General features: G+C 34.3%; 1 protein-coding gene and 1 non-coding gene across 2 annotated transcripts; one reads left to right on the forward strand and one right to left on the reverse strand.

Annotated features, from left to right (window-relative positions):
- The first annotated feature begins 19,226 nt into the window (after positions 1-19,226).
- On the forward strand, positions 19,227-19,331 carry LOC141694852 (small nucleolar RNA R71). Its single transcript, XR_012564134.1, has one exon. It is a non-coding gene; the product is annotated as a small nucleolar RNA R71 (small nucleolar RNA).
- Positions 19,332-24,556: 5,225 nt separating this feature from the next.
- LOC141692917 (F-box/kelch-repeat protein At3g23880-like) lies at positions 24,557-29,868 on the reverse strand. The gene is made up of 3 exons (XM_074497877.1): positions 28,547-29,868; positions 26,881-27,051; positions 24,557-26,255 (listed from the first exon to the last, which is right to left on the reverse strand). Exon 1 carries the CDS (start codon positions 29,845-29,847, stop codon positions 28,702-28,704), a length of 1,146 nt encoding a protein of 381 aa, XP_074353978.1. The 5' UTR covers positions 29,848-29,868; the 3' UTR covers positions 24,557-26,255; positions 26,881-27,051; positions 28,547-28,701.
- Between the last annotated feature and the right edge of the window lie 42,221 nt (positions 29,869-72,089).

Here is a 72,089-nt window from a genome sequence, read left to right on the forward strand (position 1 = left end):
GAGTTTGCAATATCTTGCTAAAGTGACTAGGCCAGATATTTCTTATCCGTGGTCCAAGTTGGCTAGATATACAAGCTGTCCAAACAAGACTCATTAGGAGGCACTGGATAGAGTTCTTAGATATCTGAAGGGAACTATTTCCCTTAGTTTGCACTTACCAGAGATTTTCGGGGGTACTCGATGGGTACAGTGATGCAAGTTTATAGCTAAGAAATCTGTTCCAATGGAGTGAATACCCTTGCGGGTGGAGCAGTGTCCTGGAAGTCTTCTAGATAGACTTTGATTACTCGGTCTACTTTTGAGGCTGAGTTGTGTGCACTTGATGCCACGGGATGGAGGCTGAATGGTTACATGGACTCATGAGTATGTTAATTATAGTAAGCAAGTCGCTTCCTGCCATTTCTGTTCATTGTGATAGCCGTACAACTATCGACAAAGTCAGAAGTGTAAAGTATAATGCTAAAACAAAGAGACACATCCAAGTTAGACTGAAGTCTATAAGGGGCATTGTGTCTGATAAGATTATTGCTATAGAGTTCATTGGAACTCAGGATAATATAGTTGATCGGCTGACTAAAGGGCTTGAGCATGTTATAGTCCTTAAGTCGAGGTTGGGGATGGGGCTGATAACCCATCATAATTCATAAACAGCAGGAACCCAATACACCTGAGAGGAGATCCCCCGAAGTGTATTCAATGTGGTAATAACAAGTTGTAAGAATGAATTGGTAGTACCTCTACCATATATATTTAGATAGTTATGTATATGAGTCTATCCCTTGTAAACCTTAAGAGGTACTTGAACTGCTAGTTTCGCAAGAGTTATTTGAACTCTGAATGGGGTCAAGTTGTTTGACGAGATGATAGTTGTACATCTTTGGAGATGCCCAGCTAAGCGAATGTAATTGTGTGGTCGTAATTAGAGAAAAGGTTATTCCTCGAACAATTTGACGAACAGGATCGAGACATGACCATTAACGTCTCAAAGCCATAGATTGGCACCATAGCCTTTGACTTGTCATCATTTATAGAGTGTGGTTACACCCAACGGATAAAGATTCAAGGTGAAACATTCCATCTGTATCCGGTAGCCATCGAAGTAGAGGACTTAGGAGGGTTCAAACCCGGAAGGGTACCGACTCTGAAAAACATGTCATGTATAAATCTGGTGTGCAACTAATTAAGGATTTACGGGGGGATTGTTAGAAAATGGAAAGTTGCAGGCATATTTTATATATGTCTTGATATGATTTCCGGAAGCTAACACTTATAGGTTGTTCCTTGAATATGAGGACTTCAACTTTCATATTTGGATCTAAGACATTTTCTTAGTGGAATCCATGAATATATTGCGACAAAGTTGCTTGTTGAAATGGGTTATGGGGATTTTGTCCCATATTGATATTGTAAAAGAAAGATATTGAGTTTATATAGCATCTTGTGTTAGTGTTGTTTACAACTACTATCATAAGTGGAATGCTTGTGTGGCCTAGTGCTATTGGGAACTCTTATATTTTTCTTTGCTATTACAAGTTTGAATTATTTATATTGTTATTTAATTATTAATATAAAATAATATTGAGTAAGGATTATTTTAATCATACTATGAATATATTTTGTAATATTAATATTAATTAATCAGGATATAATATAAATAATAAGAAAAACCCATTTTGTTTACTTTTTCTGTTTTGTTACTTGGTGTACCACAATCGAGTAAAATAGAAGAAAAGTAACTTAAGATGCCTATATATTGAGAGGTACACTTGAGATAAATATAACACAAGTCTCAGTGCCTACCTCGCCAACATATATGAGTTGCATAGGTTGTTTTGGACAAACTGAGGTGCGAGTCGCCGTTGATCATTGTGGTTCTGTAACTAGATTGATCTATTGTTGTGTTATCCTGGAAGCGATATTGTTGCATTCCATCACAACTTAAGTGGGGGGCAATAATCTCTTCAAGAACAGTCAAGTCCTCTTGAAGGGTTTGGGCGACTCAGCTACTGTGTTCTTCTTCTTATCAGAATTTGGAAAGCGATAGAGATAAGTTTTCTTTACTTTCTTTGTCAATTACAGTCTTTATAGTTTGTTATTACCTTCGTGTTTTGTTTTGTTAGTTGGTTATTTAGTTATTTGCTTTGTTCTTGTTATTATATATATATATCTGCCCATTGTGTGCTGTGTATTTAGTATTATACCCAACACCAACAATGTTGGTTTGCATGAATAGATATCCCCTACTAATGGTTGGTCTTCAATGGTAATAATGTGCATAACTTTAAAATCATTAGCAACTGAGTCGAAACCAAATCCAAAACAGTCATCAATCAAGCCATCATGCTCTCTTTCCTCAAATCTACTAGGGAGAAGTGGGATATTGGCCAAACACTGCTTCGTAGCAGGATTCTATATTACAAATTCTATTCCTTCAACTCGTAATGTCCATTATAAAAACACACTAATTCATTTACGGAGCCAATCATGGCTGTGGACCCTTGAAATAGAGACTCATCTCTAGTCTCTCCATACTTTTCCTTTCACTAGTCATAACAAGGAGAGAATCTTTGTTGGGATTAAGATCAAGATGAGACTTGATGAATCAGGGTTATTTGAGATGAGCAAATTCCAGGATTAACAAACTGATTTAAATCTCGAAACAGATTTCATAGGAAGTCGGGGTAGTATCTTGGACTCGATGATTTCTGATGAAAGGAAAGAAAGATTGCAACATCTTTTGACAACCATGTTGAAACAATACAATCGTACTTGTGTTTATAACGACGAAACACGAATGTATGAATGAATGAATATATATAGGTTGTTTAGTAATCCGAATTAAATTCTCAACTCTGAACACATACATACTCCAGAAGTACTTTTGTAGTACATTCTTAAAATCCCACGTGACTTGTTGAGGGGTAACTAAACGCGTGGCCTTTTAATTAATTAAAATATTGAAATTTCTTATGACAGTTTATCATCGCAAACTGCCTACCGCACAAGTCTCTATTTACATATTAAAAGGTGTGGGTCCAAATATCATTTTTTGGGTAAAATAGTCCTCAATGTCATTTTAAAAAAATATGGCCCTAAATATCACTTCAAAACGGGATCTTTGTTCCGTTTTTTATAAACCCAAAACGCAGTCTCTCATTTTGTTTTTATTATTATTCAAAATTTTCAACATGAAAAAACGTGTATTCGTGTTACGTTTATCAATTTTTTATGTTTTTTTATGGTAAAACGGGGAATGGAGTTTTGCTTTTTAGGAAAACTCATGTTCAAGTTCTGTTTTGCATTTTTTTTACCGAAAAATATTAGATAATGTAATGCTTTTTAGCTTAACACGTTATTCTGAGGGATGTTTTGTTAGTATTTTATTGATAATTATAAATATTTTTAAAATTCAAATTAAGAATTGATGAACCTTAAATATTAAAAAATACTTAATGATCAAGGTCGGTTCGGTTCCTAAGGTTTAGGCCTACCCTAGATTAAATTAGGGTTTAGGCTCCCCTAAACCCTAAACTCTAAATCGTTGTACGTTTCATTAATTTATTTTTTAATATTTCTAAAACTCAAAAGGGATTGGTTTTGACCGGATCGGACGGGGCGAGATTTTCGGGCCCAGGCTTTTTATGCATACTTTATAGTCACAAACTGCCTACAACACAAGTCTCTATTTACATATTATAGGCAACTCCAACTAAAATAGCTATTTCAATTAGTTAAAATAGTATAATGATAAAGCATATTTGAAAAATAATATTAGTTATTATTTTTAAATTTTAATAATTTTATTCATATTTTTATCTATCTTTTGAAGAAAAAGAGGTTGTAAATGAATTTTTATAAATATTTTTTTTTATTTTTTAAACATTAAACATATGAAAAACTAGTTAAAAAATATTACTTATATATATTACAAAACATTTACTAACTTTTGTTTAGTAAATCCTACTTGCTTTTTGTTTAGTAATGCGTCGTCAATACATACATACTCCAGAAGTACTTTGTACTACATTCTTAAAATCCTACGTGCCTTAGTTTAGGGGTAATTAAATTAGTGAAATTTCTTATTTTTTTCTAAAATATTGGAAAATTTCACTTGATGGTTTATAGTCACAAATTGCATACTATACAAGTCTCAGAGTATTTCAAACGGAAATAACTATTTTAATTAACTAAAACAGTATAAAATTATCTAAAATTTATTAAATCAATAAGAAATTTTACTTTAATGATATTAGTTATAGTGATAAGGCATATTTGAAAAATATTATTAATTATTATTTTTAAATTTTTACAATTTTATTGATATTTTTATCTATCTATTGAAAAAAAGAGGTTGTAAATGAATTATTATAAATTTTTTATTTAATACAAGTGAAAATAAAATATACAATTAATAAAGAAATTGATATAATTGTAGTAATTTGAACATTTGAAAAACTAGTTAACAAACATTACCTATATGTTATAAAATATTTATTAATTTTTTATTATATTCGTTCATAAGTAATTTTGTTAAAATGATTTTTTTTATAATAAAATAGTTTAAAAAATTACACCTACCATTAAATGAAATTAAAATATAATATTAAAAATAATACACTCTCTCTCACACACACATATATATATATATATATATTATAACTATTAAATTATAAATATATATACATGTATACACAAATAACTAGGATTATAGCACGAGAAAACATTAATTTTAGGGAAATGAGGTGGATTAGATATAGATGATGGTTTATCATTCAATATATGTAGCTTGCTGTATTCTAATTATCTAAAATTTTTGTTAATAAGTTTGTGAGTGATCTCTCTTTTACATATTAGGTATATTTATAAATTTTTAATAATGGTTAGCCATGTTTGAAAAATAATATTGATTGTTATTTTCAAATTTTAACAATTTCATTCATATTTTATATCTATCTTTAAAAAAAAGGTTGTAAAAATCATTATAAATACTTTTTTTTTAATTTTTTTATTTAATAAAGTGAAAATAAAATATACAATTAATAAAAACTTTTTTCATATAATTATAATAAGAAAGAATGCCAAGAATACCCCATTTTTCAGCCCCAACTGCCCAAAATACCCAGATGCGCACGGACTGCCCAAAATACCGACAGATTACGCATTACATTACTGTGTATAGAACCTCCGGTTTTTTTGTACAGGATACGCATGTGTGCTATGCGTATTCACTTTTTGAAAAACAAGGAATATGCACCTAAAAACAAAAAAATGAATACGCATTTCACACATGCGTATCCTTTATAAATTTTAAAAAAACGAAATTCGCATGTTGGACATGCGTATTCAACAGGTAATTTGGACACTCCGTCCCGCCAAATGGTATTTTGGGTATTAAGACCCCAAATGGTGGGTATTTTGGTTTTTCACCCTTATAATAATCTAAATATCTGAAAAACTAGTTTACAAACATTACCTATATATATTACAAAATATTTACTAACTTTTTAATATAGTCATTTGTAAGTGATTTTTATAAATACATAACGTACACTAAAAATAGTTATAAATGTAATTAATAAATTTATTTAACAATGAATTTTTTTAAAAAAAAAATAATTAAATAAAATTAAACTTAACATTAAATAAAATTAAAATGAAATACTAAAAAGTAATACAAACATATATGTATAATAACTATTAAATTATAAATATATATACATATATAATTACACACATAACTAGGATTATAGCGGGAAAAATATTAATTTTATAGGAAAATAGCATGGACTTAATATAGATGATGGGTTCTCATTTAAGCTCGCTGATTTCTCGTTATCTATAAATTTTGCTCATAGGTGTATCTGTTGGACATGTCTCTTTTTTATATATTAGGTATAAATGATTATGAAAAATGAAATAAAGTGACTGCAATTGTGACTTCAAAGAGACTAACTCACCATTATTTGGTAATATACATTTATTCTAATTTTTCTTAAAAAGAATTAAGAGAATCTTAACTAATTTTTACTATTTATCATTAAAAATTGAAACTGGAAATAATGCATAATTGTAGATGAGTTATTTATTTTCAAGACCTCATGTTATGCAACTTAAAAATAATCGCAAAAAAATTTAGATCAAAAAATGATGTAAAAATATAAAAAGTGATAGAAACTTCTACTAGAAATATGTGATAAAAATGTAAGAGAATCTTTATTTAGTATCATATTAATCCTCCTATCACCAGATTCTAGCCCAACTTCCTCAAAGTCCTTCTGCAGTGCAGCCAAGTCTTCCCTAACCACCACGTACAACAATCTGAGCCTCATAGTTACTTCCACATTTGAACTGAATCTTTATATTACAAATACTCTCAACTGAACACCTTAACCAATCTTGCATATTAACAGTGGAACACAATTTCATAAAGCGTCTTGTTAAGATTGCTGATGTTTGGATTGTTGACTATAATCTCAAATTTATTTGATTTATCCCTTGAAAATCTAAATACATGAATCAAGTCTGTTCATCTATTCATCATGTATCTTATTTATTCATGTAACTTTTTTTGATATAATTGTAAAGATCTAAAGAGCTGAAAAATTAGTTAACAAACGTTACCTATATATTAGAAAATATTTATTAATTTTTTATTATATTCGTTTATAAGTAATTTTGTTAACAATGAAATTTTTTATAATAAAATAATTAAAAAAATTACACTTGACATAAAATAAAATTAAAATATAATATTAAAAAGGGGTTTTGGTCCGCAATCTCGGGTGGTTTAGTAACCACTGGGTGCCCCGCATTGGTTCATTGCGGAAACCAGCATTGGTTCATTGCGGAATACCACCCGCATTGGGACATTGCTGACCTGCATTGGGACATTGCATGCCCGTATTGGGACATTACAGGTGACAACTGCCGCAATGCTTAAAGGCGGTAGGAATTTTATGAATTAATTTTTGCTTCGATAATAACGAAGTTAGAAACCAATTATTCTATGAATGTAGTATTGTTAAAATTGTTTATTGATTGAAAGGTGTCATCTTCCGTCATACTTGTTTTTCTAAAATTTTTTTGAGTGAATTCTAATCAAATTATTTTAATTTGAATTTGAAATATGTCAAAATTATGTATAATAACACATCTGTACTGTTTAATGAAGTTATGATGAATTAAATATTTTTTATAAACAATTTTTCCATTTATTATCAATTGTATAATGAGTTAAAAATTTAAAAATAAATTATACATATAATCGGAAAAATAATTAAAATATTAGTTTTAATGAAAAAATAAAAAACCGAATATGGTAACTTAAATGTATGAATGTAGTATTGTTAAAATTCGTAGAAAATTATTCGTGATTCAGAATTCAGTGATCCTGGACTTTTCGGAAAGATCATTTCATTCTCTTCAACTTTCGTGTTTTGTGTTTTCCAAGAAAATGTCATTTAGAGGGTTAAAAAGAGTACATTCAGATCTAGTCAGAATTTGAGGTAAGTTTTCGATCGATCTTTCTAGTGTTTTCAACTGTAACGGCCCGAACTCCCGGACTATTAATTCTAAATCAAAACTAAAACAAAATCCAATTAATACACCGAAATTCTATTATAAAGGTGTCTATTACAAAAGTGCAGCTAACGGAAGTCCAAAAGTCAATCTACGCCAAAACATATGGTTCTCGAACTCCAATGCTATCCAACTCGAATATTAAAGAACCTGAAATTGTAAGTAATGAGCTATACAGCCCAGCAAGAAACCAATCGATCCAACTAGTAGGCCAAGTAACTTATACACATATAACAAATAACGATAATCTATATGATACGATATATGAAACAAACATTGGTTTCGGAGTGTATTATGTGTGGGACTAGTACATTCCCTAGGTATCGATCATGTGGACCATAGTTTAAGTTTCACCTATAAGAGATTAGAGAGCCTAGATGTATAAAATTGTTGTGAATTTGGGGACCAAATTTTTTTTAAGGATGGTAGTATGTAATATCCCATAATTTTTAAAATTAGATTAATAATAGAATAATAGAAAAAAAGTATTAAAATTGGATAAGGACTAGGATTTAAAATTTGAATTAGACTAATGGGCCTAAAATTTGGATCAGATTCTAATGCAGATAACTTGTAGGTTAAGATATAGGATTTTGTTTTGCTATAAATACACCATATTCATCTTCCTCGTTTTAATTATCAAAATTTGTAGGGCTCTTCTCAGCATAAATCAATAATCTTGTAAAATTCGCAGAAAAATATTCTTCATTCATAATTCAGTGATCCTAGATTTTTTGGAAAGGTCTTTTCGTTCTCTTCAACTTTCGTGTTTCATGTTTTCCAAGGAAATGTCGTTTAGAGGGTCAAAAGAGTACATTTATATCTGATCATAATTTGAGGTAAGTTTTCGATCGATTTCGCTAGTGTTTTCAAAATTGTGTATTATGCGTGTATATTTGATTATCAAAACTTGCGCTAAGTGATGATATATTTGATAATATTATGTGATACATAATATGTATCGATGTACACATGTGATGTCTAGACAATAATTTGAGATCTTTGATTTGTGCCATGGTTTGTGAAAATATCGAATAAGAACTTAAGACCGTAGTCACCGGATTGTAGTGACAGTTTTACAAAAATTTAGGACCGTTATCACCGGATTGTAGTGGCCGTGGCATGAATTATGGGTTTTTAATTATTGTTGTTTATGTGGTATGTGTATTGTGTGTATCGAACAAGAATATGTATCGAAAGTGTTTGTTTCGTATATCGTATCATATAAATTATCATTATTTGCTATATGTGTATAAGTTACTTGGCCTACTAGTTGGATCGATTGGTTTCTTATTGGGCTGTATAGCTCATTACTTACAATTTCAGTTTGTCTAAGATTCGAGTTGGATAACATTAGTGTTCGAGAACTATAGGTTTGGCGTAGATTGACTTTTGGACTTCCGTTAGCTGCGCTTTTGTAATAGTCACCTTTATAATAAAATTTCGGTGTATTAATTGGATTTTGTTTTAGTTTTGATTTAGAATTAATAATCCGGGAGTTCGGGCCGTTATAGTTGGTTTGTAACACCCCAGTCCCACATCGAGGAGATTGGGGACTTATGTTCAGTTTATAAGGCAAAGTACTACTATTATGTACACCAACAAATCATGATCTTTTGGGGGCTTGTGGTGGGCTTGTCGTTACCCAAGTTGGTTAAACTCGGTACAGTATGCTTCGGCTTATTTTCGGACTCGTGATCGGGACTTGACCCGATTTTCGAAAAAGTCTCGGGATTTGACCAGGGTTGTCACAGGAGCGGATAGGGGGGTCGACTGTGAAGCAGGGGGAGCAGTAGCAGCAACCTACAAATTCATTGAATATCAAACATATATACATCTCTAAAACTAAAGAGTTAGACTACTCGAATAACATACTTGAATATGAATAAGTACCTCAATCTGAACAGGATGAGAGACATGTACAGGGATAGCCACAGCATAAGGGACTACAGTCTCATCCTGCATTAGATATCAATAACTCGATCAAACTACATATAATTTGGTGTAGTAGACTACTCGAATAAGTACCTGGCGAGGACGTTTATTGGCTGTCTGTGTAGGTGAATCATGAGAATCAGCAGCAAACTCATGAAATAACAAGATAAGGTACCGATCATACACACATTCACATTCAATATAGTAGACTGAATTTTGGAATGACATAAATGAAACGCACCTCACGTGTACGTTTCTCAGGTGAAGGAGGAGCACTTGGATCAATATGCATATCCTGTGCACGTGAGGGTCTATTAAAATTGGGTCTACTGAATGCAGGACCCCTCCACTCAGTGTTGACTCGATCATAACGAATCAAAAACTTAGGAAAGCACTCATAGAACCAGTCTGGGGGATAATGGCTGTGAATAGCATGCAATGTCCTCATCCCACAGTCAAGCTGCACAAATCATTAATAATTATTAATCATCTAGCTAAACACCCTATAAAATGCAACAATGAAAAAATGAATACATGATTCAAAAATTAAACTAAACTCTAAAACATACCGCATCAACCATGTCTTACTGAGAATACCAGTCACCCGGAACTATCTTGCGGGGATCCCCACCCACAAAACGAGCAATCCTCAGCTTACTATGGGTCCTATACCAGTACATATACCGGTTAATGCTCACGTGCTGCCCATCTCCAACAGGCTCTATCTAGCCATCAAGAAAATCATACCACTCATCCCGGTACTGTCTCAGAGTAGTCATATGCTGGTCCCTCTGCCAATGAGATAACCTATCCCTCCGTAGAGCAGACTTGTCAATAGGATCATCTGGAATAGGTAAATCCCGGATGAGATGTAAGTACCTGCGACACAGGAAATACAAAGTAAGTTAGAATACAGGGCATGATATGGGCATGATATGCAAAAATAATGCGGCAATAATGTCAAATTAGAACTAAGATGCTATAAACTACAATTTAAGAACTAAAATGAAACAATTACAAGAATTATAGTGTCAAATTGGAAATAAATGAGAATACAAGGCTTGATATACAAAATCAAGCAAAAAGGACAAGTGAAGGACTAAGATGCTATAAACTACAATTTAAAAACTGAAATGCAACAAATATAAGTAAATACCTCGGATGCACGGTATATCGACTCGATGAAGGAAACAATATACCGCCAATGATGTAGAAAAGATAAGCTCGTGTGGAAACCACAAGATCCTGTTCTAGCCCCCCTCTAGTAGCTCCGCATATCGTTCCCTTAATTTGTAAAGCTTGACCCCGTCCTTGTACATATCTCTACACCCCACATCATCCAATCTTGCATTCTGCCATGCCCTCATCCAATACACTTTTGGAGCGTCAAGCTCCCTATGAGTAACTGAACGACCCTTAACAGGGAGGCCCATAATGATGTATACATCCTCGAGGGTGATGGTCAACTCACCAAATGGAAAGTGAAAGGTGTTAGTCACTGGCCTCCGCCTGCAATTGCATTCATATACAAACATCACAAACATTTCCAATGACGATTCAAATAAATGAGAAAACTGATTACAAATTAGTAGCTTTCCACTAAGGTCGTTATCAAACGAATATCATTCTGAGGTTCTGAACGATTGTTCGTGAAAGCCGAGAAACCCCATAGCCTCAGCAAGTCATGCTGGGGATCAGAAAGTATCCACTGGTGATGATTAGCTGTGTACTGCCGTACATCCAGCCTATCCCGCACACCTCCCGCCCATATTGCAGTACTAATATGATCATTCTGCATCGTCAGGAGTGATCTAACAATAGGCCCGCACTCATTCTCCGTAGTATCTGCAAAGTGCACCATAAAACATTCAAACCCCAATCACATTATAATCAACAAAATCATCATAATTTCGATCAAATCATCATAATTTCGAATTAAACCCTAATTAATTCGAATTAAACCTTAATTTTAAATTATTGTTTTAAGGATTTAATTTGAATTAAATCATCACATAATCTACCCCTAATTTAAACCCTAATCATATTATAATCAACGCAATCATCACAATTTCGATCAAATTTCACAGAAATTTGAATTTTCGAACAAAATCAAACTAGAAACGAACAAAATCACAATGTAATTCGAATTAAACCCTAATTTCGAATTATTTTTTTAATTAATTAATTCGAGTTAAATCATCACATAATATACCCCTAATTTAAACCCTAATCATATTATAATCAACGTAATCATCACAATTTTGATCAAATTTCATAGAAATTCGAATTTTCGAACAAAATCAAACAAGAAAGGAGCAAAATCACAATGTAATTCGAATTAAACCCTAATTTCAAATTATTATTTTAATTAATTAATTCGAACTAAATCATCACATAATCTACCCCTAACTTAAACCCTAATCATATTATAATCTACGTAATCATCACAATTTCGATCAAATTTCACAGAAATTCAAATTTTTGAACAAAATCAAACAAGAAACGAACAAAATCACAATGTAATCAATATGTGTATGTCGTGTGGTTCGTATTGTTTTATTGCGGAAGATGTAATCGTGTGTATGTAACTGTGTGTGTATCGATATAAGTGTGTATAAATGTGTGCATAACGGATCTTACCTGGTTGATTAATCGCCTGAAGTGGACTGAAATCGCCTTCAATTGCCAGAGAATCGATTCTAGGGTTTACAAGTTTGATTTGGGGAAGAATAGAAGTATTTATAATCTAAACGGGGTTAAACCGGGGTCCCGTCTGCCGCATTGAGCCATTGCGGTAGTGGGTAGTTTTGTAATTTCGAAAATTTTAAGTAATAATTTGTTAAAATAAAGAATTTATTAATAGAAATATATAAATACAAAATAAATACAAAATAAACAAACAATAAATAAATTAGGAATTTAAACATTAATTAAAATTATTTCTAAATTTATTATTTATTATTTGACAATTATTTCAAAATAAAACTAATATTCAAATTTATAACATTATTAATTCCATCAAGGAAGCATTGCGGTGCCTGTAGTAAAGCATTGCGGAGTCCGCAATGAGTCATGGCAGCAAAACTCCAGCAATGGAACAATGCGGCAGATACCCCGCATTATTTTATTGCGACATGTGGTTATTAAAACCACTTGTAGCTGTGGAAGGGCACCCATTAAAAATTAATATACATATATATATATATATATTATAACTATTAAAATTATAAACATATATACACAAATAACTAGGATTATAACGGGAGAATACATTAATTTTAGAGGAACCGCTCGTTTCTCCTTACCTAAAAATTTTGCTAATAGATGTCACTTAGGTCTCTTTTTTACATATTAGATATATCTTCAAATTTTTTATTGTCAACTAGATTTTATAGCAAACAGGTGCATCATGTTGATCTTGTATACCCAAAACTGCACGACCTCGACATAATGATTAAGCAACATTCGAAGAATTAAATTCTTTGGTACCTCACCAAACATCGAGTTGTGACAGCCAATGTTATGTCCAAAATGCGTGTTGTTCATTAAAGCCTTCTCAGTGGATATATTTTAAAGATTTTAAATCAGTAGCAAGTTGGTTATACAACAGTCCTCTAGTCGATCACAGTTTCTTTGAAAAGTTGTAGGCCTTTTTAAGAAAATTTGTGCTTGAATGTCATTCCGATAACACAAAACATGTAAAATTGTATTGGCTTCTGTATGTTTCCATTGACCAGATGTCGGAGGAAATGGAAGGATATAATTAGCAGATGGACCATACTCATTGAATAGTGAAGATGTGAACTGCTCGATGAGGTTCCAAGTATCCATGTGGAAAAGAGGAAGTACACGTTTCACAATGATTTCGAATCTATTTATTAATTCAGGTGCTAATCCACCACCGTTGGAAGAGAATAAATCCATAAGAAAATCAAAGTATTCCTCTATCAATATCGAGTCTTCCACCAAAAAAGCACGAGAAGGGCCTCCAGCAAGCAAAATTAACAAGAAACCATCAAAAGAAGCTTTCATTACATCAGCAATTAAACGTGTCCGGACTCTGTCATGAACTGTGGATGATATAATCTGCAAGTATTTTCTAGATCTTGAAGAAAAGTTTCGATCCTAGAAGAAGAAACTTCCCCGAGATAAAGACCATCCTAAAATACGGGACTTAAATCATGAAAAATGATCTTGTATGCAGTTGCCACACATAATTGCTAAACCCTTTCTAAACAAGCCGCTTTTGAAAGCTCAAACGCTTTTCCCATATCGTCCAAATGAGTATAATCAACATTTATTATATGACTAATCATCATATCTTGTAGAACTTCCATGTTTTTCCGTATAAGGTACAAGGTATTCATGCGAACACAAAGTTGCAAAACTCCTGTGTTGTCGTCATTTAAAACCCCAACTTCAGATCTCCTCCTCTGAACCAACTTATTTTTCCTGAATACGCCTTGGAATGTAGTTAGATTTGTAAGACATTGCTCTCTGCTTTAACTGTATCAAGTTTTTATGATTGCAGGCCATCTGATAGTTAAAGAATTAGTTACCTTGAGAATTGTAGCAATAAGTTCCAATTCCTACCATGGTTTGTCTCTTAACTGTTCTTGATTCAACCTTAAGTTTCTTCCAAACTCCAGAAAATAAATCATTTTCTCTCTAACAAGATCAATAACAATTTGCACTGATATGATCTTATGTAAGTCTTCAAGCATCACATTGTCTCCAATTTATGTCAAGTTAGAATGCTTTCTTAAAGTCAAAGCATCACAAATGGATTATCAGCATTTAATCTTCCAAGACCACTTGTGATTCCAGGTTTTCTAGATTGAGAACTTCCACTGTAAATTTTCTATAATGTTTCATAAGAATCTCTTCTAGGTGATGGTTTCTTACTTCCTGTTAGGGCAAAAATACGCGTTAATATTCACGCAAGTATACGCGTTCGTAAGTAGTATAAGATATAAATCAGATTCGTTCCCACAGAGACTGGTTTAGGTTAAGTTCAACTTATGCACCTATGCAACAATATATGGTTATCGCTCAATGCTAAGACAAATAACAAATTGGATTTTTATTAAACTAAGAATTAAACTAACAATTATAACTAAGAGAATTGAGGTTGAATTACTATATATGACAACATGGGATTCTAACTTCATTAAATACTTCATTTAATAGCCTTATTGTTCTTAACCTTAGCATGTGATGGTGATGACACTAATCAGATAACACGAAACTGATAAACGCCAACTTTCGTTGCACGAGTACCATTCTAGCAGACATCCACAAAAGAGATAGAAGCTGAATAGGCACCAATTATATTGAGACCCTATATGTCTATAGAATTTGACAACATAACGGTTTAAGCACAAGTTATCCATAATGATTACATAGGGCAAGTAAAACGGTTAGAGTTACCCATAAATCATGCATACAATACATGAACCTATGCTAGCATGGCAAGTTCTAAACCTCTATATTCACTGTCGCTTCAATAGAGATTAACACGTTATCTTATATGTTAGCTATGCACATAAGACGTATAGCACAACCAATACTAGGATATCAATCAATCACCATACACCAAGATATCGAAACAAATTAACTATTGAAATCCATAAGGAAATCTGCTAGAACCCCATGATAACGATTAGCCCATAATTGAACTCATCATCACTATATGTTCCAATGAAAGCATGGTATAAATAAGGTCTTAATAAACTGAATAATAATTAAAGTACGAATAGACGAGATCTAGGTTTAACAAGAACGAAAACGAGCATCCAAAGTTACAACTAATTCAAAGAATCACAAGTTGAAAACAAGATCTTCTTTTTCGGAGTTGTTCTATGCTTCTAGGTCTTCTCCTTGGTATCCCAATCTTCCCGGATGATGAAAACCTTTTTTTTAAGTATATATACACCCCTAGTGGACCTGGACCCTTAAAATCGTCAAATTCCACTCAAAAAAGGCTTTTTCAGCGAAATTAGCGACCAGTCGCGTCGGCCGCTCAGCTCTCCGGGCGGCCGCTCAGCTCCCGGGTGGCCGCTCAGCTCTCCTGGGCAGGCGCTCAGCTCCTGTCAGGAAAAATTTCTGATGAATCTTGTTTTGGCCATAACTTGAGTTCTACTCGTCAGAATTAGGCGATTCAACTGCCCACGCGAAGCTAATGAGATTCTCTACAACTTGACAATGGCATTGGCTTCCAATTCTGATCACTTTTTATCATATTTCCTTTAAAAGCTCTTTTCTTCATATAACTGATACCTGAAATGCAATAACACAAAAACACATCAAAATACCAACAACTTGAGTCCAAAACACCAATTTAAGCTTGTAATAAAGCGTTCCAAGTGGATATAAAATCCACTTATCACACCCCCCCAAACTTGAATCGATGCTTGTCCTCAAGCATAAACAGACTCAAAACTACAAAACAAACCTAATGCATGAATGCAACTACGTGAATGCAACTAAATGATAATGCAATCGATCCCCTCAGAATAACCATAACCAAATGAATAAGCCAATGCCTCTAAGAATGCAATAACTGGAAACAGAGTTCGAATAAATCCCACAAACCAACTCACAAACCAGAAACATGCGTGTGTGGATGCTTAACAGATATACTCTCGATACTAGATCAATAACCATAAATTATCTATCATCGAAACAATCAAAACTTTATAAATAGAATAGACAATAAACGCATTATGTCTCACAACACCTCCTTTCTACTAGAGTTATACAAGGATTCACACTATTATTGAACACATAATAAAGATGCTTATTTGACCGTGCAATGAATGAGGTCCCAAAAGACTTATGCAATAATACCCATGTAGAGAGCGTTAGGTTAGCGGATCCCAGACTATAAAAGCCTTAGGTCACTAGGCACAAAGTCCCCTAGAACTTATTAACTCGAGTATTAAAGAGCTCACTCTTGATCAATTATGCATAAACACATACTTTTTTTCTTTTTTTTTTCTTTTTTTCAACAATTTCTGAATGAGTGCGTTTCGCTCCATCTCATTCAACCCTAGACTACTCATAAAAATATGAGCCGACTACTAGTCATTTGACGCCTAGCCTTACAACAACTAGCAATGAAATCCAAGTTTTTCTCCAGATAAAAAAACTCAGTGTTTTTACGTCATTACGAGAATATCACAAATTCTAAATATAACCAAGTGATTAAATCTCAACAACAAACAAGTATGATCATGATCTAGATCAAAAGCAACCCTATAAGACTTTGTGAAAATATTTGTTTCTGGCATGAAAATTAATTCATTAAGACTTAAACATCCCTCTATTCGTCATCACCACACTGAAATCAACATCAACTTATCAAATATCATAGTTCATCTTACGGGATCATGCTAAATATGCATGCAAATGCAACTATATGAAATCACATAAAAATAAACAAATATGTCCTAAATGAACAATCATGCAAAAATATGAATGAACTACAACTAAACATGCAATATGAATCTATATGGACACGCACTACTAATCCTTACATTATCATCCCTAAACTTAAAATTTTCAATGTCCTCATTGAAGATAATAATAAGGATTTCAGGCATACCTAGTCATCGGAAAGATCACCCTCTTCGGGTGGAGGATCAGGTGGCCAATCAACCTCGCCACTAGTGTCTCGGAAAATTGTACCGAAAGCGTGTGTCAAATCTTCAGCAAAATATCGGTGAATGTCGTGCATGGCCTCCATACGCCTAGTCACTCGCCTGTACTGCTCATCACCAACACCAGTCCTATCAACTAACTGTGGCACATGAGAAGAACCCTTTGTAGGCACGGCAGAAACCGGCCGGTCACCCTCTACATCATCAAAAGTATATCCAAACCCTTTATCAGGGGGTGCACCTAAGAATGCATAACTCAAGTGATCTGGCAGTGAGTTGAGCTCAAGTGTGGGAGCTTCTTGAATAAATGGTTCAAAACGCTCCTGAGAAATTTTCAGCTCTGCTAATCCAAGAGAATCGAATGGCATATCCAACTTCTTCTTCCACAGAGGTGCATTCAAAACCTGCAGTTGCTCTACTTTAAAGCACTCCTCTTTAACTGTGGGTAACTTTATTTCCTTGAACACATTAAAAGTGATCTTTTGATCATAAACCTTCACCGAAAACTCTCCTTTTTGCACATCGATCATAGTTCAGCCTGAAGCCCAGAATGGTCTTCCCAAGATAATGGGAATCTTCTTATCTTCCTCGAAATCAAGAATTACAAAGTCAACAGAGAAGATGAGTTTATCCACCTTGACCAAGACATCTTCCACTATACCTCGTGGATAAGCGATGGAACGGTCAGCTAGTTGCAATGACATGTATGTTGGTTTCGGATCAGGCAGACTAAGCTTCTTGAAGATAGATAAGGGCATCAGATTGATGCTAGCTCCTAAATCACATAAACACTTGTCAAACGACAAGTTTCCGATGGTGCAAGGAATAGTGAAGCTTCCAGGATCTTTAAGCTTTGGAGGCAACTTCTGTTGCAGCATAACACTGCATTCCTCTATTAGAGCAACGGTCTCTAAGTCAACGAGCTTCACTTTTTGAGAGAGCATACCTTTCATAAACCTCGCATAGCTAGGCATCTGTTCAAAAGCTTCAGCGAAAGGTATGTTGATATGAAGTTTCTTGAACACGTCCAAAAACTTCTCAAATTGCTTATCCAGCGTTTTCTTCTGCAGCCTCTTAGGAAAAGGAGGTGGAGGATAGATTTGTTTCTCCCCTGTATTACCCTCAGGAGGAGTGTGTTCCACAGTAGTCTTCCTTGGTTCCACCTCTACTTCCTTCTGCACATCTTCTTCAGCCAAAACTTCAGATTCTGGAACTTGAGACTTTTCAGGCTCTTCGTCTTGTTGAATTTGGGGGCTTGCAACCTTTCCAGACCTTAAGGTGATGGCGTTCACCTGTTCTTCAACTTCCCTCTTGCCTGGATTGGCTTCTGTATCACTAGGAAGCATTCCTGGTGGCCGATTCAATAAGGCATTAGCAATTTGCCCTATTTTGTTCTTCAGATTCTGGATAGAAACAACCTGGCTTTGGCATATAAGAACCTGGTTTTTGCACATAAGCCACAACTCCTCCAATTCAGATTTTTCATTCGAAGATAGACATGCACCATGAGTTTGTTGTTTTGGTGTAATTTGTTGCTCAAAACCAGGAGGGTTGAATAGCTTATTTCCAAACTGCTGGCACGGCTGTTGCATCGCATTCTGATTGTTGCTCCAGCTGAAGTTATGATGATTCCAGTTGTCAGGATGATAAGTGTCTGGAACTGGTTGCTGCGATCTCTGAAAGTTGCTCACAAATTGAGTTGAGTCACTAGATATAGCGCATTGCTCCGTCGCATGCGAACCTGCACATAGCTCACAAACACTGGTTATCTGATTAACACCCAAGTTAGCCAGAGAATCGATCTTCATAGACAACTCCTTTAGTTGAGCAGTGATAGCCATAGCTGTATCCACCTCAAGAACTCCTGCTACCTTGCTCTGTGGTAATCTCTGGGCTAGATACTGATATTCATTAGCAGCCATCAGTTCAATTAGATCATAAGCCTCCTCATAGCTCTTTGCCCATAATGCTCCACCTACTGCAGCATCGAGCATGGGTCTGGACTGTGCTCCCAACCCATTATAGAAGCAATTGATGATCATCCAATCAGGCATTCCATGATGAGGACACTTCCTAAGCATCTCCTTGTAGAGCTCCCAAGCTTCATATAAAGATTCTCCTGATTGCTGCGCAAATTGAGTAATCCTGATTGCAGCTGTCTTCGCCATAGGGAAGAATTTAGTAAGAAACTTCTGAGCAAGATCTTCCCAAGTAGTAATCGAACCAGCTGGTAGAGAGTATAACCAGCTCTTAGCCTTGTCCCTCAGAGAGAATGGGAATAGTCTCAGCTTGACAGCATCTTCAGAAACACCGTTGAACTTGAAGGTGTCGCAGATCTCAATAAAGTCCTTAATGTGCATATTGGGATCTTCAGTTGGAGAACCCCCAAACTGGGTTGAATTCTGCACCCATTGAATTATGTTAGGCTTGATCTCCAAGGTATTAGCTGTGATAACTGGCCTGACAATGCAAGACTGAATGTCATTGATCTTGGGTTGAGAGAAATCCATCAAGGCTCTCGTTTCTGCTGCTGGATCTCCCATTGTAATGAGTACCTGAAACACAACCAAATAAACCATGAGAGTAAAAGAGTTCGACTCAGTGAACTATAACGACCACTGACGACAAGCACATAAACTAAAAATTAACACCGAGTCCCCGGCAGCGGCGCCAAAAACTTGTTAGGGCGAAAACACGCGCTAATATTCATGCAAGTATATGCGTTCGCAAGTAGTATAAGATATAAATCAGATTCGTTCCCACAGAGACTGGTTTAGGTTAAGTTCAATTTATACACCTATGCAACAATGTATGGTTATCGCTCAATGCTAAGACAAATAACAAATTGGGTTTTTATTAAACTAAGAATTAAACTAACATTTATAACTAAGAGAATTGAGGTTGAATTACTATATATGATAAACATGGGATTCTAACTTCATTAAATACTTCATGCAATAGCCTTATTGTTCTTAACCTTGGCATGTGATGGTGATGACACTAATCAGATAACACGAAAATGATAAACGCCAACTTTCGTTGCACGAGTACCATTCTACCAGACATCCACAAAAGAGATAGAAGCTGAATAGGCAGCAATTATATTGAGACCCTATATGTCTATAGAATTTGACAACATAACGGTTTAAGCACAAGTTATCCATAATGCTTACATAGGGCAAGTAAAACGGTTAGAGTTACCCATTAATCATGCATACAATACATGAACCTATGCTAGCATGGAAAGTTCTAAACCTCTATATTCACTGTCGCTTCAATAGAGATTAACACACTATCTTATATGTTAGATACGCACATAAGATGAATAAGCACAACCAATACTAGGATATCAATCAATCACCACACACCAAGATATCGAAACAAATTAACTTTTGAAATCCATAATTAAATCCGCTAGAACCCCATGATAACGATTAGCCCATAATTGAACTCATCGTCACCATGGGTTCCAATGAAAGCATGGTATAAACAAGGTCTTAATAAACTGAATAATAATTAAAGTACGAATAAACGAGATATAGGTTCAACAAGAACAAAAACGAGCATCCAAAGTTACAACTAATTCAAAGAATCACAAGTTAAAAACAAGATCTTCTTTTTCGGAGTTGTTCTGTGCTTCTAGGTCTTCTCCTTGATATCCCAATCTTCCCAGATGATGAAAACCCTTTTTTTTAAGTATATATACGCCCCTAGTGGACCTGGACCCTTAAAATCGTCAAATTCCACTCAAAAAGGGCTTTTTCAGTGAAATCAGCGACCAGTCGCGCCTTGGGCGGTTGCTCAGCTCTCTGGGCGGCCGCTCAGCTCTCCGGGTGGGCACTCAGCTCCTGGGCGGCCGCTCAGCTCTCCTGGGCGGGCGCTCAGCTCCTGTCTGGAAAAATTTCTGATGAATCTTGTTTTGTCCATAACTTGAGTTCTACTCGTCAGAATTAGGGGATTCAACTGTCCACGCGAAGCTAACGAGATTCTATACAACTTGACAATGGTCTTGGATTCCAATTCTGATCACTTTTTATCATATTTCCTTTAAAAGCTCTTTTCTTCATATAACAGATACCTGAAATGCAATAACACAAAAATACATCAAAATACCAACAACTTGAGTCCAAAACACCAATTTAAGCTTGTAATAAAGCGTTCCAAGTGGATATAAAATGCACTTATCACTTCCCCATAGTAGCTTCTTCATTTTCTCAAAAGTAAATTCTGTCTTATTAGAGACTATGTCTTCAGAATCGAAATTTGATAAATTAGCTTGAATTTGATTTGAGAAATGAACAACATGAGTAGAATTAGAGGTTGTGATTGGTTGAATAACAGCTTATTCTTTATTAACTTGAGCAATGTCAGAGGTTAATTTCAGATTTTCAGCCCAGTAAGCTCCATAAATATTCATTCTTTGGTGAGCTTAACTGACTTGTTCTTCTTCAAAAATTTCATCAGTATCAAAAGATTGAGAAATTGTATAGATTGGATCTATCAGTATTTTTGATTTAGTTGCTTTAGATACTGATTTCTTCTTTGTAACAGATTTGGCTTTTGGCTTTGAAAGTTTTGACTTCTCTCATATCTTCTCTTTCCCTTTATGCTTCCTGTCAACAGTTAAGATAACTTGAGATCTGAGAGATTTTTCATCCTCTGCCCGACTTACCTCCTTTATAACTACACCTTTGGTTGGTCTGTTAGAAGGATCATCTTCATAAAGATTTTGAGAGATCACAACAATATCAGTATTATCTGTCTTCATGGATTTCTTGAAGTTTTCTTCCATTTGCCTTAGCTGTTCTAGATTAACTCCAGGATTTTCTCTTTCAAAGATTCTTCTACTCACCTCAGAGTCAAATGCTTGAATCTTTGGATCCTTTTAGAATAGAGTTATCTTTCTACCTTTTACTTTCAGAGTTTGAAGAAATTGACTTGCTTCTGCACCAGCTTCTATCTCCAGAATACCTTGGTATTCATCAACCGTTGTGACTTGTAAAGTTTGTTGAGTTGTTATAGTCACAGTCAATTTTCTAACTCTTCTTTCACTTTTCTCACTTTCTCTGCCTTGTCTACATTGAAATCTAGTGATTGCTTTTGATGAACCACTAATTCCAACTATCTCTTCATCTTTTCTCCTTTCACTATCCTTTTGTCCCTCCTTATTACCTCCATCAGGATTTTCATCATCAGTATTTATCAATGCCAGCTGCTTGTTATATTGAATAATTTTCTCCCCCTTTTTGGCATCATTACCAAGTAGTAGAGAAAGAATCAGCTTCATTGAATTCTGTACCTCTGTAAGTTGATCAGACATTTGAACTTGTTTAGCTTCCAATCTAGCTTGATTGACTTCAATTGTAGTTTGTCTGGCAACAATCGGTACAATTTGTTTCAGAATTTCCTGATGAGTAGTCATCTTTGAAGCAATCAATGATTCTTTGATCTGATTGATTTGAGAAGTAGTTACTTCTTGAGCTGTATGTAAGGATCTGACAACTAGAGTAGATGTTTTTAGATGAGTCAGCATATCAGGATTTTGAATTCTCTTTTCAGCTGTTTCCAGATGTTCAATAGCATTTGTTTTTGGAAATAGGATATGTGTCATCTTTCCATTTAGCATTCCAGAGATCATCAAAATATTCCTGCTTCTTCTTGGCATCTAACTCTTTCATTTTCTGTTACCTTACATCTGTAGGCATATCTTCAGGGAAGAAAAGATCATCTTCAGGATCTATAAGAACATTAGAAATATTAGATTTTTCACCATCATTAGATACTCCCTTTGCAACTGGATTTTGTAATATCTGCTGACCTTTCTCACCAGCTTCAGCATTTAAGATAGAATCAGAAATTAGTGCAATTTCAGAAACTTCAATACCGGCAGCAGTAAACTCCATATCTTCAAGAATTGTAGGTAAATGAACTGGAGTTTCTAAATTTACTTCCAGAACCTCAGTTCTTGTAGATTGCTGTGGTGACCCTGAAATGGATAAAAATTTATGAATGGACTATTGTGCTACTACATCTTCAGCAACAACAAGGATTACTTTAGGTGGTGGAATAGTAGAGTGAATGGACTGTTTTTCAACAAAAATAGGGATTGTTTCATGTGGTAGAATAGTAGTTTGAATAGACTGCAAGAAAGTATCAGTACTTAGACCTGCAGGGAGATTAGCAGTACTTGGTACATAGTTTATCAAGGTGTCAACAGACTGTTGATCAGCAGCTGTTTCATGTGTACTTTGTGCACCTGCAAATATAACAAGTATCACTTAATCTGTATATTCTTCTAAAGTAGTCTCACTACTCCTCAAACCACACAGCTCATGACTTTTAATAGTCAGAGTTTCCTCACAAGGATTACTAAATTTTATCTCTCATCTCCCTCTCCTTTTGCCAGGAAGGATCCTGCCTCTCTTTAATTCTATTTTTCTCTAAATCTTTTCACACAACTCACAGCATATCTCAGATAAATTGTCATACAGAAATAAGAGGTGGCTAAAGAAGGGTGGTATATGGTTATACAACGTAATCCTTAAATAATATCTAGAAATAATTATACCAACATGATTTAAAACATACATAATAAATGCGGAAAATACTAAATCGGTATTTAGAATAAACGCTGATAAAGTAATAATAGTATTTATACCTTGTGAATCTGAAGTCACCATTAAAATGACAGTTGTTGTTCACCAATTGGGAACCTCCATTTGAATTGGAGAGGATTTGATCAGGTTACTATTATGTACCATGATCTCAAACCTTATTCTTCTTGCAAAGAACCGACACTTGAATGTGTTATTGAAATTGAAAACAATACATTGAAACAATTAATGGAATCTTATTAAGTAATTATAAAAAATGAATTAATTTAAAAAATTAATTCAAATTTAAAATAATTATAAAACATTCAAAATAACAAAAAGAAATATTTTTAATAACTCTTTGAATTCATTATTTTCTTCAGACGACATTTTGAATTTTGGGTAACGTAAGAGAATCTTGGTCAGCATCCCACCAAATTATTAAAATTACTAATTTGAAATAATTAATCCAAAGTAAAATTTTCACTAAAATAAAAAAATGAATTGCTCTAAATTTTTAAAAAAAACATGTGAAATTATAAAATAAAAACTATTTATACAATATATGTATGTGTGAGAGTATCATTAACTTTTTATTTAAGATAAAAAAATATATAAAATTAAAAAATAAAAACTTTTTATACTTTATATGTATGTGTGAGAGTGTCAATAATTTTTTTATGTAATAACAAATAACAGACCTATAAATATAATCTTAAAATTTTAATAATAAATATAATCTTAAAATTTTAATTAGAGAATGATAACTAATCATATAGCCAACCATTTTTACATTTTAGCATTGAAGATGCTTTTACATTCTTCAATAGCCCTCCCAAAGTATGATAGCATTACAAACTTGCTACGAACTGCTCGGGCAACTACTAAGCTATCTGTTTCGGCTATCACATTGCTCAAATTTTGGTTCTTTATCCAGCTTAATGCCTTTCTCACCCCTATTCCTTCTGCCAGTTCTGGGTTTACGCTCCCTTGAATGCACTTGGAATATGCCTGCATCACTATACCAGTATGATCCCTTGCAACCATTGAAAAACTGAAGCAATGTCAGGTTTCAAAAATAGCAGCATCAGTGTTGATCTTTATCATATTAAACTCTGGGACGCTCCAATGCTATGCACCGTCTTCTGTGACATATGACCAATAGACGGATTGAAATTTTTATTTTGAGCACATAACCACTGATTAAGCGTAGCTTTTGCTAATACTACTACTTCTGCAACATTTATGCCTCGCTGGTTCCAAACGATTTCATTCCTGCATTTCCACAATGCCCAACATAGCATAACAATTAACTGAAGATCTGATCCCGTATACTGGTTAAAGACATACCTCAACCAGTCCGAGAAGAGAGTAATGGCATAATTATATACCACCTTGCCCATGCTAGAGTAGCATTCTTTTGCAAACGAACATATACTTAAACAATGAAGTGTAGTCTCCAGTGCTTCATTACAAACTGGACAAAGTTCATTTACCAACACTCTTTTAGTCCGTAAGTTATCCTTGGTAGGTAAGCAACCTATTGCAGCACTCCACAAGAATGTTTCACCCTCACAGGTATTTTGAGATTCCATAAGCTTCTCCAAAAACCTGAATTATCACTGGAGAAAGAAGTATGCATGGTTTGAAGCAGAGAATATGCTGATTTCACTGAGTATTGGCCAGATATTTCTTGTCTCCAGCACCTTGAATCTGCAGTATGATTTTGTAGAGGGACAGTAAAAATAAGATTAACATCTCTCTAATCAAAGATGCCATTTATTAAGTCTATATCCCACAGTGATTGGTCTATAGTCAACAGTGATGAAACCACCTGTCCTTCAATTACTTCACTCCTTGTATGAACATATGGATCAGTCTCACAAGGGAGCCACAGATCTTCCAAAATCTTGATATTGCTTCCATTCCCAACTCTACAAGCTAGACCTTATTTTATCAGGTTCTGAGATTCCATGACACTATGCCAGATGTAACTAGGGATGCTTCCCATATTAGCACTCAGAAAAGTACTTTTTGGATAGTATCTCGCTTTATATAATCTCCTCACTAGACTCTCCGCGTAAAGAGTTAATCTCCACCCTTGTTTGCCCAGTAATGCAATATTGAAATCATATAGTTGCCTAAAACTTACACATTACCTGTTCCAACTCCTAACAGAATTCTTTTGGCAGTAAGAAAACACTCATGGCGTAGTTGGGGATAGTCTGAGCCATTGATTTGAGAAGTATCTCCTTACCCCAATTTAATATAAAAAACTTCTCCCATCCCTAGACACGAGTGCTCAGTCTGTCTTTTAAGTAACTCAGAACTGCAGTTTTCTTCCGCTTCTTGATGTTTGGCAGGCCTAGGTCCTGAGTGTCCTCATCTGCTTCATTAAAATTCAAAATAGAGTACACTTCTTGCTTACTCTGGGTCTCGGTGTTTCTGCTGTAAAACATAGATGACTTGGTCGCATTTATTTTTTGGCCTGATGCACATTCAAAAATGTTCAGAATCTCCATAATTTGAGTAGATGTATCCCTGTTGGCTCTACAGTAAATATAAGTGTCATCCGCAAAAAACATGTGCGAAATCAACGGTGCATCCCTAGCCACTTAAATACCCTTTATTAAATAAATGCATCACATTCGAAGAATTAAATTCTTTGGTACCTCACAGCTAATGTCATGTCCAGATTCAGAATTCATTTCTTCATTAAAGCCCTTCTTAACAGATGTCAATGTCATGGTCTAAGATCGGCTTATCAAATCTTAAAGCTATTAAAAAAATAAACTATTCAACCATTTAAGTATGAACTAATTACAGCTAGCCTGGTCACAAAGCTAACAATAATTGAAACTTTAAACTTAGCTAAACTTACATAAATTTTAGCTAAACTTATACTACTGGTTGCATACAAACACTTAAGAGGCTTATTTTATTTATAAAAAGTTTTAGGCACATTGATAATTACATGGCTGCGTTTGGCCATTGTTTATATAAACATAATTTTTTTATTCTATATTAACGGGTACAATCCTCAAATAATATTTTTATTTTCTAGAAAAGATATTATTCAAACTTCAGAGAATGCATTTAAATTGATTATATACCGTTGAATATTCCCTTTCTGTTAACACTGAATTTCGATTTGATCCCCAGCCTACAGTCATCCAAACAATCTGACGGAAGAAGAGTATTTGCGGTCTACATTTTACTTCTGGGGCTTTAAGCCTTTTCCGGTCTATATCATGCTCCGTAGTTGGTCTCCATCATATGAGAACCTGCAACAATTTTAATTTGAACTTTAAATGCAGGCAATATAATACTGATCAATCTTCTGAGGAGTAACTAATAAATTTTCAAGCGATTTCATAAGATTTGAATAAATCAAATTTCGATGCTGAAAAACAGGCAACAAACATGATATTAAAAAAACAGCTTAATCTCCTTGCTCATAGATGAGCTTATCAACATCATAACAAAATAACACAAATCCAACATGACAGTTAAACCTTTTAATAAAGATTTATAGCCTTGATTGGCGTTCATGATGCAAGTACCAACTAATCATGCAATCTGCCAACACATCTGCCATCGTACAAACTACAATTTGAGTTCCATAAAAGAAAGTACCAATAAGAAATAACCTTTTACTGCTCAGCACATTCCCAAAATAAAATTACTCACCTCAGTTCAGTACCCAAAAGAACAAAACAGATGAAAATAAACCAGTTTAGCAAAATCACCAATGGGAACCCAAGCAAATGATACCTAACAAAGAAGCATACTTGTAGTATTGATCTCTTCCAATCTTAGCATCCAAGAAGGAAAAGAATTAGAACAGACACCCTAATTGCTCGAAATTGTTGAACTTGCAGCTGTAGATAAGCTGCAATTTGTGTTTAAATAATTGAAAGGGGTTTTGTTCTTCTTTCAGTTCTTCTTGTTCTTCTTTTTAGCACACAGCTACAAGTAATAATTACAAAAAAATTGGGCCATTGATATGCTTCCGAGTTCTGCCTGCCAGGTTTTCATAATGTGAAACAATATCGTCTGCTTATCTCCTTTGGTCTAAGAAATGAGGTCGGTTGGATTTTCATAATGCAGGCCCTCATGTTCGTAAATACATATCATACATAGCATGCATTCTTCACAACTTTGACATATCCTAACGGATGGGAAGAGGTAGTGCTATATAGGATGGCTAAGAGTGTTCAATCCCATAAAAAAGGATGGCTGATGAAAATTTGAGAACAGCATGTACAACTAGAAGATATAGAACCTAAAACCACTACAAACTACCTAAAACCTAAAGTCTAGATTATCAAATTAGTACTCCTAGTTCTAGCTAAAATTAAGCAAAGGCTCAAGATGACTACTACAATAATAAAACCAGACAAAGGGACAAGATGAAACAAGGCTCAAGTCAATGTAGGTAAATTGGGTTTTTTCCTTTCAAACACAATTTAAGCACAGCCAGAATCACTCCCCACAGTCCATTCACCCTCCAACAACTCCACTTATATACGTCAAACAACGAAAAAACAAAACTATAAATTCCAAAAAGACTCTTGACTTACTCAAACCAACAATCTCCGGAATATATTTACAACTTCAAATATCACATGCATAAAGATAATCCAATGAAAATTAACATAACTTTAACGAATTCAAAAACATCATAGTCGATATAAGGATTTGAAGCAAATCATATGGTACATTAAAAACATCAGGTAGTCAACCAAGGAAAGCTCAGAATACTTGGTAAATGATTACCCTTCAATCAAATAGTTTAGAATTTGGTATCAGGCCAATCTATGCAATAGTAGCACATTGTCCCCGAATAACTTCCTTTTCATCATTATCATCTCTCTCTCTCTCTGTCTCCCCTCTTTCTCTCCTTCCTTCTCTCTCTCTCACAAGCAGGGAAGTCAAGCTTTATTAAGAAACAAAACTCCAATCGTGTCTTCTTTTTCCTTGAAGTCCGTCATTCCCTCCAGGGATACTAGACTCTCCGAGTAAGCGCAGCAACAGACAATATGGCATGATTTTGGTTCCTTCCCCATACTCTTGATTGCATGGGTTTGGAGATTAACACTGCATAGTTCCCGTTTGAAACTCATAAATAAAGTATCACCATTTTTAAAACATTGAAACAATTGTTCTCCATACCGGTATATAGTTAGTTCTTTACCAATAACCGGTCCAATAGACATCTTTCTCCAAACATCACATCTCTCGTTGAAAACATATACATCAACCGGTTCAGTTAGTAACACTTTCCGATTATAAACCATGACAGCAATAGAATCCTCAAAATTCATTATAACAGCATCTTGTTTTTGATCAATTGAACCAATTTCAGGCAACAGCCGAAAGATCTCGTTTTGAACATCAAACCAGATCACAGTGAGACGTGAATTTTTACCATTAGGTTGTACATTCAACCAATAAGGGGAACCACGGAAAACAACTTGCAGTGCAAGAGGAGGCACATAACCACGGAAAAGGAAGTTGGAGGGGGTGATCTTCTTCCAACAACGTTGTTTGCATGAATAGATATCCCCTACTAATGGTTGGTCTTCAATGGTAATAACGTACATAACTTTAAAATCATTAGCAACTGAGTCGAAACCAAATCCAAAACAGTCTTCAATCAAGCCATCATGCTCTCTTTCCTCAAATCTACTAGGGAGAAGTGGGATATTGGCCAAACACTGCTTCGTAGCAGGATTCCATATTACAAATTCTATTCCTTCAAACTCGTGATGCCAATTATAAAAACACACTAAACCATTTACGGAGCCAATCATGGCTGTGGACCCTTGAAATAGAGACTCGTCTCTAGTCTCTTCATACTTTTTCCTTTCACTAGTCATAACAAGGAGAGAATCTTTGTTGGGATTAAGATCAAGATGAGACTTGATGAAATCAGGGTTATTTGAGATGAGCAAATTCCAGGATTTACAAACTGATTTAAATCTCGAAACTGATTTTACAGGAAGTCGGGGCAATATCTCGGACTCGATGATTTCTGATGGAAGGAAAGAAAGATTGCAATATCTTTTGACAGCCATGTTGAAACAATACAATCGTACTTGTGTTTAATAATGACGAAACACGAATGTATGAATGAATGAACATATATAGGTTGTTTAGTAATTAAATTAAACCCTTACTGTTATGTACGCGTGGCCTTTTAATTAATTAAATTAATGAAAATTTCTTATGACAGTTTATCGTCGCAATCTGCCTATCCCACAAGTTTACATATTACACCGTGTGGGTCCTAAATATCATTTTTTGGGTAAAATAGTCTTAAATGTCATTTAAAAAAAAATATGACTCTAAATATCATTTCAAAATGGGGTCTTTTGTTCCGTTTTTTTATAAACCCAAAATGTAGCCTCTCATTTTACTTTTATTATTATTCATAATTTTCAACATGAAAAAACGTGTATTCGTGTTATATTTTTCAATTTTTTTTTGTTTTTTTATGGTAAAACGGGGTATGGAGTTTTGTTTTTTAGGAAAACTAATGTTCAAGTTCCGTTTTGCATTTTTTTTTTACTAAAAAATATTAGATAATGTTATGTTTTTTAGCTTAACACTTATTCCGAGGGATGTTTTGTTAGTATTTTATTAATAACTATAAATATTTTTAAAATCCAAATTAAGAATTGGTGAACCTTTAAATATTAAAATAGTTAATGATCACGGTCGGTTCGGTTCCTAAGGTTTAGGCCTACCCTAGATTAAATTAGGGTTTAGGGCCTAAAAACCCTAAACTTTAAATCATTGTACGTTTCATTAATTTATTTTTTAATATTTATAAAACTCAAAAGGGATTGGTTTTGACTGGATCGGGCCGGATTTTCGGGCCCAGACTTTTTATGCATATGTAGTTTATAGTCACAAACTGCCTATCACACAAGTCTCTATTATAGGCATTTCCAACTAAAATAGCTATTTTAATTAGTTAAAACACTATAATGGTAAAACATGTTTGAAAAATAATATTAGTTATTATTTTTAAATTTAAATAATTTTATTCATATTTTATATCTATCTTTCGAAGAAAAAGCGATTGTAAATGAATTATTATAAATATTTTTTTTAATTTTGTAAACATTAAACATATGAAAAACTAGTTAACAAATATTACCTATATATATTACAAAATATTTACTGACTTTTGTTTAGTAAATCCTACTTGCCTGTTTAGTAATACAACGTCAATTATGAACTCCGAACACATACATATTCCATAAGTACTTTTGTAATAATTGTAGTAATCTAAACATTTGAAAAACTAGTTAACAAACATTACCTATATATTATAAAATATTTACTAATTTTTTATAATATTCGTTCATAAGTAATTTTGTTAAAATGATTTTTTTTATAATAAAATAGTTTAAAAAATTACACCTAACATTAAATAAAATTAAAATATAATATTAAAAATAATACACACTCTCTCACACACACATATATATATATATTATAACTAACAAATTATAAATATATATATACATGTATACACAAATAACTAGGATTATAGTAGGAGAAAACATTAATGGGAAATGAGGTGGATTAGATATAGATGATGGTTTCTCATTCAATTCAATATATGTAGCTTACTATTTTCTAATTATCTAAAAAATTTGTTAATAAGTTTGTGAGAGGTCTTTTTTTACATATTAGGTATGTTTACAAATTTTTAATAATGGTTAGCCATGTTTGAAAAATAATATTGATTGTTATTTTCAAATTTTAACAATTTTATTCATCTTTTATATCTATATCTTATAAAAAAAAATTGTAAAAATCATTATAAATATTTTTTTATTCTTTTAATTTAATACAAGTGAAAATAAAATATACAATTAATAAAAACTTTTTTTGATATAATTGTAATAATCTAAACATCTGAAAAACTAATTAACAAACATTACCTATATATATTCCAAAACATTTACTAACTTTTTAATATAGTCGTTTGTAAGTGATTTTTATAAATACATAAGGTACACTAAAAATAGTTATAAATGTAATTAATAAATCTAGTTAACAATAAAAAAAATTTAAAAAAAAATAAGTAAAATAATTAAACTTAACATTAAATAAAATTAAAATAAAATATTAAAAAGTAATACAAACTTATATGTATAATAACTATTAAATTATAAATATATATATACATATATAATTACACGCATAACTAGGATTATAGCGGGAAAATCATTAATTTTATAGGAAAATGGAGTGGACTTAATATAGATGATGGGTTCTCATTTAAGCCTCCTATTTCTCGTTATTTATAAATTTTGCTTATAGGTGTATCCTTTGGACACGTTTCTTTTTTACATATTAGGTATAAAAGATTATGAAAAATGAAAAAAAAAGTGACTGCAATTGTGACTTGAAATATTATGAGACTAACTCACCACTATTTGGTAATATACATTTATTCTAATTTTGCTTAAAAAGAATTAAGAGAATCTTAACTAATTTTTACTATTTATCATTAAAAATTGAAACTGAAAATAATACATAATTGTAGATGAGGTGTTTGTTTTCAAGACCTCATTAGAAATTAAAAATAAACGTAAAAAATTTAGATAAAAAAATGATGTAAAGATATAAAAAGTGATAGAAACTTCTATTAGAAATTTGTGATAAAAACGTAAGAGAATCTTTATTTAGTATCATTTTTTTTTTTGACGAAAGCTGAGATTTTATAAATTATTCAAATCCATCTCAATACAAGAATTAACCGAGACCGGGATAGTATCCCTATTAAAACTACAATCTGGGTAACTATATGATTCCCTAGCCAGTTGATGGGCAACCATATTGGCAGACCGTTTAACATGATACAAAGACACTTTGTTTAAACGTCGTAGTTGACTCCGGCACTCCTCAATCACACTACCGAACTGAGACCGCATCGGTGTTTTACTCCTGATGGCCTGCACCACTACCAGGCAGTCCGACACCACCGTGCATTCCTTCCAATGCATCTCATCAATCCAACTTAACACTTCCTTGATAGCCATAGCCTTCGCTAGAACTGGAGAGACTGAGCTCTTATGGACGATAGACTTTGCTTGGATGAGTACTCCATTTGAATCTCGAGCTATCAAACCAAAACCCACCGCATCTTTATCTTCAAAAACAGCCGCGTCAGCTGATATCTTTACTGAATTATGTTGAGGATTGACCCAAATACAAGCTCCGTCTCCTTCAAATGCCGGCTGGAGAAGAGCCGAGGTTGATCTGTTTTGGGCTAACGACCATTGTGAAAGATACTGCTTAGCTGCAGCTACTGTTTTATAGACTGATGTATGCCTCTGGTTCCAAACCAAATCATTGCGATTTCGCCAAAGTGCCCAGCATATAGTGCTGATCTCTGCTTGCTTTTTGGCATCTGCAACACTCATAACAATTTCCAGCCATGACTTATAATTCGAGCACAATCCGACCTGAGTATCAACATTAGTGAGAGACCAACATAGGCGAGCATAAGAGCAGTGCACCAGGCTGTGAAGAATTGATTCATTATCTTCTTGACAAACAGGGCATATTGCATTAACCTGGACTCTTTTTAGTTGCAGTTGGCTGAGAGTTGGTAAGCAATTTGATAGGGCTCGCCAGACCACGTTAATAGCCTTCGGAGGTGCCTTTATTTTCCAGATCTTAGACCAAATACTGTCTTTATCATCAGGATGCCACACTCCCTTATTTTGCTGAATCCATTTATACGCGCTTTTGACCGAATATTGCCCCGAAACCTCATACTTCCAGTAAAGCACATCCTCACCGCCGTTGTCATTAAGCACAGTATCTAAGATTGCACCCTGGTCCCTTTCGTTGAAGATGTCTTTTAAGATATCCAGATCCCATTCCCTCCTATCAACATGCCACAGAGAGTCTATAGTTTTTCCTACTATAGATTGAGAAACGGTGGTAATATAAGGATTAGTATTATCCGAAAGCCATGGTTGCCCCAATATGCTAATACCTGTTCCCGCTCCAATCTTCCATCTTACCCCGTTTATAATCAAATTTTTTGCTTCATAGATACTACGCCAAATAAAAGTTGGATTATGACCCAATTCTGAATTTAGGAAATCACTGTTTGCGAAGTACCTGGCTTTATAAACCCTTGTAACAAGGTTGTTTGGATTAGTTGCAAGTCTCCAACCTTGCTTGCCAAGCATGGCAATGTTGAAGTCACGAAAGTCGCGAAAACCCATGCCTCCTGAAGGCTTGTGCCTTGTCATTCTCTCCCAACACATCCAGTTTAACCGAGAATTACTGTTCTGCGAAGTCTTCCACCAATAGCTGGCTAGAGTTTTTTTGATATGCTTTGTGATGTCCTGAGGGAGTAGAAACACACTCATTGCGTATGTGGGTAAAGCCTGAACCGCTGTTTTAATGAGCACCTCTTTACCAGACCTTGAGATACATTTTCCATTCCACTTGTTAACCTGAGAACAAACCCTGTCCTTCAAGTACCCAATAATAGCTGATTTATTCCTTCCCAACATGTTAGGCAAACCCAAATAAGTACTGTTCACGTTAGCTTCTCCCATTTGCAGCACTTGGCATACTGACCTCCTGTTATATTCTATAACATTCATGCTGAAAAACAGAAGATTTCTCCCTGTTGATTTTCTGACCAGATGCCCTCTCATAGACGTTTAGCAGTTCAATCACCCTGCCTGACTCTGTTGTATCTGCTTTGCAATAAAAGTACGAGTCATCAGCGAAAAGCATGTGAGAAATAATAGGGGCATTACGACAAACCTTGATACCATGTAACCATTGCCTAGCCTCATATTTTCTGATTAAAGATGATAAGCCCTCTACGCAGATTATGAACAGATAAGGGGATAGAGGGTCCCCTTATCTGATACCTCTCGTAGGAATAATTGGCCCCATCTCATGTTCACCGTGCACAATCGAGTATGAAACAGCGGTGACACACTGCATAACTAGATGAACCCACCAGTCATTGAACCCCACCTTACGTAACATTATTTCAAGAAAATTCCATTCAATCCGGTCATATGCCTTGCTCATATCGAGCTTCAACGCCATATATCCATCCTTGCCATATTTCTTTCGCTTAAGGTAATGCATGACCTCATAAGAGATCATTATGTTGTCCGAAATGAGACGACCCGGGATAAATGCACTTTGTGTGTCTAACACCACTAAATCCAGGACCTCCTTCATCCGGTTTGCTAGTACCTTCGTAATTATTTTGATCAACACGTTACAAAGTGCGATAGGACGAAGATCCCCCACCATGGTTGAGTTTTTCTTTTTCGGCAGCAAGACTAAGTTTGTGGCATTCAACCCATTTAAAATTTCACCCGTACGAAAGAAATCTCTTGTCATTTGAATGACATCTCCCCCCACTACCTTCCAATGTTTTTGGAAAAAAGCCGGTGTCATGCCATCAGGCCCCGGGGCTTTGTCCGGATGCATCTGAAAGATTGCTGACTTGACTTCTACATCTGAGATTTCCTTCACGAGGTCCATGTTCTGAGCACTAGAAAGGCGTGGATGCACACAATTGGTGACCTCATCAACATTGGCTTGATCAGATTTAAACAGGTCTTGATAATAATTCACGATTAGTGACTGCAGTCCCTGCTGCCAGTCCACCCAGTTTCCATTACCATTTTTCAACCTGTGAATTCTGTTTGTGCGACGTCTGGCAGTACAAGACGAGTGAAAGTACCTCGTGTTTTTGTCACCAGATTGGAGCTATAGTTGCTTCGATCGTTGCCTCCAGAATATCTCTCGCTGGTCTAGAATTAAATGGAGTTGGTTCTTGGCGTCATTGTAACTTTGAACAGCATGATCATCCCTGCCATTACGATATAGTTTCATTTGAGCTTTACATTCCTTTAGTCTTTTGCTGAAATAACCTGTTACTTCTCTTCCCCAAATTTCTAGCTTTTCCCCATATTGTTGAACCTTATGAGTGATTCTGTCATCTTTATTGAAGTCCCAATTATCCTTTACAATCTGAAGACACAACGGCTCCGACAACCATGCATTTTCAAAGCGAAAGCGCTTTTTTCTACGCACCGACTCAATCAGTTTAGGATCCAGGAATATTGGGCTATGATCAGAAGGGGAGCCATCAATCGTATATAGCTTCGACATAAGGAAAAGATCCAGCCAATCAGGCGATACCAGTGCTCTTTCTAGACGAATCTCTAACCAGTTATCAGTGTTACGACCTCTTTCCCACGTAAATGGATGGCCATGTAGCTCCATATCTTGCAGTCCAGTGTCTAAAAGGACGTTGTTAAAGCCATCGATTAACTTTTGCGGATATGCAACACCAACCCTTTTGTCTAGCTGAGAAACTATGTTATTAAGATCTCCAATTGTACACCAAGGTAGGTTTGAATCCCTTGCAAGATGTCTAAGAAGATCCCAGGTCCTGCGTCTCAAGCTTCTGTTTGGCTCTCCATAGAACCCTGTTAATCTCCAAGTTGGCAGGTCTCTAATTGTAAGTTCCACATCAATATGATTTTCTGAGAGGCTCAGTAACTTAGCTTGGTCAGAATATCTCCACAGCAAAGCTAGTCCCCCACTTCTACCTTGAGGTTCAACCACTATCATGCCTTGAAACTGAATTTTCAGCCTGATTTTTTCCATCTACACCTTGTTACTTAGGGTTTCACATAAAAAGACAACATCGGGTCTTTCTTGACGGATCAAGTCTTTCAGGAACTAAAGCTTCCAGGGAGACCCCATCCCCTGGTAGTTCCAACTAATAGTACTCATGAGGAATGGCGGGCCTGACATGCAGCACCCGCCAGTTGCGCGTTTTTTTGGTTCTGGATATTTTCCTCCTATGGGCTCATTATTACTTCTCTGCTATTGTTGGCTTCCTCATTGGGCCCGTTATCTTGGTCCATTCTTCTTCTTTTCGTGTCTTTGATGTGTAATTCACTATTTTCCACCTCATCAGTAATTTCAAAATCTTGAGCAATATTTTCCTGGAAGTTTGTTAACAGATGATTGGGTTTGTTAAGTATCCCCCCTGTATCGCTTTTACTTCCTCCTGTATTCATTATCGTAATTTGTTTGTCCCCCATTAGTGTTATCCCTGATTTTTCTCCCTTCCTTATCTCTTTAGCTACAATCTCGGAAACAGGATCCTCACTGGCCTCTGCCGTGTTTCTGACCGGAGTTGCACCTCCCATTCTCAACCATTTGCTTCCCATAGTGTGACTACGTCTTCTGGGATCAGCGCGCATCCAAGAACCGTAAGGTTTTTCAATTTGGTCTATCGGTGTATCAAATAAACGAGCACAAAACTTTTCACCATGCCCCACCATACCGCAGATAAAGCAGAAGGTCGGAATACCTTCGTATTTGAAATTGACCCAACACCAGTTAGCAGCATTTTTCCTCAACTTCATCCTTCGTTTTAATGGACCCTCCAGTGAGATTGTTACTCTTATCCTTAGATATTCCCTCCACACCCCAACAAAGTTGTTTGCATCAGATTCAAGAAAGGTACCCACATAATCTCCTATATCTTTCACCACTCTCAGCGATATAAAACTTGTCTCCATATCATGAAGTTGCACCCAGACATCGAGTTTGTTTATTGCTATTATTTTCGGATTCTCACCGTCTTTCAGCCTTTCGAAAATTAAATGAAACCTCCCAAACGTCCAAGGGCTGCCTTCAATTACCCTTTTGATGTCTATGTCGTGGTAGAACTGAAATAAAAATCGATTGGGTTCGAGTTGCATGGCTTGAAAATCGATTGGAGAGTCAGTAAGAAAGCGTCCAACAAGACACCATCTCGTGTCTATTTCACTCAGGTCCTCTGCATTTTCCTCATACGTGATGCCCCCCTGTTCTTCCTCTTCGAGACTAATCATAGCAAAACTTTCTTCCATTGCCTTTAAATTATCCTTTTCTGTAGCCATAGTTTAGAAATACTGAATCCAGAGACGAAAAAAAGATTACTGTAAAAAAGAGATACGAATGAAATGAGAGATGACTAAAGATGAGAGAAACATTCACACCATGCCATAAGGCAAGACTTTTTACTTTTTATGTATTATTTAGTATCATATTAATCCTCCCATCACCAACCCAACTTCCTCAAAGTCCTTAGTGCAGCCAAGTCTTCCCTAGCTTAACCTATCTGAGAACTTTCTTTCCCTCAGACATTTCTCCACCACATACAACAGTCTGAGCCTGATAGTTACTTCCACATTTGAACTGAATCTTTACATTAAAAATACTCTCAACTGAACACCTTAACCAATCTTGCATATTAACAGTGGAACACAATTTCATAAAGCGTCTTGTTCAGATTGCTGATGTTTAGATTGTTGACTATAATCTAAAATCTAATTGATTTATCCCTTGAAAATCTAAATACATGAATCAAGTCTGTTCATCTATTCATCATTTATCTTATTTATTCATGTAACTTTTTTTGATATAATTGTAAAGATCTAAACATCTGAAAAATTAGTTAACAAACATAACCTATATTAGAAAATATTTATTAATTTTTTGTTATATTCGTTTATAAGTAATTTTGTTAACAATGAAATTTTTTATAATAAAATAATTAAAAAAATTGCACTTTACATAAAATAAAATTAAAATATAATATTAAAAAGGGGTTTCGGTCCGCAATCCCGGCTGGTTGTAATAACCACCGGTTGCCCCGCATTGGTTCATTGCGGAAACCAGCATTGGTTCATTGCGGAACACCACACGCATTCAGACATTGCTGGCCCGCATTGGGACATTGCAGGTGACAATTGCTGCAATGCTTAAAGGCGGTAGAAATTTTATGAATTAATTTTTGCTTCGATAGTAACGGAGTTAGAAACCATTTATTCTATGAATGTAGTATTGTTAAAATTGTTTATTAATCGAAAGGTGTCGTCTTCCATCATACATGTTTTTCTAAAACTTTTTTGAGTGAATTCTAATCAAAATATTTTAATTTAAATTTTAAATATGTCAAAATTATGTATAGTAACACATTTGTACTGTTTAATGAAGTTATGATGAATTAAAAAAAAATTATGAACAATTTTTCCATTTATTATCAATTGTATAATGAGTTAAAAATTTAAAAATAAATTATATATATAATCGGAAAAATAATTAAAATATTAGTTTTAATGAAAAAAATAAAAAACCGAATATGGTAACTAAAATGTATGAATGTAGTATTGTTAAAATTGTTTATTGATCGAAAGGTGTCGTCGAACAATCATACTTATTTTTCTAAAACTTTTTTGAGTGAATTTTAATCAAACTATTTTAATTTAAATTTTAAATATGTCAAAATTATGTATAATAACACATTTGTACTGTTTAATGAAGTTATGATGTTAGTCCCTAACAATGCAACAAGAATTACAGAAGGGGGTTGAATGAAATTCTTTAAACTTTTTCACAAAGATATAAAATGTTCTATCTTAATAATATATAACTGTGTGAATTGATTTGCAAACTGCAGAATAATAACTTGGAATGAATCAATACACAAGTAATTAAAAACACAAGTCTTTAAAAACTTTCTGGTGGATTTGAGTGTATCCACCAGAGATATATATTATATCAAGAGAACTCTGTGTAGCAATTAGCTTACAGCTGCTTACAAATTTTAACAACTAAGATTGCAGAGAAATGCTAAGAATACAGCTTACAAATGTTTCTCTCTTGGTTGCTTAGTTAGTTGTTCTATTTGCTACTTCTTGGTTTATATATCACCAAGATTACAAAGTAATAAGACAGGATAATAAAACAAAAACTATCAAGTCTAATACTATGCTACTTTATTACTCTTTTCCAGCATCTTTGAATATCTTCATAATAGCATGGAAATGACAATGCTTCTTTGTTGTCTAAAACCCAGTTGAATAGGCTTCCACATTCCATTTGCATACACTTAACGCATGTGACTGTGTTGTCACTGTCAACAAATGTATGAATTCTTTATCCGTCGGGTTCATGATCATCCGTCGAGTTCATGATCATCCGTCGGGTTTTCTTGTTGATCATCTGTCGAATAGCATTGTTGTTTATCCGACGGGTAGCAATCTGGCACTTGACTTCATTTCATTTATACAGAATTACAAGACATCATCTATTTACAATTAATCAACCTATTCTACATATCAAGTTAAAGTCAACATGACTTGAGTACTACTTACAGAATCTAAATAATGTGTATGCAGAAATGTGCTACAGACTTATTGTTACATAAGCTGCTCACTCGATGGATAATAAATCATCATCCGTCGGGACTATATTGAGTCATCCGTCGGGACTATAATCCTTATCCGTCGAGTGCTACATTTTTCACTAAGTAAAATCTACCAAGGTATTTTGTTAATGAAATCATCAAGTACACAACATATTCACAACAATCTCCCCCAATTTATGTCTACCGGAATTATAGCCATAAATTAAGAGAAACTTGATGATAACAAAACACCCTAAAAATACAACTTTGAAAGTAAGTAGATAAAACTGTAGAGTGCTTCTATTAATAAAATGTACAAAGTTTAGCTCACAGTCATTTTCAAGGTGATCCTCTAGCCTGAGCAGATTTATCTAGTTCCTTGAAGATCTGGATCTCTTTCCAAGCTTTCTGTTATTTTCTACTATCTGATTTTGGAGCTGTCTGTGGAATTCCAGTTCATCAGATTCTGAAAGATTTAGCTTTTCTTGCATTTTCAAAAGAGTCTCATTGCTAGAGATGCTCAATTGGTCTTCTAATCTGAAAATTCTTCTAACTCCTTTGTCATCCATGAACTCCATCAGCCAGTAGGGCCTTAGATGCACTCTTCTCCCCGTGTAAGGAATAATTAGAGTCTTTGGAAGTGCATCTTTAGCTCTAATACTCCTCAGTTCTTCAATCTTCTTTAGAACTAGTCTTCTTGCAGTTATATTGAACCCAAAGTTCTTCTTGAAAGATGAATAAACCTTTATCAGTACAGCTTGGCTTTCTTGAAGGATCCTGTGAAGTGGCCATTGAATCTCCTTTCCTCCCTTGTACTTGAAAACTAACCTTTCAGGTAGATTTCTGTATGCATCAATCCTTCTCACTTCTTCTAGTTCATCTAGATAGAGATTTAGATCAGAGAATTCCTTGATATCACACAAGTACATGTAATCTCCCTTGTTGACTTTAGATTGAGCTTTGACTAGAGATTTAGATTTGAGAGGTGACAACTTCACTTTCTTGACTGCTCTTGACTTTGTTCTCTTTGGCTTGTTAAGGATTGGCAGATTGAAGTCAGGAATTGGTAGGCTCTCCCAGTCTATTGGTTCATTCTTAGGCACAATAGGTTCACCATGAATGTTCCTATAAGGATCCACCACCTTGATGTCTTTAAATACCACAGAGGGTTTTGATACTTGAGTTGTAGTTGGAGTGGATTCATTGGGAAACTGATCCTCCAATTCCTTACCAACAAAGTTCAATTTCCTTTTGTTTTTTAGCCAATTCCTTGTATCTCTCAGATTTCTTCTATTGTGGTTCAACTTGCTTCTTTGGATCTTGAGATTCAGTGATTTCAGATGGCTGAGCAGGAATTTGTTGTGTTGGTTTCACAGCTTGTAGTTTGGCCAAGATAGCAGCTTGCTCTTTCTTTTGCTTAGCCTTTTTGGCATCTAGAATAGCTTGCTTCTTTTCTTGCTTCAATCTTGCATTTTCTTCTCTCTTTGCTTGAGAAAATTGAGGATGTCCAGCCACCACACAAATTTCTTTACCATTTCTGAAAACTTTAGCAATTCTCCTTTTTAAAGCTGAATCAGTTGGATCCTTGTAGAAGGCAATTGATCTTGACACAAGCTTCTTCTCATCAGGCTTAGGTGTCTCATACACTGTATCCAAAGGGTTCTTTAATGATGATTTTGGATAGTTCACCCTAAAGGGTTTCGAGCATATAAACGCAACGGAAACAAAAATTAAAAACGTAAAAAAAATCATAATTTTCGAAACCCGTCGCAGGATCCATGCGAAAAACATATATTTAATTTGTAGATCAGATTGTTTACCTTAAAAAGTTTTACCAATTGGTTGACTAATGGAGATCCAAAACTTGTTTAATCACCACGCATCCCGCTCTCGCGATCTACGCTCTATCGGTATCCACATGAATGCTTGAACTCAAGGATTGGATGTGTACTAGCACAAACTCGTTTCTTCTTGCTCTCTCCATCTTCTCTCTTGATGGCTAGGGTTTTATTAAAAGTTTTTTTAAAAAAAAAAATAGCCACACAAGAGATATTATATAGAGAGTAGAAAAACGAATTATAACTCTTAACTAATTAGGAGTTATTATTAATTCGAAAATCCTACTTGTATTATAATTAAGTCTCACTTAATTATTTAACAAATAAATTCAAAAATCCTATTTGTATTATAATTAGTAAATTTGAATATCAATATTTATCTAATTAATTAAGTCATACTTAATTAATATTATAAATAATTCGAATTACTTTAATTTAATTTAAATCCAATTTAAATTAAATAATCCTTCAAGCATTCTTTGTGTGTGACCCTATAGGTTATTATTACGTTGGCAACGAATTTTAAATCTAATTTAAAATCATAAACAATGAGCGGCATCTAGTAATACATCATTGCTACCCAAGTAATAATAATTGAATAGATGATCGTTAAACCTTTCGTGAATATTGTACAATGTAATATAATCCCTTTAACCAAATATTATAGATTAAACTAGAGGCATGTAATGTGTCATCCTCGTCATAGTTTAAACCAAGTTTCCTTGATCAATGAGTAGACTATCATATCAAATCAACATTTGAGCGTGGCCACGCATTTCATAGTCTAGCTCACACAAGAGACCAATAATATCACTCCTAAAATAGGAGGGTTAAATCCCATCTAGATCATTCATATTTCTCATACGATTCATAATATACCCAATCTCCACTTTTATCATTATCCGGTCAATGATAACTTTTAATGGAATCAATGTACATTAATTCTCGTATAGAAATATAATGACTTCAGGTCTAAGGACCATTACATCATTATCACTGTGAGAATTACTTATGACACAACAGACATGTAGAATCTCACATTGGGTCTGTCCAGCACCATGTACATATACATATGCCTGTGTTTTTGACTTTAGTATCACTATACCTATGATCAATGAGATGTGATCATCAGTCAACAAACACAGCAGTCTTAATGCATTATTATTGCCCCTTAATAATAATACTCGACTAGGGACCTTTAGGAATATTGATACTATTCTTCATAATCTCATTTCTAAGTCACGTACTTAGAGATATAGAATTGCATATCATATTCCAAGGACATTTATTAATCTAACATTTATATCGCAGTAAATTAAGAATTAATAAATTATAAAGAGAATAATCGATAGAACATAAACATTAATAATCCTAATGTCTTAAACTAAAATATCATAGTGTTGTCTCTAGGGCACGAACACTAACAATCTCCCACTTGCACTAGAGCCAATCACCCATGTATCTAATACTCATGGAACTAGTAAGACCATCGTGCTTCTGCTGCGACAAAGCCTTAGTCAGTGGGTATGCAACACTATCATTACTATGCACTTTACATTTATATCTCCTTGATCATTAATCTCATTAATAAGATGATATCTAAGGACATGCCTAAACAGTCTCCTTGGCTATTTCAAAAAATATCAATATATTCGGCATCCTTTATAGAATCATCAATGTTCTTGCTGTGAACTATTCCAGCAAAAATCACTTATATTTAGACAAAACACAAAACAGGCATAAACTCGTAATCATCCTTGTTTGTCCAAAAATTACGTTCAGAAACTAGTATCAGTGTAACCCTTTACAACCAGTTCCCTATCTTCTCTATACACCAAAAATAAATCTTTAGTCCTCTTTAAGTATTTAAGAATATTCTTGAAAACTATCAAGTGACCCTCACCTGGATTAGACTGGTATCTGATCGTCATGCTCAAAGCATACGAAATATCATGACAAGTACATATCATTGCTTACGTTACGAATCCAATTGCTGACGCATCTGGAACTTTCTCAAATGGCCCTTATCATCTAATGATTTATGGGGCAATTATCTTTTGAGATTACTATCCCATGAGACATCGAAACATATCATTTCTTTGTCTCTTGCATCATAAAATGATGTAATACTTTATCAATGTATGTACTCCGACTAGGTCAATTAATCTTTTCAATCTATCTCTATAGATATTGATCCCTAATATATAGGTAGCATCGCCTAAGTCTTTCACCGAGAAACTATTTCTCAACCAAGTCTTAACAGCCTGTAGAGAAGGTATGACATTCCTTATTTGTTATATGTCATCTACATATAATACTAGGAATGTCACATGGCTCCCACTAACCTTCTTGCAAACACATGGTTCATCTTCATTTTAAATAAAGCCAAACTCTATGACCGTTTCATCAAAATGAATATTCATTCTCCTTGAGGCTTGCTTCAATCTATAAATAGATAGAAGCAACTTACAAACTATCTTAGCAACTTTGGATCGACAAAACCCTCAGGTTGTATCATATATACATCCCCTTCAAGGCTCCCATATAAGAAAGCAGTTCTGACATCCATTTGCCAAATCTCATAGTCAAAGTAAGCAACTATTGCTAACAAAATCCTGATAGACTTGACCATAGTAACCGGTGAAAAAGTCTCATCATAGTCTATACTATGAATTAGTCTGAAACTTTTGCCACTAGTCGCGTCTTATAGGTTTGTACTTTACCATCCATGTCAGTTTTCTTCTTGAAAAGCCACTTGCACCCTATAGGTTTTACCCCTTCGAGTGGATCAACTAAAGTCAATACTTTATTTTGATACATGGATTCCATCTTGGATTTCATGGCCTCAAGCCATCTCACAGAGTCTGAACTGTTCATAGCATCTTGGTAGGTGGGAGGCTTATCATTATCCGTAAGCATCACATCACCATCTTGAGTCAAAAGAAATTCATAATTTCTCCGGGGCTCATGGTGAATCCTACTAGATCTAAGAATAACATGTGTTTCTTGGACAGGATTACTTTCAACAATTTGATGTACATCCTGATCTTATTCCAACTCTGATTCAATGTTATCATGTGGTTCTCGATCTTCATCGAGATGTTTTATCCTAACACTGATTTTCTTAGAAAGTAGTTCTCCCTCAAGAAATATAGCGGCCCGAGCAACAAACACTTTGTTCTCGAAAGGATTATAGAAACTATACCATAGTCTCACTTGGGTATCCCATAAAATAGCATCTATCTAATTTTGGTCCAAGCTTGTCAGAGGCTAAACATTTTACAAACGCTTCACGTCCCCAAATTTTCATAAATGACATGCTATCACGTTTATCAGTCCATATCTCATACGGAGTAATTTGAACCGCTTTGGTCGAAACTTGGTTAAGTGTATATGCAGCCGTTTCTAGAGCATAACCCTAAAAACTGATTGGAAGATCCGTTTGACTCATCATCGATCGCACCATGTCCAGCAAGGTACGATTTCTCCTCTCAGAATCTCTATTCTATTGAGGTATTTCAGAAGGAGTAAGTTGTGATACAATATCACACTCCTTCAAGAAACTCTTGAATTGGAGGCTTAAATATTCTCCTCCACGATCTGATAGTAAAACTTTTATACTTTTCCCTTGTTTGCTTTTCTACTTCGGCCTTATATTCTTTGAACATTTCAAAATAATTGGATTTGTTCTTCATAAGAACCACATATCCATATCTACTGAAATCATCAGTAAATGTTATAAAGTAGTATAAGCCACCCCTTGCCATCATACACATTCGACCATATACATCATTATGTATAAGTCATAGTTGTTTGGTGGCCCTTTCACCTAATCAGGTAAAAGAAGCTTTAGTCATTTTGCCAATGAGACAAAGTTCGCATCTTCCGCATGATTCAAAATCAAACTTATCCAAGTATCCATTTATATGTAACTCAGAAATGCGTTTCTCATTAATATGGCTTAACGACAATGGTAGAGGTAATGTTTGATTTCAGTCATCTTAGAACATATAAATTGTTAACTAATTGTGCAACATTATAAGCCTTATCATTAAAATAGAATAAACAACTATTGTTTATTTAATTAAAATGAAAACCTTTCTTGTCCTTACAAGAAATTGATTTAATGTATCCCCTAAAGGCAGGCACGTAATAACAATTTATCAAGTTCTCAATCTCGCCTATATGGGCAAAATTAGGTATCGAGTTCCTTCAACTAGAGCAACAACTTTTGCTCCAATTCTAACCCTATACCTGAAGCTTGACCATTGCTAGTCTTTTTCTTTAGATCTTCCAAACAAGCTCGATAATATAACTTCCAATCATCCGGTTATTTCCACAAGAATGACAATCATCTCCTTTAGCAACACCACTATCAGGCTTCAAAATCCCTTTTAAATTGGACTTTGGTTTGGCACTGAATGAGATCAAATCTTCACCTTGCCTGTCCACTTTCCTTTCCCATTTGAATTCCATATGTACATCATCAATATGGACGTAATTCATGCCTTTACCATGTTATTTTCAGCAGTTCTAAACATGCTTAACAACTCAGTGAGTGTTATGTCTATCTCATTCCTTTTGTTCTTAACAAACTAAGAATAGAAGTTATTCAAAGATTGTTTGATCAAATCAAGCTGAGTCTCTAGACTATTCTTGAAACCTAAAATATCAAGGTACATACACCTATCATCTTTAGAACATGTGGTCCAACCTGATATCATTCTCCTATTAATGCAAAGTATGGTGCCTTATTATTGTCAAATCTTTCTGACGAGCCTATCCTTCAAACATCCTTTGAAGGTGCTCAATTATATCATAAGCATCATTATGCTCTTGTTGCTTCTAAAGCTCAGCACTCATAATTACAAGCATGAGACATGAAACATCAGTTGCATAATCAATTTGCTTCTAGTAAGCATTTTGTTCAGCATATGTTTCATTCTCAGCTAGAAGAAATAAGGGAGGGGTTTGAGTGACATCCTTGAACCTGAGGACAATCCTCAAGTTCCCGTGTCAATTGAGGAAATTATTTCATGTCAGTTTTTCCTTCTCAGGGACTATTACATAGAGAAGTTATTTGTGTTATTTGTCATTTGATATCTACAATATTAAAGTGCATAAAATGACTTAGTCTACAGATGATCACTAAATTATGTTCAAGTGATTATTCATATATATATATTCACTATATATATCTCCCACTATTTTTATCAAATCAATAGCCCTAACTATTATTTCGGAAAAAATATCTTCTATATCCTTTCTAGTGAGCCAAGATCCATATTTCACCACGTGTTAGGTCAGCTTTGGCTTTTCTCCTAAAGCATGATTATTTAGGTAGACAACATTTGTCAATTATATCAACTATATAACTCTTGGATAGCTTGGTGGAACAATATTTGTTCATATTTATCTAATAAATCTCGCCAAACTCTATGCCTATAAGTTCACAATCCTATTGTGATAACTTAGTTAAGTCAAACCCAATAGTCAAAAGTATCAATATACTTCAACACATCTCCCACGATAGATAGGAGTACTTCGCTTTGGCGAACCCACTCCTGGTCGATCTAGGGATTAACACATTGGACTTATTGGAAGGCATCTGATCAACTTAATATTAACTTTAGGGTTTTGTTAATTTTAAAACGATCATGATCCCATCATAAAGAGATTCCCAATTTTTCCTTGAATAAAATACTTCAAATCAATATTCGTCAATGGTTTGATTTCCAGGTAGTGAGAGAGTCACAACGGTCTCGCTTAAAACCCACAACCTTACAAGTTCAATGAACTCGCTTTTGACAAAATTGCCCCATGTCAGAAATAAAGAAAATTTGTTTTTATTCCGTGTTTCATAAACACGATAATCTCATAATTGTTTGTTCATTTTAAAATCTTGAGTCATTACAGATTTTATCTTGTTTAAAAAGCATGGCATGGGTGTCGTATCTAATACATACATCCTTAATCTAATTAAGCATGCATCTTTATAAACTACTCTACACATACATTCATCATATGCTCATATATATGTAAAGTGTAATAAATAAATGTGGTTGGTTATGTCTTAATCCTATGCGATCTTCATCAAGCTAATGACAAAGATCTAGGTCAATCTAAGGTGAAAAATAAATACAGGCTAACTATTACATGTCTTATTTCTTGTATTGCTTCCTTGGATGGCCTCCATGTGAGATTACCCTTCCTTGATCTTCAAATCTTCATGTCTTCATGTACATTACACGAATGAAAAATAAAAACTAATCTAATGTACTTACAATAAGAACTCGAGTTACATTCGTGATTTAATAATTACAAGATCAAACGACATGCAAGCCGTATTTAAAAAACCAAAACCATTATCCTGAGGTCATAAGCCATAACCATCCACCATGCTCAATTAACACATAAGAACATGTTAAAACATATAATATGATCTTAACATATCATACCCATCATGATCTAATCATAAAAACCAAATAGAGCAAAAATCAGAAAATTCGAAATTAAATCTGATAACATTAAATCGCAGATTATAGGGTCCAAAAGACGTCAAACGCCTTATAGATCAGTCGATGATAACTTTAGCTATCAGTTTTGTTTAGAAGCTCGATTCCATATAAAATAGCATATTTGTTCGCCAAAATCGGACAACAGACCCAGATTTCAGCAAATTCGCTGCATCCGATTCAGAAACGTATCAAATACTATTCACATATAAGAACAAACATAAAACATGTATATATATCAATATATATAAAAATTATATAATCATCATATGATTATACAACTCTCATGAATATCATATATTCAAAACATATATATACATACGCATATATAAGCATAACTGTAATATCCCATATATTTTCAAATATTATTATTATTATTCGGAATTGTTTATGTGATTTTATGTGAATTTTGGTGAATTATCTGAAAAGTGGAATTGATATCTGAATGTTTATATGTGACATTATTTGAATATTTGAATTTTTATATGTCCAGAATAAAATATAGATAATTGTGGTATTTTTCTGGTAATTTTTGGAGTGTTATATGATTTTATAATGATTTATGAATTATTAATTATTTTCAGAATAATTATAAAATTATTTTATAGAGCCGGGAATCTTCCAACTTCAACTGTTTTGCGTTTTTACCACCCGAAACTCTTCCGAAAACTCCTTCCTAACCTAATTTGGTAATTCCGGACATTTTCTGTGTTTTGACTTTTTCGATCCGGATTACGGTTAGACCCGTGCACGGCCCGGCGCAATATTTTCAATACGCTAATCATTTCGGTAATCAACAAAACCCGTATTCTTAAAAGACGGGATATTTTTACGTTATTTTCATATATGGTATTTTATAAAAAGCCCAGTTTTGATAATTATCCAATTCTGGTATTGAATTGTATCATTTTTACAGTTACTTAGCGGCTAAGCAACTAATTTAACGATCCAAAACGATCCAGAATGATCCAATATTTCATAAATATAAATAGCCTATTTATTATTTCGTTTATTCCGTTTATTCATTTGCAACCAGTTAAAATACCGTAAATACAAAGAAAAACCCGAGAAACTGATACGTTCCCGAGAATCAAACACACAAACGAAGACGTTATCGAACTCCGATTCGGGCGTGCAGCATATCAAAACGAAGCTCTCGAAATCTTCTTTCTGAATCAATCATCAGTTTCTGCTCAGAAATCACGGTAATTTTCTTATTTAATTATTTATATTCGAATTATTTAATAATTAAATTATGAAAATTTGTTCTTGATGTTGTTGATGTGATTTGATGCTTCCATGTTGTAGAGCATATTTTTCTGGTCAATTTGGTATATTATACTTCAAAAATAGAGTTCAATATCATATAGAAATTAAGGTTTGATTTTCTGAAAATTCCATGAATATGTGTTCTTGGTGTTCTTGGAGAATTCCGAGAATCAAAGTCAATTTTGAAGGTGTTATTGAACACCAAATCACAAGTATGAATATCCGTTGTGAAGCTCTCAATCTGTTCAATCTGATTTTAGCATCAAAATCCACTGAGGTTTGGTAATTTTTAAATTTGTAATTCTAGTGTTTCTACCCGAATTTGGGGTTTTTATTTCTGTTAAACCTGGGTTGGATTGAATAATTTCAGTAGATTACTTGTGACCTGAGCTTTGTTTTGAGATATATTTCATTAAATTTGCTGTTGGTTTGCGTAAAATCGGTGTCGCCGGATTGTTTACCGGCGTTGGCTTACAGTTCGTCGGAATCGACGAATTCAGAAGCGGCTGTTATGATTGTGGGTTCGTCGGTGTTTCTGGCATGACTGGGAATGGATTGCAATCGAAAACCAAGCAAAAGCAAGACGTTTTGGCTACCTATCGAGCTCGCCGGAATCGGCCAGGAGCCGCCGGTTTCTGGGCTCTACCCAGTTTCCGGCCGGTGTTCTTGGCCACCCGGCCGAGACCCGTTGACCCGATCCTGACCCATATTCAAAACCCGGTTTTAATCTTTAAAAACCTAATTCCTTTTTCCTAATTATGTTTCTGAATTTCTATTTTAAAAATAATTCGAAAATCCTATTTTTAATTTCTAAAAATTCATTTTTATTTTGAAAATCATTATTTTAATTTTGAAAATTTATTTTAATTCAAAAATAAATCCAAATTATTTAATTAATTAATTTTAGTTGATAATTAATTATATAATTAGTCAATTAATTTAAATATTAAGTGGTTAATTAATTTAATTAGTTATTAATTGATTTTAATTGATTATTTAATTAGATTTAATTATTTATTTTGATTTAAAAATTCCGAAAAATAGTTTCGAGATTTAAAATATTATTTTAAATTATTTTCTAGGCTCGATAATTTTTATAAAATTATTTTCCAGTGTACGAGCCCTATTATTTAATTATTAAATGATTCGGAGACCCGTTTTATTCCGAAAAATGTTCAAAAATTCATAATAAATCAACCGTTTGTCCGTTTAATATGAAACGAACGCGTACAGACTCAGAAAAATGTTGCGCTTCCAATAAAAATACTTTTGAGACTTAATTTCTTTTGTATTACAATGTCATTTGATTTGTGTATCAGTTTGAGTCGATATTTGATCGATAAATGTTAATATTGAATTGATTTTAATTCTGAACGCCTTAGAACGTATCTTGTAATGATCTGACGTTTGTGTTACATGAAATATGTGATTACGTGTTATACGAATGCTATGATTATGTGTTACATGATATGTATGTTATTTATTTACAGTTTAAAATGCCATGCTTAGTTATATACGATCGGGTAGATGTCAAGACGTATAGTTACGTCGATTGAGTTTGGTTCTATCAATTAAGATAGTTCTTTTGTTTATAGAATCGAGTAGCAAGCAGTGCAGTCAAGTGTTAAACGGAGATAGTAGCCGTCAGTTATAAGCTGAGTTATAGTAAGAGGTTATCGAGCATACCAGGAAGGTACCCCTAACTTCACTTATTGTTCAAGTGACGGTTATTTTGAATCATATTATGCAAGTATCTCTATCTTCATTTATCATTCCATTGGTATTGACTCTGAACTTTATTCTTTCAATTTCCATACTATTCTAAGTTCATAATAGTTAAACGTTTTATATTTCGCTATAAATTACTCCATACAGTAGAACATTGAATTGAGATTAGCAAATAACTAATTGTTCTAGTTATTTTGCCATCGATTGTTGAGATAACTCTGGACCATGAGAAATGGGGAGTTATATGGTTAAAGATGTCCTTTGATTCGGCTCCTTTGATCAAAATGTTTTATGGATTGGATGAATGCGTAAGTGACCGGGACGGACGGTCCAGCGGAGGGCTATTTCTATGTGTTGTATGAAATATTATGGCACCATTTTTGCCACAGGCAGGTATATTGCCTTTTTATTTGAGTACTCGTATTTTGGGGATATGTTTCTATGAATCATGACCTTGTGCTATCACACGGGCTGATCAGCATGTGATCGTACGTCCGTCGGAGTTAGATTCCAATCTAAAAATTATCATTTATTGTTGATAGCTTGTGAAGCTTTATTATGATCAAATATTACTGCTTTCATCCCTTTTGTTCAGTTATTATCAGAATGTGGTTTATCATTTCAAGTACATTTTATATTGCTTGCTGAGCATTTCTTTCGCTCATACTTGTTTATCAATCTAATCTTTCAGCTAAGCCAGAGCAGGCTTGAGATCCAGGTTTGGTCAGAAGTCGAGTGCTTGTAAATAGTGGTGTGTATTCCAGGTAGACTGTTTTGGGACGCTTGGATAGTCTAGAGGTTTGTAGTAAAATTTGAATAATTTGTAAAACTAATTAGACTTATGGTCTGTAATAACAGTTGGTTTGTATTAGTGCATGTTCCATACTATAACCTGTGATCGATCCAGCGCAGGTAAAGGGGTCGTATTTATTATATTATTCCGCTGTGATTATTTTATTGCAGTTTAGTGGCAAGTGACCCCCAAATCTAGACCCCGGGTTTGGAGGGCATCACAATAACAACATGTAAAATATACAAAATCGCATAAATAACAGTCATGGAATATTGTATACATGTTATCATCATAAAAACAATAAACACATAAATGAATTAAACACTTTTTGCAAGTAGCTCTGATGCCATTGAAGGGTTTCGAGCACATAAATGCAACGAAAACAGTAATTAAAAATGTAAAAAAAATCATAATTTTCGAAACCCGCCGCAGGATCCATGCGAAAAAACATATATTTAATTCGTAGATCAGATTGTTTAGCTTAAAAAGCTTTATCAATTGGTTGACTAATGGAGATCCAAAACTTGTTTAATCACCACGCATCCCGCTCTCGCGATCTACGCTCTATCAATATCCACATGAATGCTTGAACTCAAGGATTGGATGTGTACTAGCACAAACTCGTTTCTTCTTGCTCTCTCCATCTTCTTTATTAATGGCTAGGGTTTTATTAAAAGTCTTTTTTTTTAAAAAAAAAAATCAGCCACACAAGAGATATTATATAGAGAGTAGAAAAAATGAATTATAACTCTTAACTAATTAGGAGTTATTATTAATTCGAAAATCCTATTTGTATTATAATTAAGTCTCACTTAATTATTTAACAAATAAATTTTGTAATTAATATTAGTAAATTCGAATATCAATATTTGTCTAATTAATTAAGTCATACTTAATTAATATTATAAATAATTCGAATTACTTTAATTTAATTTAAATCCAATTTAAATTAAATAATCCTACAAGCATTCTTTGTGTGTGACCCTATAGGTTATTATTACGTTGGAAATAAATTTTAAATCTAATTTAAAATCGTAAACAATGAGCGGCATCTAGTAATACATCATTGCTACTCAAGTAATAATAATTGAATCGGTGATCGATTAAACCTTTCGTGAATATTGTAAAATGTAATATAATCCCTTTAACCAAATATTATAGATTAAACTAGAGGCATGTAATGTGTCATCTTCATCATAGTTTAATCCAAGTTTCCTTAATCAATGAGTAGACTATCATATCAAATCAACATTTGAGCGTGGCCACGCATTTCATAGTCGAGCTCACACAAGAGGCCAATAATATCACTCCTAAAATAGGAGGGTTAAATCCCATCTAGATCATTCATATTTCTCATACGATTCATAATATACCCAATGTCCACTTTTATCATTATCCGATCAAGGATAACTTTTAATGGAATTAATATATATTAATTCTCGTATAGAAATATAATGACTTCAGGTCTAAGGACCATTACATCATTATCACTGTGAGAATTACTTAAGACATAACATATTCACAACAATCTCCCCCAATTTATGTCTACTAGAATTATAGCCATAAATTAAGAGAAACTTGATAATAACAAAACATCCTAAAAATACAACTTTGAAAGTAAGTAGATAAAACTATAGAGTGCTTCTATTAACAAAATGTACAAAGTTTAGCTCACAGTCATTTTCAAGGTGCTCCTCCAGCCTGAGCAGATTTATCTAGTTCCTTGAAGATCTGGATCTCTTTCCAAGCTTTATGTTATTTTCTTCTATCTGATTTTAGAGCTGTCTGTGGAATTCCAGTTCATCAGATTCTGAAAGATTTAGCTTTTCTTGCATTTTCAAAAGAGTCTCATTGCTAGAGATGCTCAATTGGTCTTCTAATCTGAAAAATCTTCTAACTCCTTTGTCATCCATGAACTCCATCAGCCAGTAGGGCCTTAGATGCACTCTTCTCCCCGTGTAAGGAATAATTAGAGTCTTTGGAAGTGCATCTTTAGCTCTAATACTCCTCAGTTCTTCAATCTTCTTTAGAACTAGTCTTCTTGCAGTTATATTGAACCCAAAGTTCTTCTTGAAAGATGAATAAACCTTTATCAGTACAGCTTGGCTTTCTTGAAGGATCCTGTGAAGTGGCCATTGAATCTCCTTTCTTCCCTTGTACTTGAAAACTAACCTTTCAGGTAGATTTCTGTATGCATCAATCCCTCTCACTTCTTCTAGTTCATCTAGATAGAGATTTAGATCAGAGAATTCCTTCATATCACACAAGTACATGTAATCTCCCTTGTTGACTTTAGATTGAGCTTTGACTAGAAATTTAGATTTGAGAGGTGACAACTTCACTTTCTTGACTGCTCTAGACTTTGTTCTTTTTGGCTTGTTAAGGATCGGCAGATTGAAGTCAGGTATTGGTAGGCTCTCCCAGTCTATTGGTTCATTCTTAGGCACAATAGGTTCACCATGAATGTTCCTATAAGGATACACCAACTTGATGTCTTCAAATACCACAGAGGGTTTTGATACTTGAGTTGTAGTTGGAGTGGATTCCTTGGGAAACTGATCCTCCAATTCCTTACCAACAAAGTTCAATTTCCTTTTGGTTTTTTAGCCAATTCCTTGTATCTCTGAGATTTCTTCTGTTGTGGTTCAACTTGCTTCTTTGGATCCTGAGATTCAGTGATTTCAGATGACTGAGCAGGAATTTGTTGTGTTGGTTTCACATCTTGTAGCTTGGCCAAGATAGCAGCTTATTCTTTCTTTTGCTTAGCCTTTTTGGCATCTAGAATAGCTTGCTTCTTTTCTTGCTTCAATCTTGCATTTTCTTCTCTCTTTGCTTGAGAAAATTGAGGATGTCCAGCCACCGCACAAATTTCTTTACCATTTCTGTGGCGCCCTCCAAACCCGGGTCAGAGGTTTGGGGTCCACAACACATACTCAATATATAAACCTGTATATAAAATATTATTTGCAATGACCCGACTTTACAAAACCACGGATCGCAACAGGTTAAAGTATGAAAACAAGCCACAACTTTAACTTTTATTACAACGCACCAAATCCCAACTAATTTAATTTACAACTGATATGAAATTATTCTTACAACCTTACTACCTCACTACTGTAATAAGCTCCTGCTAGCTCGATCAATCATAATCTGGAATCCTAGCTCGAACATTGAACTGGGAAACCTCGCTATCAACCGTATCTTTTTTAACTGTAGAATACATAAAAAGATTCGCAAGAATGAGCTACTAGCTCAGCAAGTCATATTATCAATATCCGAAGTTAAACAATAATAAGCGAGGTGATTCAAAGGAATTAAGTTTCTTGTTAAACAACCAATAGAATTGGATATTCATTTTAAGTTTCTAAAACCAAGGTTAGGCTGCTGATCAGTCACGCACTAACCCCGAGCAAAGCACACAACACTGCTCTAACTATTGGATCCAAGGCCCACATTGGCCTAACTTGACCATCGATATGGTCTAACCACGAATCTGGTCCACAAAAAGAAAACTATCCAATTCTAAAGCAGTTTAATATAATAAACAATAGAATTCAATAAAACCAGATCATAATCAATAACAATAAAACATTTGTATAAGAGAATGGTAAAAATTCGTGGTTACCGAAAGGGTATGTGAAAGTACATAAAAGAAGTGGCCTCCAGCCGGCAGGATAATCGGGTATTAGATGAATAGTGTTTTTACAAAGTTTTAGTGCTTTGATATCACAAGGTATGGTTAAGTATAAAAGTTTCCGTATATATAAACAATTTTGTTCTAGTGTTTGGTATATGATGGATATATATTTGTGGAGTAGTATCGTATTTGTGTGGTTTAATATCTGGTAAATCCACAAGAAATGGTTCACAAAGAATAAGGCTTACGGCTCAAAGATCAAATGATGTGGCTCAGGTTCAAGGTTGAAGGATTCAAAGTGCTTACAGTATAAAACAGAGCTATTTTGAATATTCACAATATGTCACAAGAGAATTTAGATATATTTGCAATATATCTCGAGAAAGGTTTAGAAGTACTTGCCTTATCATAATCAATTTCAACTTCACTTGTACTTGTGTAATGATCCCTTTCAACAATCACTCGTCGGCTTCTTCTATACCTCGCTTCTATCCTCTGATCACTTGCTGTATTTTCTACATGTAAATTTTATTTTCTGATCACCTGCTTCTCTTTCTTACGCCTTGCTTACTCTGCTAGGCATCATAAGTATCTATTAATATTTAACTCATACGATTCTATTCGACATACATTTCTATCTACCCTTCGTTTTACCCAAATCCGATTAACGGATTAAAAGTTACGCGATAAACAAGTAATCACCGAACATATAGACCGACAGTCAACCAACAAATCACATATAACATATAACACGTCAAATAATCAATGACATATCATTTATAAAGAAGTCTCGGGTCATAAACAGGCTTTCGGGTATTTAAAATGATTTTTAAAACATTTTTCAGAATTAAAACGGGTGGTTGGATCAATTTCAGAGTAATAAACAAGGTTCGGTTGGGCAATTCTGGCTTCGAAACAATTTTATAATAATTATCGAGCTTTGTAAATAATTTAAAATAATATTTTAAAGCTCGAAACTATTTTTCAGAATTTTTAAATTATTTTTTTAAATAATTAAATCTAATTAAATAATTAATTAAAATTAATTAATAATTAATTAAATCAATTAATCAATTAATTTTCAAATTAATTGACCAATTAATCAATTAAAAATTAATTGAAATTAATTAACTAACTAATTCAGATTTATTTTTGAATTAAAAATAATTTTTTTAGAATTAAAAATATCAATTTTTAAATCCTTTTTAAAATAATTAAAACAATTTTCGAAAAATAAACTAATTAAAAATATGATTTCTGAAAATAACTAAAACAGAAATCCACTTATTATAATTTTCGGAAATTCCAGGGACTGAAATACAAAATTGTCTAAACCAGGGGGATCAAAATGTAATTTGACCACCCCTCTCCCCCAACCTCTGCACCCGGTCGGCCGGAACTCCATGGCTGCCGCCATGGAGCTTTTCCGGCGGCTCCAAACGTGCCCAGAAACGTAATTAATTTACGGGGGATATTCTACAGACATGTAGGAGTCGTTTTATGGCATCGATATCTTCAAAAACATTACGGTTCGGCCGGAAGAACGGACGGAAAAATCCGCCGCCGCCCGACCTTCTTTTCCGGTGAGAGCTCTCCGGTTACCGTTTGTGCATCGCATATATGCTAATCGATTTGTTTTGTTACGATCTATCTATTGGTACAAACAATTCAGTCTAATAACCCCTGGGTTAAAAACGCCCAAATCTTAATCAAGAACAATCAAGAACATTCAAACCCTAATTTCAATAGTCCGAGAATCAAACCCAAAATTAAACATGTTATTGAACTCCAAATTTGAAGTATAATATACCAAAATGATCAGGACAACAAGCTCTACAACATATAATCATCAAATCAATCAAACAATCATCCGTACAAAAATTCATAATTTAAATACCAAGAAATTCGAATATAATTAATTAAATAGGAAATCACCTGATGTTTCTGGGTTGAAATTGATGGAAGGTTTGGATTCTAGATTTCAGTAGCTTCATTTTAAGTATATGTATGCCAAAATCGGATATCAATAACGCCTTCAAATTTGTGTTTGATTACGAAGAACAAAATATAATTATAGTATTTTCTCTGTAAAAACTCTGTAAATACTGTTTGCAAATGATTTCTGGTACAAAATAAAATACGGTAAAGGCTATTTATAATTACGGGAAATTATTATCCCGTTGGATCATTCCGGATATAAAATGGTACGTTTATTTATAAAAACTGATCCAAACGATACCGATTTTCGAGATAATTATGCAAACCAGTACAATTTGTACTGCGGTCTTGGTCTCAGCGCCTGGTTACACGTACTACGAGGTGATAATTGGGATAATTTAATAAAAAGCTCCCATTTATCGAAAATACGGGTTTTATTGATTTATCGAAACGAATATTGTATCGAAAATGTTGCGCCGGGACCCGCGCAGAACAAACTATACGCCGGATCGAAAAAGTTGAAACATGGAATATGCTCAGAATATTACAATTAGGTTAGGACGGAGTTCTCGGAAGAGTTTCGGGTTCCAAAAACGTAACAACGGATGACGTCGGTTGGTTCCCGTTTTTATAAAATAGATTTTAAATACCCGGAAAAAGATTTTATAAAATTCATATGATTCCTATAAATTCACAAATCAACATAAAAATAATTAGGAAGATATGACAATTATCTATATTTTATTTGGATCATATAAAAATTGAAATACTTAATTAATAACATTGTTAAACTTTCAAACATATTTAACACTTAACAAATAATTCACAGAATGAATACTGAACACATATAATAATTATTTAATAGCAAAAATAATTACACGATATATCCCGGATATTACATCCTTCCCCCCTTAAAAGGATTCTATCCTCAGAATCTCCTAAAAAAATAAATGAGGGTACCTTTCTTTCATATCTTTTTCTAACTCCAAGGTTGACTCTTCAACCTTTGGGTTTTCCACAATACTCTTACTAACTTTATTACTTTATTCCTCAATACTTTCTCTCTTTCCTCTAGAATCTCTATAGGACTCTTTACATATGACAAATCTGCCTGGAGCTTTATTGGCTCATACTTTATTACATGTTTGAAGTCTGGATTATACCTCTTAAGCATCAAGTACGTGAAAAACATTGTGAATTTGCTCCATGTGCGTAGGTAATGACAACTCGTAAACTACTTTACCAACGTGCTTTAAAATGTCAAAAGGTGCGTCATATCTTGGGCTCGGTTTTCCTTTCTTTCCAAACCTCGTTAATCCCTTCCACGGTGATACTTTTAGTAATATCAAATTCCCTTCTTTGAATTCCATATCTTTTCTTGATTAATCTGCATATTTCCTTTGACTATCTTATGCTGCTATCAATCTTTTCTAGATAACTTTAATAGCTTCCTTTGCCTGCTGCACTAATTTAGGTCCAAGTACTTAGCATTCTTTAACTTTATCCCAATACACTGGAGATCCGTATTTGTGTCCCTAAAGGGCTTCATGGAGTGGCATCCCAATACTGGCGTGATAACTGTTGATATAAGCAAATTCTACCAGAGGTAAATGCTCGTCCCAACTTCTTCTAACATCAATAGTACACACGTGCAACATGTCCTCGATTATCTGGATCATTCTTTCACTCTGGTCGTCCGTCTGCGGTTGGTACGGCCGGTTGGTAAGCCGTACTCATATTCTGTCTCGTTCCCAAACATCCTTGAAAACTCTCCCATAATCTTGAATTAAATCTTGGATCTTGACCGGATACGATGGACACATGAACTCCATGACGAACTACGATTTCCTTTGAGTACTGATTTGTTCGGTGAAAATCTCCTATTTATAGACAGAAAATGAGCTGACTCGGCAAATCTATCCATTATAATCCAAATGATATCATGATTAACTTTTGTGATTGGTAACTCCAACTATAAAATTCATGGTGATATGCTCCCACTTCCACTCTAGAACCTCTAATGACTGTAGCAATCCACTTGATCTCTGATGCTCTACTTTAACTCTGTTGACATATATAATATCTGCTAATTCATTCCGCAATTTCCCGCTTCATATCTAACCACCTATAATTTCCTTTAAATCTCTATACATTTTGGTACTCCCTGAATGAATTGAATACCTCGAATTATGAACTGCCTGTAAAATTTCATCCTTCAATTCCGTCACTGGTGGAATCCAAATTCTAGAAGAAAGCCTCAGAATACCTTGATCGTCCTTTTTGCGTGCACAATTTGTTTTTTCACCTACTGAATGATTTATATCCTGATCCATTATCTCTTCTTGACACTTCTTTATCTTTTCTAACAATTCTGATTGAAAAGTTATACTTATACATTCTTACTCCTTTTTAGATCATGAACTCTGACCTCCAATTCTAACTGCTAGAATTCCATAGATAATTCCGTTGGTATAGTCGCTATGTTCATTCTCCCTCTTTCTTACCCATCTCTTGCCACTACATTTGCTTTTCCTCGGGAGTTCATACTTCAAACTCTTATGGTCCGTATATATCTTCATTTTTCTCTATACTTATAATATTTCCCAATCTTTCAAAACAAATATTATGGTTGCTTTTAATTCCCAGTTATGAGTAGGGTATTTCTGCTCATAAGGTTTCGGTTGTCTGGATGCATATGCAATAACGGTATTACTTTGCATCAACACACATCCTATTCCCTTACGAGAAGTATCACTATAAACTATCAAATCTCCCTGATTCTTTTAAAGTGATAAAATAGGTGTTGTAATCATTCTTTCATTTAACTCCACAAAATTTTCTTCATTCTTCTCCATTTCATATATCTTCCTTGCTTTTCCTGGTTAACCTCATCCAAAATATTGCAACTTTCAAGAATCTTGCACAATCTCTGATAATAACTGGTCCACGATAAAACTTCTTACTTTTATTGGTACCTCTGGTCTTTCTTCATTCATACTATCTTTAAACTCTTCTACTGAATCCTTTTTTTTTGTCTCGTCCTTACTGACTGTTTATACTAAGAATTATACTTCCTGTCATTAAAGTTTTCACCTGGTAAACTTTTTATATCGCTTCTTCCTTCTTTGACTCCTCAGCTATCATTGTATAGGTTGCATGGTTCTTCTTAAGTAACACAAGTACGTCTTATCCAGATTCCTCCTTCAAGATTCTACTTGTCAAATTTAAATATCACTGGTATATCAGTTCATCCAACTAACATTTCTAGAATTTTGTAACAACAGTACTGAGTTCTGAAAATTATCTTTGATATGTCCATAAGTTAAATTTTCACCTGGTAATATACCCAGTCTTAAATCAATCTTATAGAAATACCTTGCTTCGTTCCTTTAATTAAACAAATCATTGGTTCGAGGTAACAGATATCTGCTCTTGAGACTATATTTGTTGAGCTTTCGCTAACACATAATCTCACCCTTCCATCCTTTATATTAACACATCGTGCCGGTGCATTTTAGGGGGAACGCTAGGTCCAGTTGCTTTTTCTTCTAATCATCTCATGCGTTTGCTCTCGTAATTTTTTCATTTTATCTAGTATCATTCTGTACGGGGCTTTGAACACTGGCTTCATTTCAAGTGCTAAATCAATTATAAACACATTTTCTTTATCTAAAGGAAATATTGGTAACTCATCTGGAAATATATTTTGTGACTGTAAAATCTTCAAGTTCGGTTTGCTCCTGACTCTTATTTATAATCGCCATAGCACTTATATTCTAGTCGCTATAATCCTAAATCGTTCTTAACAAGTTCTTTACTTTCCTTTGTCCTTTAAACTTCTTCATGTTCTTATTTGGCGTCTTCAGAACTATCTTCCATCACGACGGTCTACCTGGGCATCACACTTGAATAGTTAATCCACTTCTTAGAATAATGTCAAATCCTCTTATCTCAAATGATAGCAATTCTTCGCAACTTATTGCCAGAAATATCGATTCCGCCATTGGTACTTATTCAATGACTGCACGTTCTTAACTTGCTAGTCCTTTAGTCATCAAATTATTGATTCGACTGGATAATTCATCTTATCAATAAAACCTTGAGAGATATATGATCAAATTGCTCCCACATCTTTCAATACTTTAACACATAGGATATCCGCAATAATCTTCCACGTTATCACATCCATATTCTAAATAACATATCGCAAATTCTCGTTCTCGGAGACGTATCTCTTATTGAAGTAGATTCCTTTGACTGTTAATGCATCCCTGGCTAGGGCCAATGATTTACAATTCTCACCATATGCCCTTGTTTCCTTTCCATGCATGAGAGATAAATGAGACTTTGCCCGCTGGGTGTATAATACGTTGACTTTTGTTTGAAATGCTCTTGTAAAGAGCAACGGTACAACGAAACAACTAGAAGGATTCACAATTTTAATAAACTTAGAGTTGAAAAGAAAGAAGAAGTAATGATTCGAATATGAATGAGACAACCACATAGTACTTAAGATGGCCAGTCTTTCATATCGTATGGCATACAGCACATGATTAGGTGGCGTCCCACCCGACTCTTCGTCATTCCGACAAAGTGTCTCATCATAACACTGTTTGTCTCAATCAGAAAACAAAACTCAAGGGGAACAATTAAGTTTGAAAGGAATGCAAAATCCTCCGTTTTGATATCATCAGAAAGAATTTATTAAGAAAAGGAGTTCATACGCTTTTAGGACTTTAAAAAGGAATATACGCTGTAATGTTGAGGACAAGAATGATACCATTGATCACCATCCACATTTCACTTATATTCATCTTTCGAGTTTGATTGATCATATCCCAATTGAATCATATAATAACTTTAGAAGTATGCTAAAATGCCTTCGTAACTAAGCATTATGGTAGATTCTTACTTGTTAAGTCTCGCGTCTGTAACATCGCACCTACACGTTTAATACTTTAACAATTTGATCATAATGGCGTTCTTATCAGATAACCTTGAGTTTCTTCTTTTTAATTTGGAATAACCATGAATCATTCAACATTGCGATCATTTTATTAATAATATTCTTCCTTTAGAAAAGTCTGGAAATTTTCCCAATCTTCTTCGGTCATGCTCAGGCCTCCGTTTAATCAATGAATTCTTCGAACTCTAATAATCCCAGTAATTGGATGAATAGTTACTCCATACGCTGGTTCTGTTGTTAATCCTATCAGACAATACTTGTACCCACTTCTTCATAATCGCAGGTTACCTCATTCTCCAAATTAACAATACTGAGTCTGAAACAACATCCTTCTAGATAATCCGGGTCTTTTAACAAACAAGAAACTCAAGTAGTAATTTGACAACCAAGATTTAAAACTTATTTTATTCAAAAAGACTTTTAGAAATTTTGTAAGGAAAATCTTTTTCGAAAACTTGTAAAAAAAAAAAAAATTTGAAAATTTAAAAAAAATCACACCTCCGGTTGTCCTTACTGTATGAGTCGGTTGTTGTCCTTTTTATAACCAGATACCAAGTTAAAGAAACGATCACTCAAGGGTCCATTCACTTCCATTTATCTCCTCTCCTTCATTGGGTCTATTACTTTCCTTGATCAATAAAAACTTCCGCTGTCGTTGCACGTTATCTTATTCGCAGCTTCACCTTAAGGCTCCCATACTGGTAGTACTCCCGTTAACCACTTTGTAATCATTAAGTAAAAGAGACTATCCAATAATCAACAAATCAGCTAATGTCACATCATCTTGTTAAAATATATATCACATCATTACAACACCATTAATTTCAAGAAATCTTCAGATCCCTAATCTCCTCTACCTTTCTCTTTTCAACACTTATCTACTATATTCCACAAGCTAGTCATGAGTGGCCTAATTACTAATAGCTTCTTGTAACCTGATAACAGCCATCCTCCAGAACATTTGAATCTTTTTTTTTTCTAAATTCTTTCTCACCTTAATTTGTATCTCAATACTCACCATTTACTGTAGCTCCCGAATCCATCCTCATAAATACAATTGTTTCATATAACAGATTTTAAACTGGGGTATAGAACAGGATGTAGGGTAAATTGAAAGGACACACTCACAGCCAATGTCTGGTAAAACAAGAATAAACAAAAGGATGCCTCTTAAATAGGTCGTCTCATATCAAAAGGCAATAGAATAGCGTTAAATAACTTGGAGAGGTACAACTGTCATAATAAAAGGTTATACCATTAATACTGATAGAGGAACAAAGCGCAAATCGAATTTGAGAGAAAATGACGATCCTTAAATGGAAAGCTCCAAACGATCAGTTGATGCAGGGAAATCAGGATCTGCCATTGTCGTTGCCTGGATATCACATCGCTAGTTGAGAATCCCGAATCGCAACACGACCCGTGCCGGAGACCTACTATACATTCGCACTCAAACTCACGATAACCTATCTTTCTATTTCCTATTCCTAATCCTAAACCTTTACCCAATCCCGACAATCTAGGCTTGTTTGAGTGACTTATAACCTGTAGCTCTGATACCAACCTGTGGCGCCCTCCAAACCCGGGTCAGAGGTTAGGGGTCCACAACACATACTCAATATATAAACCTGTATATAAAATATTATTTGTAATGACCCGGCTTTACAAAACCACGTATCGCAACAGGTTAAAGTATGAAAACAAGCCACAACTTTAACTTTTATTACAACGCACCAAATCCCAACTAATTTAATTTACAACTGATATGAAATTATTCTTACAACCTTACTACCTCACTACTGTAATAAGCTCCTGCTAGCTCGATCAATCATAATCTGGAATCCTAGCTCGAACATTGAACTGGGAAACCTCGCTATCAACCGTATCCTTTTTAACTGTAGAATACATAAAAAGATTCGCAAGAATGAGCTACTAGCTCAGCAAGTCATATTATCAATATCTGAGGTTAAACAATAATAAGCGAGGTGATTCAAAGGAATTAAGTTTCTTGTTAAATAACCAATAGAATTGGATATTCATTTTAAGTTTCTAAAACCAAGGTTAGGCTGCTGATCAGTCACGCACTAACCCCGAGCAAAGCACACAACACTGCTCTAACTATTGGCTCCAAGGCCCACATTGGCCTAACTTGACCATCGATATGGTCTGACCACGAATCTGGTCCACAAAAAGAAAACTATCCAATTCTAAAGCAGTTCAATATGATAAATAATAGAATTCAATAAAACCAGATCATAATCAATAACAATAAAACATTTGTATAAGAGAATGGTAAAAATTCATGATTACCGAAAGGGTATGTCAAAGTACATAAAAGAAGTGGCCTCCAGCCGGTAGGATAATCGGGTATTAGATGAATAGTGTTTTTACAAAGTTTTAGTGCTTTGATATCACAAGGTATGGTTAAGTATAAAAGTTTCCGTATATATAAATAATTTTGTTCCAGTGTTTGGTATATGATGGATATATATTTGTGGAGTAGTATCGTATTTGTGTGGTTTAATATCTGGTAAATCCACAAGAAATGGTTCACAAAGAATAAGGCTTACGGCTCAAAGATCAAATGATGTGGCTCAGGTTCAAGGTTGAAGGATTCAAAGTGCTTACAGTATAAAACAGAGCTATTTTGAATATTCACAATATGTCACAAGAGAATTTAGAAATATTTGCAATATATCTCGAGAAAGGTTTAGAAGTACTTGCCTTATCATAATCAATTTCAACTTCACTTGTACTTGTCTAATGACCCCTTTCAACAATCACTCGTCGGCTTCTTCTATACCTCGCTTCTATCCTCTGATCACTTGCTGTATTTTCTACATGTAAATTCTATTTTCTGATCACCTGCTTCTCTTTCTTACGCCTTGCTTACTCTGCTAGACATCATAAGTATCTATTAATATTTAACTCATACGATTCTATTCGACATACATTTCTATCTACCCTTCGTTTTACCCAAATCCGATTAACGGATTAAAAGTTACGCTATAAACAAGTAATCATCGAACATATAGACCGACAGTCAACCAACAAATCACATATAACATATAACACGTCAAATAATCAATGACATATCATTTATAAAGAAGTCTCGGGTCATAAACAGGCTTTCGGGTATTTAAAATGATTTTTAAAACATTTTTCAGAATTAAAACGGGTCGTTGGATCAATTTCAGAGTAATAAACAAGGTTCGGTTGGGCAATTCTGGCTTCGAAACAATTTTATAATAATTATCGAGCTTTGAAAATAATTTAAAATAATATTTAAAAGCTCGAAACTATTTTTCAGAATTTTTAAATCATTTTTTTAAATTATTAAATCTAATTAAATAATTAATTAAAATCAATTAATAATTAATTAAATCAATTAATCAATTAATTTTTGAATTAATTGACCAATTAATCAATTAAAAATTAATTGAAATTAATTAACTAACTAATTCAGATTTATTTTTGAATTAAAAATAATTTTTTTATCAATTTTTAAATCCTTTTTAAAATAATTAAAACAATTTTCGAAAAATAAACTAATTAAAAATATGATTTCTGAAAATAACTAAAACAGAAATCCACTTATTATAATTTTCGGAAATTCCAGGGACTGAAATACGAAATTGTCTAAACCAGGGGGATCAAAATGTAATTTGACCACCCCTCTCCCCCAACCTCTGCACCCGGCCGGCCGGAACTCCATGGCTGCCGCCATGGAGCTTTTCCGGCGGCTCCAAACGTGCCCAGAAACGTAATTAATTTATGGGGTATATTCTACAGACATGCAGGAGTCGTTTTATGGCATCGATATCTTCAAAAACATTACGGTTCGGCCGGAAGAACGGACGGAAAAATCCGCCGCCGCCCGACCTTCTTTTCCGGTGAGAGCTCTCCGCTTACCGTTTGTGCATCACATATATGCTAATCGATTTGTTTTGTTACGATCTATCTATTGGTACAAACAACTCAGTCTAATAACCCCTGGGTTAAAAACGCCCAAATCTTAATCAAGAACAATCAAGAACATTCAAACCCTAATTTCAATAGTCCGAGAATCAAACCCAAAATTAAACATGTTATTGAACTCCAAATTTGAAGTATAATATACCAAAATGATCAGGAAAACAAGCTCTACAACATACAATCATCAAATCAATCAAACAATCATCCGTACAAAAATTCATAATTTAAATACCAAGAAATTCGAATATAATTAATTAAATAGGAAATCACCTGATGTTTCTGGGTTGAAATTGATGGAAGATTTGGATTCTAGATTTCAGTAGCTTCGTTTTAAGTATATGTATGCCAAAATCGGATATCAATAATGCCTTCAAATTTGTGTTTGATTACGAAGAACAAAATATAATTATAGTATTTTCTCTGTAAAAACTCTGTAAATACTGTTTGCAAATGATTTCTGGTACAAAATAAAATACGGTAAAGGCTATTTATAATTACGGGAAATTATTATCCCGTTGGATCATTCCGGATATAAAATGGTACGTTTATTTATAAAAACTGATCCAAACGATACCGGTTTTCGAGATAATTATGCAAACCAGTACAATTTGTATTGCGGTCTTGGTCTCAGCGCCTGGTTACACGTACTACGAGGTGATAATTGGGATAGTTTAATAAAAAGCTCTCGTTTATCGAAAATACGGGTTTTATTGATTTATCGAAATGAATATTGTATCGAAAACGTTGCGCCGGGACCCGCGCAGAACAAACCGTACGCCGGATCGAAAAAGTCGAAACATGGAATATGCTCAGAATATTACAATTAGGTTAGGAAGGAGTTCTCGGAAGAGTTTCGGGTTCCAAAAACGTAACAACGGATGACGTCTGTTGGTTCCCGTTTTTATAAAATAGATTTTAAATACCCGGAAAAAGATTTTATAAAATTCATATGATTCCTATAAATTCACAAATCAACATAAAAATAATTAGGAAGATATGACAATTATCTATATTTTATTTGGATCATATAAAAATTGAAATACTTAATTAATAACATTTTTAAACATTCAAACATATTTAACACTTAACAAATAATTCACAGAATAGATACTGAACACATATAATAATTATTTAATAGCAAAAATAATTACACGATATATCCCGGATATTACAATTTCTGAAAACTTTAGCAATTCTCCTTTTTAAAGCTGAATTAGCTGGATCCTTGTAGAAGGCAATTGATCTTGACAGAAGCTTCTTCTCATCAGGCTTAGGTGTCTCATATACTGTATCCAAAGGGTTCTTTAATGATGATTTTAGATAGTTCACCCTAAAGGGTTTCGAGCACATAAACGCAACGGAAACAAAAATTAAAAACATAAAAAAATCATAATTTTCAAAACCCGTCGCAGGATCCATGCGAAAAACATATATTTAATTCGTAGATCAAATTGTTTACCTTAAAATTTTTTACCAATTGGTTGACTAATGGAGATCCAAAACTTGTTTAATCACCACGCATCCCGCTCTCGCGATCTACGCTCTATCGGTATCCACATGAATGCTTGAACTCAAGGATTGGATGTGTACTAGCACAAACTCGTTTCTTCTTGCTCTCTCCATCTTCTCTCTTGATGGCTAGGGTTTTATTAAAAGTTTTTTTTTAAAAAAAAATAGCCACACAAGAGATATTATATAGTGAGTAGAAAAACGAATTATAACTTTTAACTAATTAGGAGTTATTATTACTTCGAAAATCCTATTTGTATTATAATTAAGTCTCACTTAATTATTTAACAAATAAATTTCATAATTAATATTAGTAAATTCGAATATCAATATTTATCTAATTAATTAAGTCATACTTAATTAATATTATAAATAATTCGAATTACTTGAATTTAATTTAAATCCAATTTAAATTAAATAATCCTTCAAGCATTCTTTGTGTGTGACCCTATAGGTTATTATTACGTTGGCAACGAATTTTAAACCTAATTTAAAATCATAAACAATGAGCGGCATCTAGTAATACATCATTGCTACCCAAGTAATAATAATTGAATCGATGATCGATTAAACCTTTCGTGAATATTGTACAATATAATATAATCCCTTTAACCAAATATTATAGATTAAACTAGAGGCATGTAATGTGTCATCCTCGTCATAGTTTAAACCAAGTTTCCTTGATCAATGAGTAGACTATCATATCAAATCAACATTTGAGCGTGGTCACGCATTTCATAGTCTAGCTCACACAAGAGGCCAATAATATCACTCCTAAAAGAGGAGGGTTAAATCCCATCTATATCATTCATATTTCTCATACGATTCATAATATACCCAATGTCCATTTTTATCATTATCCGGTCAAGGATAACTTTTAATGGAATCAATGTACATTAATTCTCGTATAGAAATATAATGACTTCAGGTCTAAGGACCATTACATCATTATCACTGTGAGAATTACTTATGACACAACAGACATGTAGAATATCACATTAGGTCTGTCCAGTACCATGTACATATACATCTGCCTGTGTTTTTCACTTTAGTATCACTATACCTATGATCAATGAGATGTGATCATCAGTCAACAAACACACCAGTCTTAATGCATTATTATTGTCCCTTAATAATAATACTCGACTAGGGACCTTTAGGAATATTGATACTATTCTCATAATCTCATTTCTAAGTCACGTACTTAGAGATATAGAATTGCATATCATATTCCAAGGACATTTATTAATCTAACATTTATGTCGCAGTAAATTAAGAATTAATAAATTATAAAGAGAATAATCGATAGAACATAAACATTAATAATCATAATGTCTTAAACTAAAACATCATAGTGTTGTCTCTAGGGTACAAACACTAACACACCCTTGGCTTCAGAATTATTTCAGCCTTTGGAGATTTGATACAGGATGGCTGTCCTCTTTCCAGATAGTTCATGCTCATTTCATTCACAGAAATCTGCTTGACTTGAGAGTGATGAATGGCTGACTTTTCTGGATTCTTTACTAGCCCAAACTTCTTTTGTATGTCCTCATCAATTTTCTCCCAGTTCATTGGCTTCAACTGCTCCTTTTCAGCTTCTCTTAAATGGGCTGATGCTTCATTGATCAGATCAATCCTGTCTATTACTGGTGGCTTGGTGAAAGTAATTGTAGGCACAATTACTTTACTAATTTAAATGTGAAACTTCTTCCCCTCACTTGGTCCTTTCTCCCCCTTTTTTGTTATCATCAAGTTGAGTAGAGGAGGAGGTTTGTGCAGCCACCAGTTTCTGAAGCAAGTCTGTTTGTTGAGCTGGATGAAGATGAATGGCTGTTAGAGATGCTTCCATAATTGACATTCTTGTATCCAAGGCATCTATCTTTGTGGCAAGATCAGAATTTTTCCTGAGTTGTCTCTTGATGTTAAGCATTGTGACTTCTGGAAGCTTAGAGTCCATCTTGTCAGAAATAGCCTTTTTTATCTCATCAATATCACCCTTGATGGTGTTGACATCTCTAGCATGTTGGAAGCCTTGAATCTGTTGTAGTTGCAGAGAAGCAAGATGTGCTTGAAAGAGCTTCTTGGTGTTGGCATTTATAGTGGTTTGAAGAGCAGAATTTGTCTGATTTATGAGTTGGATTAGGGTTGTCTTGAAGTAGTGTTCATCACAATGTTTTTAGAATTCCCATGATGGCATGCCTGATCTTGACTGGAACCTACTTCTCCCCCTATGTCCAATGGCTCTTCTTCACTATCTCCACCTTCATCTCCAAATAAATCTGTTGATCCACCAGTCTCATAATCAACATCACCAGCTGTAGAGGGCAAAGTTGTGATGACATCCTTAGCTCTTAGCATTGACTGAATGGCCACCAAATTGAGCATCCTTTCTGCATTGTCATTGCCCTGTTCAGCTAAAAGTTGATAAGCTGGAACAGGGTGAGTAAATGGCTCAACATCAAGGGAGGTGGATTCTATAACAGCTTGAGGTTGCTGAGATAGTCCCCCTGTCTGCATCCTGGACATTCATTAACTCACTAGTAATGACATTCATCCTTATGGCTCCTGTACCTGCATTTCTCTCTTGTTCTCTCTTTTGTTGCATCAGGGTCTCACCCTGGCTCCCCACCCTCACCTTCACCATCTAAGGTGGGACTTCTCTCACTTTCTTTTTCCAATCCTGAAGAAATGGATAGCATATTTTCACTCTTTTCCTCTCCTTTTTCCTGGGAGCAACCCAGACTCTCACTCATAACACTCTCTTCTCTCAATCCTAAGAGTGACTGTACAACCACTAAGTCTTCTCCACTAGAGATAATAGATGAAATTTGAAGTTGTGCAGAGACACCCGACAGATGAGGAATATCCATCGGGTTAGCAGTTTGACTATCCGACGGATAAATGTTGTTAAGCTTATCCGTCAGGATACAATCACTACTCGACGGATGAGCAATATTCATCGAGAGAGTAGAAATGAATGAACTTGGAATTGAAACTATTATGGACTCTGTGCTGACTGATGAGATTTTGGGCACAGATGTTTCAACAGTTCCTGAAAGAATTGGCAAGTGAGCCAACAAATCATCCAAAAGATGATGCTCACTTGCACTAGATCTTGGCTTCCCCAACAAAGTTAAAGAAGGGGAATTAGGAATTGATGTGTTGATCATGTCCACATCCAGAGAGTTTGTGGGAGAATTTGGTGTTTGAGGTGCTTCTATAACTAATGATTTTTGTTGTGACTCCACATTTATTGGAGCCACATTAAGAGGAATTTGTGAAGGTGCAGTGACTGTGTCTTTAGCACCAGTTTGCACAGTGTGTGAACCCTGTGCATCCCCAAAGGTTTTGGATTTCTTCTTTCTGGCATAAGTTTGGGGTGAGCTAGTGTCCCTTACCCTTTTGACCTATGCTCTTGGTTGAGAGCTTTGTTCAATAGTCACATCCTTTTGGGAGGATGCAACTAGAAATGAGCTTTTGTCCTTATTAATCACTGCAGTTTGTTGGGAAACTGTAGTGTGGCTAGGCTGGGATCCACTCAACTCTCTATTCTTATTCTTAGGGTTTCTTTTATGTTCACCCTGTCCCTCACCTACCTTACCCACCTTCACACCCTCCTCTTTGGTTTTGGTGGATTTGGTAACTGGCATCTTTTGAGAGATACCAGAGGGGGTTTCTTTGATTTGGATTTTGATATTTTTGATAATTTAGTAGCTTGGGTAGGCAACTGTTGGGTCATTGACACAGTTGCCATAGCTACACTGGAATTCAAAGAAATTTGTGAGGTTGGAATAGTAGGGACAGATGAACTTACCTCACTTACCTTAGGTGCTTCCATTATAGGGAAATAGAAGAGTGGTCTCTCCTTGTGATGA

This window comes from Apium graveolens, chromosome 10 (assembly GCF_009905375.1).
Source record: "Apium graveolens cultivar Ventura chromosome 10, ASM990537v1, whole genome shotgun sequence".
Classification (NCBI taxonomy): Eukaryota; Viridiplantae; Streptophyta; class Magnoliopsida; order Apiales; family Apiaceae; genus Apium; species Apium graveolens.

Bases quoted from the DNA above. Each gene is read 5' to 3' on its own strand.
- LOC141692917 (XM_074497877.1), bottom strand. From the start codon at position 29,847: ATGGCTGTCAAAAGATATTGCAATCTTTCTTTCCTTCCATCAGAAATC.